We start from the raw sequence: 72,089 nt of genomic DNA on the forward strand, positions 1-72,089 counted from the left end.
GAGATGGACCTAACATAGGCCTAGTCCCACAAAAAGGGCCTTGTGTGGACCCAACTTTGAAACTAGCCCATACAAAAATCCTGATTAAAAATAAGTAAATAAAAAGGCAGCTTCTGGAAGCAGCAAATTTAATTTGTTTAGTACTTAAGATATGCATAAAGATGAATGAGGAGATTAAGCTGTAACTATAGATTACAGTTGGAACAGCAAGGGCCTTACCCAAGGCGTATGAATGGTTTTGTATAGTAAAAATCAAGGGCATGGCATCTCTGCTGTGACCTGTGTTGGTTCTTGCCATTTCTATTGGTTCCTATCAAGTACTAAATGGTTTGTCCAACAGCTGAATATCATATAATGAAAATTGGGTTTTCCTCAGTGTAGACAAAAAAGTTACCTCAGAATTGTCAAGTTGGTGCTATGACTAATGACTCAGTAGACATTTATGAATTAACAAGAATACGACAGGAAAATTCAGAGAGGCTAGAACTATAATCAGGGCAATGCACTAAAGGAGAGAAGACACTGCAGACTAAGCAATGGGAACAAGTCTGCTAAGGTAAGTAAAGCATAGTGCTGAGCAAATTCGAGGTTATATGATACTACCTTCCCTTCCCCCTCCACTTCCATGGTATCCATCACTAATCAATCATGATCCTCATTTTCCCCAATAAACCTGAAGAGGGTTCATTCAATTCCTTTCAAACCTGTGAAACAAGCAGCCAGTACTGACTGGTATGGGTTGATTTGGATAAAATCTAGTGGCTATCTTGAGTATACAATATTTAATTTAATAACTGTTTACTGAGCACTACCATTAGTAAAATCAGTCCATTTCTGTACTCAAACTCACCCAAGAAAGTATGGTCCTTTCAAAACAAAACAAAACAAATATTGTTAATAACTTACCAGAGGAAAGGACAATATAACAACTTGAGATTTTTTTCCAAAAGTAAATTTTATATTAGATTTATATAGAACATACAAACCACTTCTGCAGTTATAGATAATTTTTAAGAAATCTGAGAAAGATTTAAAAGTTGAAGAAATATTGATAAGGAAAAATCCAGACATTTAAACTTAATATTCAATCTCAAACAGTGAAGGGTATGTGAGGTTGTTTTGTTATAGCCGTTGTTTTGTTTTGTTTGTTTTTGTTTTTTGTTTTTTTTCACAAATTCACCTACTTACCCCATAGTTTATTCCACCGGCTACATGAACAAAGTATCTGTCAGGTAGCTGGAAATTCTGGAATGCCACAGAATGCTATGGCTGACAGTAAATAGTAATCTAGGTTAATTATTGAAAATGGGATTGTCCAGCAAGAGATAATCTGGTATCCTAGTGATAGAAGGGTTATGACCAAACACTATTAAGAGCTCTATACCAGCAGGAAGAGATCTATAGCACACCTTTCAGTAAAGGCATGTGGAAGAAAAATTCTGTGAACAAGGGCAGGCATTATAAAATCTGGGCATGTTATTCAAACAAATGTTCAAGCAAAATCTTTACCAGGAATAGAGTGAAATGTGGTAGCTTTGTCTCAGGAATGAGGCAGAAATTCAAATTATAGAAGTAGGCTACAAGGTCAGAGCTGGACTGGAGCTGTTTCCTGAATTCTAAGTCCTCTAAGTATTGTCTTTGGGAAGTAAAAGACCTGAAAAACCAAGTCTAAATTCCAACTCTGCTACTTATTATTTGTGTAATCTTGGAAAAATTGCTTTGCCCTTCTGAACTTCAGTTTTCTCATCTATAAACTACTGTTAGCCTACTTACTCTGTAGGGATATCTTAAAGATTAAATAAGAAAGCATAATTTAAACGCCTTATACAGTAGCTAGCACATAAGTGGACCTCAATAAATCTACTTGAATCCACTATGGAAATGTACCTCCTCATCCACAAATGTTGTCAGGATCTGGCCTGGACTTTGATACAGAACAGGGAGAGAAGGGGACTTCAAGTAGTTCCTCCACAATGGGGATACCATGTTAAAGGAAGGCAGTGAAGTATGGACAATTGGATTCAGAAGCCAATGAAGAGCTTACTCCTCAAATCAACACTGGTTTCATTTTTGGACCAGCTTGATTCAACAAAATAAAGGATAAAAGCAAATATAGGGGCGCCTGGGTGGCTCAGTTGTTAGGCGTCTGCCTTCGGCTCAGGTCATGATCTCAGGGTCCTGGGATCAAGCCCCGCATCCAGCTCCCTGCTCAGCGGGAAGCCTGCTTCTCCCTCTCCCACTCCCCCTGCTTGTGTTCCTGCTCTCGCTGTCTCTCTCTCTCTGTCAAATAAATAAATAATAAAAATCTTTAAAAAAAAAAACCAAATATAATTGTTAGTAACGTTTTTTAGCAAAAAAGGACAAAGACAACTTCAGGGGTTTTTCTTCCTGTTAAGAAAATGCCCCCAAATAGAAATCAAGAAGGTAACTGCCTTCATTACTGCAAGGGGGAATTCAGCTTTCAGTTCAACTTCTTGAACTAACTTCCCCCTCAACCATATGCACCAGACAAAGCCCACTGACGGTGTGTGGAATGAGCTGTAAGAGAAAAGACTCCTACATATGGCTCAGTCTCATTACAGTCAGACCTTCTTGCAGCCCTTTCCAGAAGATTAAGGCCAGGAAGGCTTTGTTTGGAATGATGTAAATGAGAGAGGCTGGGAGCTCAGCTGTGGAGAAGTAGACGCAATATATGAAATTGGCTTGCTGCATGTCATTTTATATGCATTTAATGTTTTGATATGCTTTTGAGAAGAACTGCCAATAAAGTACTTCCTCGCTGCCATAGAGAAGGATATATAAAAAAATTCCTCAATCTCTTGGACTAGGTAATGGTGTGTTTGCCTCCCTTTTTAGAAAGCTGTATAGGAAGATTTTAAACACATGCTTCTTCTCTCTCCCTCTCCCTCTCTCCATATACATTATATATGTATGTATGTGTGTGTCTGTGTGTGTGTGTATATATATATATATATATATATATATATACACACACACATATATAAATATAAGAAAAAATTATATGTGCATGTATGTATGTGCACACATACATACATGCACATATAATTTTTTCTTATATTTATATATATGCCCACACAAATATATATCATACATATGTATTATATATAATATGTTAATAATACATTATAATGATATATGTGATGTAGCTTTTATTATATGATAATTGGGAATCTTTTCTTGTATTGGGTTTCACTGAAAGTCACATAAGAAACAAGCAAATCGGGGCACCTGGGTGGCTCAGTTGGTTGAGCGACTGCCTTCGGCTCAGGTCATGATCCTGGAGTCCCGGGATCGAGTCCCACATCGGGCTCCCTGCTCAGCAGGGAGTCTGCTTCTCCTTCTGACCCTCCCCCCTCTCATGCTCTCTCTCTATCTCATTCTCTCTCAAATAAAAAAGTAAAATCTTTAAAAAAAAAAAAAAAAAAAAAAAGAAACAAGCAAATCTTCAGCCAAATAGTCCTTCATTATTGCAATAACCCTAAAAGCCCACAGTGTAGTTCAGGATATCAAACAGTACAAAGCACTACATTTGAACCTTTGGACAGCACTACCTCACGCTTAAATCTATACAATTATTACAATATATTTATTCCAGGTCATAACTCTTTCTGGTTTCCAAAATATATGATATAGAAGAAGGCAGAGATAAGTAAATGCTCTCTTTCAGATGATTAAGATGATTAAGAAACTCAGAAAAATGATTATTTCTTTCCACTGCACTAACCACTCACATAACTCATTGAGTGATGATGTGTCTCCAATTAGGGACTCAAAAACTGATGAATGGGAGTGAGCTCCTGGATTATCCATAAACGCTATAAAAACATATGTTGAATTTTCCATATGTATGTAATGTGTATTTTTCTAGGGAAAAGATCCATAGCTGATAACAATTCTCAGATATGTGATTCCCACTAAATATAAAAATAAACGGCAACTACCTTTGAGTATGTTTGCCCTGAGTTGTATCTCAAACCTAAAAATGTATTTCTATCAAAAATGAGAATTATTAGAGGCACAATGTAATATAGTATAGTGATGCAACTCCTTCGTTTTCTACTTCCAACTTCAGTAATGGTGGTGACAAAAAAAAAAAAAAATTGTACTCAAATGTGAAGGTATGTTTTCTGAGGTTTACTCTGAACAAATAGCCAGGAAATACTAATTTAGGCAAAGGTTTCTAAAGAGTTGTACAGACATATATTTTATACTACTTAAGAATGCCAATTATGCAGAAGTATTACCTTTTATGGCTCAAAAATCAATACAGCTATCCCAAATTTCAGTACCAAACATTATGGATTTTACTTTTAGATAAGGACAGCATATCTTTAAGTCATGTAATCTCAGATTTATCCTTATTTTTGTCTGCATTCAGTTGTTTTTTTTTTTTAAAAGATTTTATTTATTTTTTAGAGAGCGAGTGAGAGAGAAACAGCATGAGAGGGGAGAGGGTCAGAGGGAGAAGCAGGCTCCCCGCTGAGCCGGGAGCCCGATGTGGGACTCGATCCCAGGACCCTGGGATCATGACCTGAGCCGAAGGCAGACGCTTAACCATCTGAGCCACCCAGGCGCCCCTGTCTGCATTCAGTTTTATGCCAGGGCTTATCTATATGTAAATAGAAAGAGTCAACACAGCCATTTCCCTGAAAATTTCAGGATATTTCCTCTTATCACCTACAGTGTGATAACACTGGGTAAAAAATCTTGGTTCTTCTATTTATTCTCCCTTTTCTGGCATTTCCTCATGGGAAGAACGCTAATCTAAACGCTCCATATTCCTAGTGGCTGGGGTCCTGACAGATTCAGTCTTAATGTACAATCCAGCCTGTTGCCTCTGGCCCCCCCAAACCTGTCTCCACCTGGGCACGCTAGGCATCTTAGGCATGGTCTATGTTCTAGCTCTTCCAGTGTTCCTCCCTACCACTGACTAAGTCAACAGACAAAGTTATATATCCCAGGGTTTAGATTTGAAGTAAGAAAAACAAATGCGCCCCCTTCCACCCAATCCAGTATAGCCAGTAATCAAGCTCACATTTTGCCCCATTAGACTCACTATTTTATAATATATTCTTATCTAATAACACTACAAAACAGAAGGATGAGGAGAAGCCCAAGCCATACTTCCAACAAACTTGATATGTGTAGAACACTCTTTCAGAGAATCTAAAAAAAGAGAGAGAAAAATAAAAGCAAAAAACAGAACCTGCTACCAATGATCTTGATAGCCCAGGTACAGGCATACCTTGTTTCATTGCACTTCCCCTTAATGTGCTCTGCAAATGCTGTGTTTTTTACAGACTGAAGGTTTCTGGTAACCCTGCATCAAGCAAATCTATTGGTACCATTTTTTAACAGTATTTGCTCACTTTGTATCTGTGTGTCCCATTTTGGTAATTATCACAATACTTCAAACTTTTTCATTATTATTATATTTGTTCCAGTGACCTTGATCAGTGGTCTTTGATGTTACTATTGTAGTTGCTTTGGGGCACCACAAAATGCCCATACAAGACAGCAAACTTAGTCAATACATGTTGTACATGTTCTCACTGCTCTAACAACCAATCATTTCCATCTCCCACCCTCTCCTCAGGCCTCCTTATTCCCTGAGACACAATATTGAAAATTAGGCCAATTAATAACTCTACAGTGGCTTCTAGGTGTTCAGATGAAAGGAAGTGTTGCCAATCTCTCACTTTAAATCAAAAGCTAGAAATGATTAACCTTACAGAAGGCAGCATGTCAAAAGCCAAAAGAGGCCAAAATGAGGCCTCTTGTACCAAACAGCTAGCCAAGCTGTAATGCAAAGGAAAAATTCTTGAAGGAAATTAAAAGTGCTACTCCAGTAAACACATGAACAATAAGAAAGTGAAACAGCCTTATCACTGATATGGGGAAACTTTCAGTCGTCTGGATAGAAGATCAAACCAGCTATAACATCCCCTTAAGCCAAAGCCTCATCCAGAGCAAGGCCCTAACTCTTCAATTCTGTGAAGGCTGGGAGAGGTAAGGAAGCTGCAGAAGAAAAGTTTGACACTAGCAGAAAATGGTTCATGAGGTTTAAGCAGCTTTCTCCATAACATAAAAGTGTAAGGTAAAGCAGCAAGTTTTCCAGAAGATCTAGCAAAGATAATTAACAAAGGTGGCTACACTAAACAATTTTCAAAGTAGGCAAAACAGTCTTATATTGAGAGAAGGTGTCATTTGGATTTTCATAGCTAGAGAGGAGAAGTAAATGCTTGACTTCAAAGCTTCAAAAAATAGGTTGTCTTGTTCAGGGCTGGTGACAAGCATTGAAGCCAATGCTCACTGACCATTCTGAAAATCTTAGGGACCTTAAGAATTATGGTAAATCCACTCTGCCTATGCTCTATAAATGGAACAACAACAAAGTCTGGATAGCAGCACATCTGTTTATAACATGGTTTATTTAATATTTTAGGCCCACTGTTGAGACTTCTTGCACAGAAAAAAAAAGATTACTTTCAAAATACGACTCATTGACAATGCGCCTGGTCACCCAAGAGCTCTGATGGAGATGGACAAAGAGATTAATGTAGTTTTCATGATTGCTAACACAACTTCCATTCTGCAGCCCATGGATCAAGGAGTAATTTCAACCTTCAAGTCTTATTACTTAATACATTTTGATTTTTTTTAGCAGTGTGGGAATTTTATTTAGGAATATGGAAATACATATCTTTTTTTATGGTCAATTAGCCAACATATAATACATCAATAGTTTTTGCTGTGGTGTTCAACAATTCATTAGTTGCATATAACAAAAAAGAGAAAAAGAAAGAAACACATTTTGAGAGGCACCTGGGTGCCTCAGTCAGTTAAGTGTTGGACTCTTGATTTCAGCTCAGGTCATGATCTCGGGGTTGTGAGATCAAGCCCCGAGTCATGCTCCATGCTCAGCAGGGAGTCTGTTTCTCTCCCTCTGCCCCTCCCCCTGCTTCCTCTCTCTTAAATAAATAAATAAATCTTTAAACAAATACATTTTGTAAGGCTACAGCTGCTATAGATAGTGGTGACAGATCTGGGCAAAGTAAATTAAAAACCGTCTGAGAAACATGCTAGATGCCATTAAGAACATTTGTGGATTCGTGGAAAGAGATCCAAATACCAACATGAACAGGAGTTTGGAAGAAAGTGATTCCTGCCCTCATAGATGACTTTGAAGGGTTCAAGACTTCAGAGGAAGAAGTCACTGCAGATGTGCTGGAAATGGCAAGAGAATTGGAATTAGAAGTGGATCCTGAAGATGTGACTAAATTCCTTTAATCCCATGATAAAACTTAAATAGAGGAGGAGTTGTTTCTTATAGATGAGCAAAGCGGCTTCCTGAGATGGAAACTACTCCTGGTGAAGGTGCTGTGAAGACTGGTAAAATGACAACAAAATATAAAGTTATTTGATAAGGTAACAGCAGGGTTTGAGAGGACTGACTCCAATTTTGAAAGTTCTGTGGATAAAATGCTAGCAAAGAGTCTTGCATGCTCCAGAGAAATCATTTGTGAAAAAAAGAGCTAATCAACATGGCAAACCTCATTACTGTCTAATTTTAAAAAATGCCACAGCCACCCGAACCTTCAGCAACCACCAACCTGATCAGTCAGCAGCCATCAACATTGAGGGAAGACCCTCTACCAGCAAAAAGACTGTAACTCACTAAGAGCTCAGATGATTAGCATTTTTTAGCAATAAAGTATTTTTTAATTAAGGTATATATGTTTCTTAGACATAATGCCATTGCACACTAAAGAGGCTATAGTATAGTGTAAACATAACTTTTATATGCCCTGAGAAACAAAAAAATTCATTTGAGTCGCTTTATTGTAGTGGTCTGGAACAAAACCCACAGAATCTCCAAATCTGCCCAAATCCAACCACATCATTAATATAAGGTCAGGGCATATGAATACACTCAGTACACTGGTGAGACACAGATCTACCAACTTCACATGATTAATTGGTTCTAAAAACAGTTAACAAAATCATCTCCAGCCCACAGCCCTCATGCTAATCTGGCCAGGCAGAGCCTTCTCTCAAATGACCACAAAATCTAGATTTGTTATAACCCTCAGGGCAAGGATCTAAGCCAAAGGTAACTCAATCTTTACACTATATATACTCACTGCCAGAGAAAAATGTTTAACTCAAATTTCCTCTGCTTTAGGAAGAGGAAAAAGAGACAGAATGCTGCTTTGCTTTTTTTTTTTTCCTTGAAAAAAAAAATTAACTAATGAGAGATAAAACCTGCAAACCAGGAAAAAGTCCACCCTGTTAAGTAAAATATAAGAACCATCTATTTTGAAGAAATTAATGATTCATTCTATAGAGGTTTATTAACTAACTGATGCATATAAATGTTTTAGAGCCCAATCACCAGCATCTATTACATGGTGTTTAATATGAAACATAAAGGCATATGGCCAACAGGAGCCCCATAAACTGATATTTTGAAACAGATCAGTGGATTTCAATAGATGAAACATTAGATGTTTTCACTGTATTTGGTTTTTAATCCTGTAATCTTTATAGTATTAGGTTGCTTCAAAAACTGAAATTCATATTCCTCACCTGAAGCAACAATAACTAGTTTGCAATAGCTTTTAACAATGAACACAGTTGCTTTATTAGCTTTTGCTGCAGTACTAATTGTATAAAAACAACCATAGAATCTCACTGGCTTACAACATTTTATTTCATGCTCGTGATTTGGCAGATTTTTGATCTCATAATGGATCAGAGGAGCTTGAGAGAGATGAGTGGCAACCTGCCTCTTTAAGGACACGACTCAAAACTGGCATCCTATCCTTTCCTTCTAAATTCCATTGGTCAGTGTAGGTCAATATAAATGGAATGGAGATGAATATTCCACTTTAAGTGAAGCAAGGGCAGAGAGGAAAGGAAGAATTTTTATTAGATAATATAATCCACCATACTCACCAAGTGTAATTCTATAATCTGAAGCGCTATAATCCTAGGGAGTGATCTAAATATGGCTACATAGTGGAAATTCTAGAAAGTTGGCCCTATTCAGTTGATGTAGAAAGAACTGCCAAAAGAGAGACAGGACTTAAAAAACATAGGTCATAGGCCCACAAATGGAATATCTTCATATAGTTGCCTGAACATACTATATTACTGTATGCCTCCCCTACCTTCTACCTAAATACTCTGTCCTTCACAATTGATATTCTCCTTTGCAAAGCCCTGCTTGGCATTCTTTGCTTCCTATATTTGTCCCTTATAACAGAATGTGTATAGAACTGTAATACATTTATTACTGTAACTTATCAAAATGGGCTATATCAACAGTTTATCTGCATTATGAATTCTCTGAAAGTGAACACTATACATTCACCTCCATGCACCCATGCATAGCTCAGTTCCTAGCTATAGGGATATTCAAATATCAGACAATCCATTTAACCTAAATGATCTTTAAAATTTCTTGCTACTATAATATTATAAACAAAGCACTGTATTATCACAAGAATTTGGAATGTTTTTTTTTAATGAAGTATTAATGATTCTCCAATGCCCAAAATCCTTGACAACAATAATCAAAAAAGTTGTTTTGTTTGCTGCATTTAAACAGCATTTGCTCCAACCTTTAGCTCCCAACCTTGGATTTCTTATCCTCAGGGTCCTCTTTTCATCCTGTGTTCAGTTGTGCTCAGTCTTTGGATTGCTGTTCATTCTGCTGATCATTACAACAACGATTTTGGCAGACAAAGCAACTCCTATGTGCAGCCAGGTGTTCACTTTGGCACCCTCACCACTGGAAGGGGTTGACTCAGATGTTTCCCACACCTGTGAATTGGCTGCCCAATCTTAGCCAGCTCCCATGAACTTAATTATCATGCTCTATTTCAACAGTCACAAAAAAAAAAAAAAAGTGAAGAGAACATGCATAAAAATTCAGATGTGGCTGCTTCCTGCCATCCCCTGCCACATCTTCCCCAACAGAACACTACCGTAAAAAAATTAGTGTTTCTTCATCATCATTTTAGTTTGATTTGTGGGATGTGGAAATGGAATACAACTCATTATCACTGATTAATTCCAGTGGTGAAAGTATCTCTGTGTTTGCCCACTGGATTGTGACTAAGATGCTGAACCTATAACCCATGAGTAAGTTAAGGGTCCATGAATAACCTTGACATTTGACATGTCTGTTTTTGAAGCACATTACAGTTTAGACATCAAAAGGTGAAACTTTATAATAAAATAAAATTGTAAGTAGAATTAGACTTCAAACACATTCTCATAACTTTCTCTTTTCTGACTCTCAGCCAACAATTCATTTTAATTGCTCAAGAAAAAATACTTTTGAATATTCTGAATAGCCATTCATTTGCTTAATACTTTTCTTGCTGTTCCATTTGTTTGGGCTATTGTACCAACCAATTGGTCATAATTCAATGTTCATTTTTCATAATCAAAACTAGGGTACTGGCGTAAGAACTGACATATAAATCAATGGAATAGATTTGAGATTTCAGAAATAAAACCATATATGCATAGTTAAATGATTTTTGACAAGGGCTCCAAGACAATTTGATGAGGAGAGAATAGTCTTTTCAACAAATGATGTTGGGATAACTGGATATCCACAGGCAAATTAAGTTGGACATCTTCCCAAGATAACCAAAATCAACTCAAAGTCAATCAAAAACCTAAATGTAAAAGATAAAACTTTAAAACTCTTAGAACAAAATACATGTAAATGTTCATGGTAAATGTTCATGACCAAGAATTAGGCAATGGGTTCTTAGATATTGCACCTAAAGCACAAGCCAACCAAGCAAAAAAAACAGGCAAGTTGGACTTCATCAAATTTAAAAATCTTTTTGCCTCAAAGGTCACTATCAAGAAAATGAAAGGACAATCCACCAAATGGGAGTTAAAACTTGCAAATCATGTATCTGATAAGAGTCTTGTACCCAGAACATATAAAAAGCTCCAAAATGAAAAAAAAAAAAACTCAAAAAGCGGACAAAAAATTTGAATATACATTTCTCCCAAGAATACACAAATGGCCAATAAGCACATGGAAAGATGCTCAACACCATTAGTCACTAGGGAAATATAAGTAAAAACAACAAGATGCCACTTCACATCCACTAGGATAGCTATAATCAAAAAACAATAAAAAGTTGGCGAAGATATAAAAAAATTGAAACCCTTATGTATTGCTGATGGGACTGTGAAATGGTACAGCCAACTGAAAAATAGTTTGATTCTTCAAAGGTTAAACATAGGGTTACCATGTGACTGAGCAACTCCACTCCTAGATGTATACCCAAGACAAATAGAAGCATATTTTCACGCAAAAATTTGTTCATAGTAGTATTATTCACAATAGCCCCAAAGTGAAAACAACCCTAGTGACAATCAACTGATGAATGGATAAATATAATGTAACATATATTTGCCTGATACTTATGATGAGATAAATTGGACTTGATGAGTAGCAATCACTTTGAGAATTTATGTCTATAGTACCTGAGCTTCAAAATTAGATCTGTTCAATCATAAAAACTCCAGGTGCTGATGGTGCTAACCAGTCTCTTCTCCACAGACCTTCAACAGGATGGGATACACGGGGAAGTGACAATAAAAACTGAATTTCATCCCGGGTAAGTCCTCATCAAGACCTCTGCAGCCCACTCCATGTCTGCAAAGGAGTAGAGATAACATTCATCCTGAGGAAGCTCTCCAATTGCCACCAGTGAAAGCGGTGGGCCTCTGTCTTTTGCCTATGAACAAACAGGGCAGGGCTGTGGACTTTTCCAACTGGTTCTCAAAGCCAGGCTTCAGGTCTGCCCCCTACTGTGGAAATGGAGGAACTTCCTCCAGATCATCAACTCAGACTCCTTGGGGTTAAAAGCATCATTTTATCACTGTTCTCTGTGCTCTGGTGAAGCCTCAACTCTCATATGTCCTAGGATATGTGACTATAGGCAAATGAAGAAAAAAGAAAAGAATTTCATGAAAACCACTGGAGAGTCACTAGTTGGTGGCCTCCATGATAAACGTGTTTCTGCTCAGAGGGACAAAAAGCATACATTATCTTACTTCAACAATCTCAAGGAGGGGGTATGACTCAGTTCCCTTAATTTGAATACCAGAATTGTAGAGATGGGTACAACTTTCTTGGCAAGACAATAAAATAGCAAGATAACTGCTCAAAGTTAGAAGAACACTATATTTATCTCTCACATTAGCAGGCTCCTGGCAGTGGGCAATCACTAAAATGTTTGGCCTGAAAAGAAGTGAGAGCAGAAAATAAGGTCACAGGCATTTGTAAAGCCACCTAAAAATTATGCCGTAGACAAAGCTCCATGAGAAGTAGGTCTTTGTGTTTAACCTCAGTGCCTGAGAACAGTACCTAATAAAAAGTGGCATTCAATAAATGACTGAATAAAATATTCTAAGTTTCCAATGATTAAATGACCTGTTGTCATTGAAGTCCAGAATTACTTTAAAAAGAATGCACCTTGCATATATGTGTGCCACACATTCAGTTAGAGACACAAATGGGATCTATGACCTAAATACAGTGAAGAATCACTTGTTTAGACCTAGGGATTAGCATTTTAAAGCTTCCTATTTGAGAATCAGGAAAGAAGGATAACTTTCTTGGCTCCCAGCTGATCCATTTGAAGAAGTGATGTAAGAGTTGAGATTTTATACTACTGGATATTTGTTCCAAGATTCAAAATTCTTTCTCTGCTTAAATCCTTTTTACCTGGAATGCTCTTTCTCTGGCATAGTGGGGTCTATCTCATATATCAACAGAGAGGAATTTCCAATCATGCTATATTAGTGCCTCTCCCAGCCCAAATTACACAGTATTGTGTCTCCTTGTATTTTCCTCACAGCACTAACACATTCCACTAATATATATGTTTTTTAATTTGCTTTTAATCTGGCTTCTCCAACTAGAATCTAAGCTCCATGAAGGGACGAACCTTAACTATCCTGTTCTTTGGGGAACGTCCAATACTCAAAACAAAGACCAGAACATTGTAAACACTTAACATTTGTGAATGACTGAATGAATGAGTTTAAGTATAATGATTTGAGAAGGAAAGCTATTTGCATTCTTTGAATACTATGAAACCCTGGCTGATCTCACCTGCAAAAATAAGGAAAGACCATATCCAGCTCCCACTTCAGGAATTACGAGGATCCTTTCACTCTACAATACTAAACTGCAGCCATTTCATTCCAGTCTAACAGTTCAATATTTTTTAACATCCACTATGATCCAAATTTGTTATTAGGCCCTGAAGATAGAAAGATTAAATAAAGCTTTCTGTTATTTTCCCTGTTTGGAGAACAAGCGACATGAAAGAAGATGAAAGCCGAAATCAAAAGACATCATCTCTAGGTAGTGCTTCCAACAAGCTTAGTGCAAGAGGAGAACGATGTAAATGATTAAACTCAAGTTTGGGGACAGTCTGTGAATTTTAATTATCTCTACTATCTCTGTCTCCCATTGCCATGGATAATTGAAAGTTGGCCATATTGCTAGGTAACGCTTCATTCCCTGCATAACTTGGCACTTAGAAAACGTTTTGCAAGAGAAGCAATTACAGCAATGGTCCCATCTGGGGTGGGTGGAGGGTGGATATAAACTGACTCTTCATGATATTTTTGCTCTTTCAACATATTTATAAGATAGATTCTTCAAACTAGTTCTGAAAATTTTCACATATATATGGTCAGTTGCTATACCCATCAACCTGTGTGCACAGAGAGGGGAACTCCAAGAAATATGTGTCATCCCAGGTGCAGCTACTCTCTTCATTCCTTACCTAAGGATGCTCTGAGCAATAGCCACTATGGCCCCTCATTTCCCCCCAACATATGTGTGCTGGGGTAGTTACCTTCAAGCTGTCATTAAACAAAGATTTGAAGACAAAAGCAAACACAACAAAACATAGGATGGTCTGAGGTCTGAAAAGGTGCTGGACTAACTCTGTTTGCCCCACAGACTTAGTGGTGCTTTGGTGGAAAGGACTTACAGCGTTTTCAAACTGTTTAAGTACCTCCTTTGTTCAATCCCTTACTTTTCTCCAACCACCTCACTTCCTAAGTCAACGTTTTGTCACTTTGACAAAATTTAGACTTTCTAAAGTATGGGGCTTAGGACAATCCTTCTAAAGCGTGAATGCCTGGGAGGATCTGATGTGTTCTCCACTCACATTCTAAGAGCCATTTCCAGATAGTTGTCTAGGAAGGAATCTGCAGAGCCTCTCAAATATTGCTCTGACCCTCTGGGGCACAGGCAGAGCAGAAAGATTTTTCCAACAAGAGGAAGGAGCAGGCATTTCAGTCCTGGGCTAAGGAGGATGCATTTGGTGTTATTAACACAACTGTAAGTGCTTCCTAATATGTTAGTTGGTAGAAGGGTCTCTGTCGTACATAGGGTATAGTTCAGAAAGTATATTGAATGCAGGGTTCTGGGTCAGGAAAATAAAACTCACTGATACCTCAAAAGCCCTCAGGATTTACAATTAAAAATATCAGTATCTTCAGCTCAGTATGTGTGTTGTTTGTTTCTGGTGCCAATAAGTTTTGGTAATCTTTTTCCTTTGGGTAGTAGATTAAACTTTTCAGGGTATATTTCAGTTCTCTTTCAAATTCTTTCACTTCTTATTAAAAATTTTTAAAAAGGGGCAAAGCACTTTTATGCTTAAAGTTATCATAAAAGTTATGATACAGGTAAGATTCTTTGACATCTCATTACCTAATGAGCTACTCTCAGGCAAGTGATTCCTCCGAATTCACATGGTGTCTTCTGATTTTTTTTTTTTTGTAAGAACAGAAAACAGACTTCTAATGTAATAATTGAAACCATTTTTCCTTACCATCGTCAGAAATTCACAGAGATCTCCTACTACACTAGATAATTTGTGGAAATGCTGTTGTGGATGGATGATTCAGAGTACTGGAAATATTTGCTGAACTTCCCGATCAGTTTCAGACCTGCCATGTCCTCCCACAGGGTCCTGTATATCTCCTTTGCAGAACTTAGGACAATGGCAATTGATTATTTGTATGGCTTTTGCCGACTAAGTTCTACGTGTGTGTCATTATGCTAAGTGGTTTGCAAATGTTATATAATGTAATCTTTAAAATAACCCTGTGAGCTTGATACTTTCATTAAGTCAATATTATAGAAATGAAAAATGTGTCTGAGTGATGCTAGGTAGCTCAAGGTCACATACTTTGTAATTGGCAGTGCCCTGAGTGACCAAGAGTTACGTGACCTCAAAGGACATAATTTTAACCACTATGCAAAACTGACTTTCCAGTTGATAAACTAATGCTGGATTTTTTTAAAGGCATTTTTAGTTGCCCTTTAGGAGTAGTAACTTGAAGAATGTAAAGCAAGAGATTGTCCACATCTTGGTATGGACTCCTCAAGACTGAGTAAAGAAACTGAAAAATGCAGCCAAGACTCCCAGCATTCAAAAGAGTATAGCCACACAAGGCAGAAGCAGATTGCAAAAATGCATAGTGCAGCCTGTGCATGGTGAATAGGATTTAGTTAGAAATGTATACAAACTTTCATTTAAATTTATTGTCATTTGTAAATGTAGAAATAGATATGCTCTTAGGGTTCTTTTAATAAAAAAAGAATACAGAAGAAGACATCAAATCACCCTAAATCCTACCACTGAGAAATAACAACTGCCAGCATTCAGTGTACTTCATTCAGGATGGTGAGGTTCTATATATATAATATATTATATTATATATTATATTATATGTGTAATATGGTGATCTTGTAAATTCTTCTATCAGGCTAAGTAGATAGAATCACAAGATTATTATTTATAAAAACATTACTGAACATGAATTCATATTATCTGTACTTTAAAAAATTAAATATTGAGATTAATTTCAATTAAAATTAACATATGTAATAAAAATGCTGGCTTTTAGCTAAACTAAAACAGTTACTAAATTTAAAGAAGTGTTTCTTAACAGTAAAAGATATTACTAAAATATCTCAATACAAAATTAATTAAGAACCGTGAGAAATATTGAGGTTGAAATAGTTTTTAACTTCACTTTGCAAGTTTAATCAACTTTAAACTGTATCAACTGACTCTGCTATGAAAGATGAGCAAGAACTTCATTCTCCTTCCAATTTTCTTAACTATATTGAAATTTTAAACTGTCAGTGTTCTTAACATATATTATCTTGTATAATCATTATTTAAAATTGACTAAATGCTCAGTGCCAGTCCTTCCTAAGTTCCTTATTATGAATTAATTCTTCTGTGGGCTGGATTTCATTATGAAGATTTGTTATCCTCTAAGAAAAATGGATGGGTGCTATAATTGCTGAATTCTTGCCTTTTGAGAATGTCTGTCCCTTGGGTTTATTTAAATAATAAAGACAATTTGGCTGGGTTTAAATTATTCGTGATATTTTGTTTCATGCAAAAGATAATGTACATTGCTGCAGTTTTTTTATATACGCTGTTGCGAAAGGAAACTTAACTTAAAATTTTCCTCTTCCTTGGTAACTTGCTTTTCCTGCCTAGACATTAACTTCCTTCTCTGTCCTTGAAGATCAGCATCCCCAAAATATGTCTTAATTTTGATCTTTCAGTTTTATTTCCACACCACTCACCAATAGATTGTGTATCCTTTTCAAATGGAGAATCAAGTTTTATTTCAAGAATACAGTTCTGGCATTACTAAACAAATAGCATGTTTAATGTTTTTGTTTTTAAGTATTTGTTTCGGGCCATTTTTTAAAAGCTGAAGTAATTTTAGCAATTTTTTAAAAAAGATTTTATTTATTTGACAGAGAGAGACACAGCGAGAGAGGGAACACAAGCAGAGGGGAGTGGGAGAGGGAGAAGCAGGCTTCCCGCGGAGCAGGGAGCCCAATGTGGGGCTCGATCCCAGGATCCTGGGACCATGACCTGAGCCGAAGGCAGATGCTTTAACAACTGAGCCACCCAGATGCCCCAAAAGCTGAAGTAATTCTAATATTCCTAAGTATTTGTGATAATGTCTTAAAATGGCATCCTGTGTTTAACTTTTTTAATAGATTTTCTCTATAAGATTCGAGGTGGTTTGATCAGGTTAATGGCACCATCAACTAAAAGATGGATCATCATTTTAAGTACAACTAAGAATGAAAACATGCCATCACTGATGAGGTGGTATTTATTGTTAGATGTGCTCCAATTTAAAGGGGGTAGGAGGAGTAGGCATTAGAATTGATGAAATATGAAACTCTTCTCATTTTTCAGGTAAAAAAAAAATCCAACGAGGTTCAGTAAAAAGATTCGGTGACCTCACTGAAGTGACTGAGCTAGTTACTGGTCCATCCAGAAGCCTCCACTCCCACGTCTTTTAATGCCCATCCTCATTTCTCATCCACCAAAACAGCTTCCTCTATCCTACACAATGTGAAAGTAGAGGGTAGTACTAGAAACCTAAGCTCACAATGACAACAATAACAACACCAAATTTACTTTCAAATAAAAATGTCTGCTTTCATGATTCCTGATATTGGATCATTTCAAACAAGCCATATGTAACCTAAGTCTACCTTTTTTTTTTTTTTTCAGTGGTTGATCAGAAAACTATGATCTGTCAATTTTCTTCCTTTCATTTGTGGTTCAAAACCGAAATAATGGTCTATTGATTCTACTGGATACCCAGCATTCAGAATGACCCATTACATGCAGTTGCACCTTTGTTTTCTGTTATTTTATCTTTTGGTTGATGGAAATTCTATGACCTTTTGAATAGTGAGTCCTCTTTGGCCATTTGTAGATCATCACTATTATATCACCCAAATGTGATCAGGTTTAAAATGTATATGAATAAACTCTCTTTACCTAGAATGGTTTTCATTTTGTTCATAAACAGCTAAAAGGAAAAAATTCTATAGGATCAGCGACTACTAAGAATGAAATCCATATTAAAAGTTAACTGTGGCTAATCTAGAGATTAACCTATCCCTACAAGATGGCTTAGAAAGTTATTTTAGCAGCAAAAGTTTCTATTAGACATTAAAGATACGGTTTTGTGTCCCAGCTCCACAAGAAATTACTGTGTAAAATTTGGAACGTTGGTTTACCTCTCCAAAGCGGAGTTTCATGGCCACTCCTATATACAAAGTAGATAAAAAAATGTAGCAAAGCAGCGCCTGGGTGGCTCAGTAAGTTAAGCGGCCAACTCTTGATCTAAGGTCATGATCTCAGGGTTCTGGAATCAAGCCCTTTGTCAGGCTCCACGCTCAGCAAGGAGTCTGCTTCAGGATCTTGAGGATTCTCTCTCTCCCTCTGCTCCTCCCCCTGCTTGCTTGCTCTCTCTCTCTTTCTCTCTCAAATAAATATGTCTTTTTAAAAAAAGAAAGAAAGAACATTTAGCCAATAACTTTAGCAGGTATAAACCCAGGTCAAATCGAAGTGATACTAAAACGAAGGTAACAAAAATTCATACTGGAGTATAAGTAGTTAAAAAAGCTAAATCGTCTTTTATGGTTCAATAAAAACAAAACATAAATGCAAATACTTTAAAGATATTATTTATAAGCACTTTTTTTTTTAGATCTCTTATAAATTTTCAGGCAGAAAGTAATAGCTTGTTTTTTGTTACTGCTTCTCAATCATAATACTCTATTTTAGGAGGAGGCTCCACCAAGCCAAGTTTAGTGAAATACTTGAGTCAACCAGAACTGTAGAATAGTTTCATTTAAGCAACTTATGATGCCATTAGTGATACAGGCGAAGACATTTAAAATGCATGTTAGGGGGGTGCCTGGGTGGCTCAGATGGTTAAGCATCTGCCTTCAGTTCAGGTCATGATCTCCAGGTCCTGGGATCGAGCCCCACGTCGGGCTCCCTGCTCAGCAGGGAGTCTGCTTCTTCCTCTCCCTCTGCCTCTCCCCACTGCTCCTGCTCTCTCTCTCTGTATCTCTCTGTCTCAAATGAATAAATAAAAAAAAATTATTAAAAAAAAATAAAATAAAATGCATGTTAGTTTTTATCATGCCCCATTAAATAAAGAGGCATTTTGTTGAAGCACGATGATTATCTCTAAGATATTGTTCTTTTATCAAATTTCCCAATTTAACCCACTTCTGAGTTCTCGCAGGGTTTGAGTAAAGAGTATCATAATTGAATTGCTGTAGGTAATGATATCCCCTGATGGGGAGTCAGGAAAGTAGAGCAAAGTTTTGAGCAGCTGAAGGTTCAATTTGGCCTGGCATGGACCTCCTTCCTTACAAGAGATGGAAGGGGAAACAAAACAAAACAAAAACAATAAATAACTTCTTTAATATGTATTAAAGATAAATTTTCTCAGAATCTACACTTCCACAGTATATTACGCAAGCCTTGAGTTTTTGATATTTTAGACAACTTTTGCATTGTATTCGAACAACAAAAATGAGGCAGAAGACAACTTTTCATCTCCAATTTTCCTAACTGAAAGCCCCTTCACTTCAGAAAGTGGTGTGTCATGCAGTCTGAAGGCAAAATTTTTTGATACACAGACCCACCCTAACCCAGTTAATTAATTGGTCAAAATAAAGTGGGTTTTGTTTGGTTTGGGTTTTTTTTTCTTTCTTTTTTCTTTTTCTTTTTTTTTTTTAAGAGTGGCAGGAATTATGGATATGACTGATTGAAGAGACTGGCAAATTCTCTTCTCAAAAGAGAATTTTTTGGCAACTATATAGCCAAACAATAGACCAAAAACATAAAACAAAAACAAAGAAAACCACTTCAGTGCTCCAGAAATCAACCACAAGTAAAATACAATCTGCAAAGTATTTATGGCTTTAAAACAGCTGGACATTAAGCAAGAATAGTGGAGATCTATGGCATCCTGGCCTGGGCATGCTCCCATTCTCTCCTGCACTCCCAACTTGGCTTGGTGGTTCTGCCAGGATGGGTTAAGACACAAGGACTATCAGAGTCTCTACAGCATGAAAAAGGGGCTTACTTTATTTGGGGTGACAGGTGACACCCATGCCCAGCAACACTGTCAGTGGATGTGACTTCTCAGAGGTAGGTGAGTGAAGGCAGGGGTGGTCAACATACCACGTCTACTAGCTTGATATCGTGTAGTTAGGAGACAAGCATATTCCTAAGACTAGCATATTCCTAAGACTGATCACTGTTACAGGGAAGAAAAGATGGAGTAAACAAAATATTTGATAAAATAGGACTAAAAACTTGCAAATTTGATGAAAATAATATTTACATAACCAAGAACCTCAACAAACCTAAGCAGGATAAATACAAAGAGATCCATATTTAGAGACCTCATATTCAAACTATTTAAAGGCAAAGTCAAAATCTTGAAATCAGCAAGAAAAAACAATTCATTACATACAAAGGAGCATCAATATTATTGTTTCTTATCAGAAAAAATGGAGGTCAGGGGCACCTGGGTGGCTCAGTCAGTTAAGTGTCTGCCTTTGGTTCAGGTCATGAGCACAGGGTCCTAGGATGGAGCTCCACACCAGGCTCCTTGCTCAGCAGGAAGCCTGTTTCTCCCTCTCCCTCTGCCTGCTACTCTCCCTGCTTATTCTTAATCTCTCTCTCTGTCAAATAAATAAAATCGTACAAAAAAAAAAAAAAAAAGGGAGCTCAAAAGGTAGTGGTATGGCATATTCAAAGTGGTGGGAAAAAATGTAAATGGTCAACAAAGAATCCTATACATTGCAAAACAATTCTACAGAACTAAGGTGAAATGAAAAATAAGAAAATTTTCTTATTTTTCTAATTTTCTTATTGCTGGCAGAACTGCCTTACAAGAAATATCAAAGGTATTTCTTCAGGCTGACAAAAATGACACCAGATTGCAAATGAAATCCATAGGAGCAAATTTAGATCACAGGAAAAGGCAAACATATTAGTTAATATGAACAATATAAATGTACATCTGTTTTCTGTAGATTTATATAAACATATAAATATGCTTTTATCTTCATTCTTAACTTTTACAGAAGGCAAAAGATTATATAAAGTGATAACTCTATTGCTTGGACTCAGAATATATATAAATAGAACATATTTGACAATAACAGCAAAAGGAAGGGAGAGGGAATGAATGTATACTGGAATAAGGTTTGATAATTTAACCAAAATTGGCCTGGTATTAATCTGAAGTAATTTGTGATTAAGTTAATATGCATATTATAATCCTTAAAACAACCATCAGAAAATGACCAAATAAATTCACTGAAAAATCAACAGATGAATGGAAATTCCACATTAAAAAATACTTATTTAGCACAAAATAATGCAGTCTTGGAGTAAAAGAGAAAAAATAAATGACAAATTTGAAACTAGAAGGTAAATTACAAATGACATAGATAAATCCAACTATATCAATAATCACTTCGAATGGGAATAGTCTAAATACCCCAATCAAAAGGCACAGATTGTCAGACTGTATATGGGGGGAGAAAAATAAAAGCAAGACCAACTGTAAGCCGTTTACAAGATATTTACCTGAAATGATGAGACAAAAGTAGATTTAAATTAAAATGATACAAAAAGATTTATCATGCCAACAGTAAACATAAGAGATCTGGAATGTTATATAACACTAACAATATAACACAAAACAGACATTAGGAAAGAAATATTATGTAATTTCATAATCATAAAAGGATCAATACATCAAGAAAATATAACAATTATAAACATGTAATTTCATAATCATAAAAGGATCAATACATCAAGAAAATATAACAATTATAAACATGTATGCACCTAACAACACTGGCCCAAAATATATTAAATAAAAAATGGACAGAACTAAAGGGAGAAATAGGCAATTCAGCAAAAATAATGAGAAAGTTTGATACTTTATTCAGTAAGTGATAGAACTACTCAGAAAACTCAGAAACTATATAGAAGACCTGAACATTATCAATCTAACAGAGATCTATAGTAAATTCCACCCAACAAAGCAGAATCCACATTCTTTTTACACACCATTCTCCAAGATACACCATATGCTAGGCAATAAAACAAGTCATACTACTTTCAAAAGTACTGAAATCATACATAGTATATTATCTTATAGAATATTGTGATTTCTAAGGAATACGTATTCATTCAGATGACCAAAATATATTTCTCATATGTATTTGGTCTTCATCCAGTTACTAGCTTACAGCTCCCAAAACACTTGGAATTTCCTAAGTGTTGAGAGTGAAGCAGGTGTCTTTTTTTATATTAATGAAGGTGACTTTTGGACCCCACCCAAGGGCAGGGGCTGGTTGCCAGAAGGACCAACCATGTGATTAGAGGGTTGAAACCTTCAGTCCCCTGAAGGGGATGGAGGTTGAACCAGCCAATGGCCAAGGACTTAGTCAATCACAACTATGCAACGAAGCCTCCACAAAAACCCAAGGGGACTTGGTTAAGAGAGCTTCTGGGTTGGTGAACATGTGGAGATGGGGGGGGGGAGTGACATATCTGGAGAGCACATGGAAATTCTGTGCCCTTTCTCCATACATCACCCTATGTATCTCTTCATTTAACTGCTGAAGTGTTTCCCTGAGTTCTGTGAGCCACTCTAGCAAATTAAAAGAACCTAAGGAGGAGGAGGTCAGAACCTCTAATCTGTAGCCAGTTTGTCAACACACATAACAACCTAGGGCTTGCAACTAGCATCTGAAGGGGGTGGGGGTTCAGGGTAGAGGAAAGTCTTATAGAACTGAGCCCTTAAGCTGTGGAATATTATGCTATCTCAGGTAGGGTAACAACTGAGTTGAATTCTTGGATACTTCACTGGTGTCCAATGATTGCTTAGTGTTGTATCAGGGCGGGGGCAGGGGGGAACACTCATGCGCATATTGGAATTGGATCTGGAAACCCAAAAAGAGTTGGTGTCAGGGGATCTGCTTACAATAAATACATTAGAAATCAACAACAGGAAGAAATATGGAAAATCCCCTAATATTATTAGCCAACACTATTCTAACTTACTCATGGATCAAAGGAGAAATCACAGGTAAAAGAGAAAATATTCTGAAATTAATGAAAATGAAAACACTATATACCATAATTTATGTGATGCAGCTAAAACAGTGCTTAGAGAGAAATTTATAGCCATTTGGCTTATATCGGAAAAAAAGAAAGTCTCAATAATAACCCAAGTTTCCACCTTAAGAAACTAGATACTCATGAGCAACTAAACTCTAAACAACTAGAAGCAAAGAACTAAAAAAATATTAGAAGAGGCATCAATGAAATAGCAGATAAACAATTGAGAAAAATCAATGAAACCTGAAGTTTGTTTTTTGAAGAATTCAAAAAACTCAAATTACCAAAAGCCAGAAAGAAAAAAGGAGACATCATTAATGACCCTAGAGAAATAAAAATATGTAAGGGATTACTGCGAATAACTTTATACCAACAAATTATACAACTGAGATGAAGCAGGAAAGTGTACAAAGAAATGATCAAAAGTGACTTAGGAAGAAATAGCAAATCTTAATATACTTATAAAATATAAAGAAACTGGTAATTGAAAACATTCCCACAAAGAAAAGCTCAGGTCTGGGTGAATTCTATCAAACAAAGGAAGGAATTATTATAAATTTTTTACAAATTATTTTTCTTAATGTAAGAAGAGGAATCACTTACCAACCCATTTTCTAAGACTAGCATTACTTTGTTATTCAATCCAGACAAAGATAACCCAAGAAAAGAGAACAACAGAAAAATATCCCTCTTGATCATATACGTAAAATCCTTGATAAAATGTCAGTAAACTAAATATTATGCACTATAATTGTTTTAGTTAGGCTGCTTATAACAAAATACCATAGACTAAGTGGCTTAAAAAACAGAAATTTATCACTCACAGTTATGAAGGCTGGGAAGTCCAAAATCAAGGTGCTGGTCCATTTGGTTCTCAAATAAAAAGAGAATCCTTTTTATTTGGTTTGCAGATGGCATTCTTCTCATTGTACCCTGACATGGTGGAAAGAAAAAAGCTCTCTCATGTCTTTCTTTATGAGGACACTAATGTCATCATGAAGGCTCCATTCTTATGACCTAATTACCTCCCAAAGACCCCATCTCCAAATACCATCATGTTAGGGGTTTCAAGATAATGAATTTGGGGGTGACACAAACATGCAGGGTATAACAATAACCAAATGCTATTTACCTCAGGAATGTAAGGTTGGCTTAACATTAAAAAGAAATAATGTTTTACACCATATTAATAAAATAAAATACAAAAACACATGACCATCTCATTAAACACAGAAAAAGCAATTCAAAAAATGAACCTATGATTAAAAAATGATGAAGAACATCTGCAAACTATGAATAATAGGAAACAACTTATTCAACCTGATAATCTCTACAAAATACCAAACCTAACATAACCCTAAGTGGTGAAAAAGAATGCTTTCCTCCAAAAATGAGGAACAAGTATGTGCATTCTTGCCACATCTATTAACCTTGTACTAGAGGTTCCTACCATGGCTGACAAAAGAATAAGTAAAATTATCTTATTTGCAGTTGACATGACCTTCTATATAGAAAATCCTATGGAATCCAATAACATCAATAAAACTAATAATTAATGAAGACATCAAGATTGCAAGATTCACTATTATTGTTGATGATAAATATATTAAAGCCAATTGCATTAGTGAATATTACAAAAATGAAATTAAGAAAGTAATTCTATTATGATAGCATCAAAGAATAAAATACCCAGGAATATATTTACTGTACAAAGAAGTGCATAACTTCTATACTTAAAACTATAAAGCATTATTGAAAGGAATTTAAGAAGATCTAAATAAATCTAAAGACAACCATGTTAATGGATCTAGTATTCTCATAGACCTGAATGTAAGAATTAAACTATCAAACTTCTAGAAAATAAGAAGAGAAAGTCATTGTGATCTTGACTTTGGCAAAAAAAAAAAAAAAATCTTATACTTCAACATGATCCTTTAAATAATTAATTGATAAACTGAACTTCATCAAAATTAAAAATGTTTCTGCTTAAAAAAATACCATTATGAAAAGTCAAGCCATAGACTGAGAGAAAAATATTTGAAAATCATGTATCTAATAAAGGACTTATATGCAGAATATATAAATAATCCTTAAACTCAGTAAGAAGAAGACAAATAACCCAATTTAAAAATCAGCAAAGGATTTTGTATCTTTGAATGGACACTTGACAAAAGAAGATATATGAATAATAAAAGCACTTGAAAATATGCTTACATTATTAATCATTAGGAAAATGCTAAACTCATAAAGAGACACAACTATACACCCATTAAAATGGCTATCATGAAAGAGTCAGATAATATTATGTGTCAGAGAGAATACTGAAAAACTAAAACCATCATGCACTGCTTGTGGGAAGATTAAAATGAATACCGCCACTTTGGAAAATGTCTCTTAAAAAATATAAACATTTATTTACCATACAACCTAGTAATTTCACTTCTAGGAATCTATCCAAGCAAAATGAAAAGACAGATCCACATGTGTGTGAATGTTCATAGCATATTATTCCTAATAGCCCCAAATTGGAAACAACCCAAATGTCTATCAACTGACAAAGATAAACAAAATGTGGTAGACATATACAATGTAACAGTATTCAGCCATAAAAAGTAATGAACTACCAATATATGCTACCACTTGGATGACCTCAAAGCCAGCAGGATAAATGACAGAAACCAAATGTAAAAAACCACAATGTATGATTTTATTTATATGAATTTTCTAGAGAAGGCAGATTTATAGGGAATGAAAGAAAATCAGTGGTTTCCTAAAGTTAGGTGTGGGAGCAGGGATTAATTTGAGGGATGATAGGATGTTCTAAATCTGGATTAGGGTGAAGGTTGTACAACTCTAAATTTGCTTAAACTGTAAATTTATTATTTTTAAATTAGTTGGCAGAAACCACCATTAAGTTTGGTGCATTTATACTTACAAACTGATCATTAATTGAAATAATTCACTGAGGAAATATATTCTTCAATCTAAAAAGAATAAATAAATAAAACCAAATTTCTCCTTGTTCTCATGGTGGAGTGTTGGGGGTAGGAAGGATATATGACTTTCTTTTTCCTTCTCTATCAATAGGCTTATTGTCTGCAATTCCTAGAATCTTTCCATCTCCAGTTTAGGACTAAAGCTTTTATTCAGAGATGGCAGGGAAATCCATGAGCAACAAAGTAACCAGATCAATAGAAAATTTCCATTTTATTGCAAGGATGCCTGACATTTGAGGCCATTTTTCTACTACTGTCCCATTGCCATGGTCTACTTTGTAGATGAGGTTAAATAAAAGGCAGTGTAATGTTACAGGCAAAAACTCACATTAGAGAGACAGCCAAGTCCAGGTTTAATCATTTTTAATTCTACCATTTACTACTAGTGCAGCAACATTGAGAAAGTTACTTGACATCTTCCATCCACAGATTCATCCTCTGGAAATGGGGATGAAAATAATGTCTGTCTTCCTCATTCAGTTGTTTTGAGGTTAGGAGAGATATTATATATCTCTCCTATTTTGACACTTCAAAATATATATGAAAAAGGACCACTTCTCACCTCTTCCACTATAATTTCCCTAGTCCCTCATAGCATCATTCTCTCCTACATAACTAAAATAACTGTTGAATTGGTCTCTCTGCTTCTATCTTTTTCCTCCCATGAACTGTTGTTCACAGAGCAGATGCTTCTAAAATGTAAATAAGATTATGTTACACTCTTGCTCTAAAATCCTTCAGTGGTCTCCTACAAATACCTCTATGATCTGGTTCCCGCTATGTTCCTGGCTTCACTCTTACAAATGTCCTCCTCGATCACTGAGTCAACCTGACCTTACAATTCCCCGAACTAGAGAAAAAATTGTATCTTAAAGTATTTGCCCCTCCTGTTTACTTTTTTGAAATATTCTTCCCCCAGATAATCAAATAACTTATTCCTTCACTTCACTCAAGACAGAAGACACCTTCTCAAGGACACCTCTCCTGAGTTCTCTAACATAGCAAACTATCACTCTACGTCCCTTTAAACTTAATTTATTCTTACTTTTGAATAATATATAGATACCAATTTTTCTATCAGGAAGGCCCTTTGTATCTTACTACTGTTTTCTTAGGATCTACAACAGTGCCAGGTACATAGTAGGCTCTCAATAAATATTTGATAAGCAGCAATTCCTCAATATAATTAAATATCATTATAACTGAACAAAGACCTTAGGTAATTTGACTCAACATTAGCTAATACACATAGCATTGTAATCAATTTCCTAATCATAATCAATATTGAAATCCTCTCATCTCTTAATGTTCATTTAAAAATCAAAACAAAATAGTACAAAAACAAAAAACACTTGTCATTCCAATTGGATAACATGTTCACAGGTCGTACAAACACTTCCATAAAAATTAAATGGAAAATAAAATACTTTCTATATAAATTCATTATTGATTTACTACTTTCTATTTCTGTTTCAATATTAAGCTTAGTGTAATTTATCTCCCTTATGGAGTGCAAATATATTTTAAGACCTCTACACATACTACTACTATTCTGTTAAGAGAAGAGGAATTTATCCCTAAAACAATTAATCATAGCTTACTAGAAATGCTTTATAGACCCAATCTTCCTATAGCTATTTATCTCCTTATAAATTACCTCATTATACAGTTTAACACTTTTCTACCTGAATTTTCTATTATATTTCTTATTTACTTTGTAACTACAGTAAAATCCTTCTATAGAACACTAAGCATGACCCTGAAATTCAATTTTATAAAGTTCTATGGGAGCAAAAAACAAGCCCCTGGTTGGTAGAGATCCTAGTTTGGGCTACAGGATTTAAATCCTAAGATCCAGTTGACTTTTGGAGTCACTTAGTTAGTTGATAACTTAAATACCCATAATGATCATTCTAGGTCCCTGGTTAAATGCACCTGGAAAGTTATCTTTTTAATTGGTCCCATCCAGAAGAATTCACTGGGTGAATAGAGAGCCATTAGGACCCATGCCTGACCTCTGCGCTCCCCTAACTTTGCCTACGTATCTGTCATTTTACCTCCCACTAGCAAGTGCACTGTCACCTAATAGAAAGACACCGATTAAAGCAAAAAAAAACCCAAAAAACAAAAACCACACAAAACAAAAAGCCTCACAAAAGTGTAAAAATGCTCTTAGTAATGGTCTTTGGAGGCCTCCACTTTACCAGATGCTTCTAGGCGGGCTCTCTCCTCTTGGCCATCTTTAGGACCAATTTCTCATCAGGCTCCTCACCTGCCAACTGCCAGAAATATCTAGTTGCACACCCGACCCCTTCCTCTGGCTTTCCCTCCTCCTCCTCCCACTACTGCTGGCCAGTCCCCTCTGCTTCCTGGGCGGCCCCCCAGGATCCTGGGCATCACTGTCCCGTTGGCCTCTGCCCATGCCCTTCATGTCAACCAGGCTCTTCCTTTTGAGGGCCTCTCACCATTCGTGCTTGCACTGGACCGTTCTGGGCCTGCTGGTCCTGCCTCTGGGCCTTAAGCCGCAGCTTCTCTTCCTTGGCTGAGGGGGACCTGGTGTTCCTCCAACCTCTTGTGCAGAAACTGCCACTCTCCTGGATCTCAGTGAGCTGCAGCGCCCCCCGAGATGGGATCTCTGTGCGCCGCCTGGTGCTCAGCCACTATGGCAACAGCCCGGGGCAACTCAGTCACGTACTCACCTTCGAGCTCCGCCTCTCTCTCTGAAAGTCCTGTGCCAGTAGCCGGCAGATCACCGATGTCCTGCAGGTGGCTCGTGTTGGGGAATTTCTCCTGGAGACCGTTCATTATCCCACAACTTGCACCCACAGGAATGACTTTGATGCTATGATGGTGGGAATCCAACTCCCGGGAGTGGAGTTGTAGCTGATGAGAAGGCAATGTTTGTGCACGCTGGTGGAGGGGAACCGCGTCTGGCACGTGGTGGCCACGAGCTTCACGTGCATGCTGTGGGGGCCGAAGCTGTTGAGCACCAGGAGAGACGGTGGGTAAACAGCTGCCCACACATGTGATGTCACTGCCGCGAGGAGACATCACCAACCAACGCGTACTTGTTGATCTGGAGAGTCAAGGTGGGGCTTTCTGGAAGGTGCATGGGGTTAAAGTAAACATTGTTCCCTGTTTTGCTCAAGATTAGTAAGTGTATGGCCCTGAGGGGCCCAGCTACTGCCGCAAAATCCTTTGGAGAATTTTTCTTTTGAAGCCGAAGACTGTGGCAGTGAGCGCTCCGAGGCTCACCTCCAGTCCAGGCTGCGTGGCCGGCGGAACGCCCCGACCAGCGCAGCACCAAGCGCACAAGGAGTGCGGCTGCGCTGCCCCGGCCTCCCGGGGGCGGAGCTGTGCCTGGGAGCGCGCTTCTGGTGTGGACACGCCCACTCAGGGCCCAGGGCTGCCTCTCGTCAGCGGGGGTACAGGTGCCTCAACTCCCCGCGCTGGTCTTCACTCTTCTGGTGCAGGCAAAGAGTAAAGGGCAGCCCACTGGTTACATACACATATGACTTTAAAAATCTCAGGAAACAGAAATTTGTCTCTTTCCTGAGTGGGGTACACAATGGGGTATGTTGCGGAAGACGGATAAAAGCAGAGGACAGCTCTTGTTAAACAAGACATCGCTTTGGGGAGGCTTGATAACCCCTTCCCCTGGCAGGTGCTCAGAGCAGAGTGCTTTCCTCCCTGATCACCTTCACATGTTACTCAGAATCACATCCCCACCTTGCCCCAAACAGCTGATGAGACACTGCTGCATGTGAGTAAGGATTTTCTTTGGATTGCCACCCGTCCTTCAAACCCTGGCCTTTGGCAACTTATCTACTCAGGATTTCTCTCTTGGGGTCCCATCATCCCTCTTTGTGTTCTCTTGGTCAGTGTTTTAAATGACTTCGGAATGGCTCTTTTCTTCAAGTCACACACATCTGATACTGGTACTTCTGTCTTCTTGTCTCTGGCATTACTCATCACTCTAAGTATCTCTCGGTCTCTTTCTCCTGTCTCAAGCTGATAGCTACAGCCTCTTGCCATTATAGTCCTCAATAAGAGTCTATCGTGTTCCTCCCCTACAATTATAGGAAATAGGGGCGCCTGGGTGGCTCAGTTGGTTGGGCGACTGCCTTCGGCTCAGGTCATGATCCTGGAGTCCCGGGATCGAGTCCCGCATCGGGCTCCCTGCTCGGCAGGGAGTCTGCTTCTCCCTCTGACCCTCCTCCCTCTCATGCTCTCTGTCTCTCAAATAAATAAATAAAATCTTTAAAAAAAAAAAAATTATAGGAAATACATACCAAGCACTCCAACGGGTCCCACAGAAGCCTGTTTCAATAGAATTGAGGTTGGGGACAGGTATACTTGTACCTCTGCTTTGGGGTGACAGAGACTCACAGAACACACACAACTCTCTCCAAAGAAAGAGCCCTCGTGTATCCTCTCTCTGTCCTCTCTCTCAATGTGTTTATGTCCTTGGGGACTTTCGAGAACCCTGAACTTGTTTGTAAATATTTCCCTTGAAAACTTCATATTGCTCTGGTATATCACTTTAGAATTTTATGTTTGGTTTGATTTGGCTTTGGTTGAAAACTGACCTGCTCTGACATTCACATCACTGACAAGTGGCGGGTCGAGGATTTAAACCTAGGTCAATGTGACTCCAAAGGTCCTGCTCTATTAATGTCCCCAAACACAAGTACACTTGTCTCACACTCCTTCCCATCATCATTTCCATCATCTTGCCTCTGACCTTCTTAAATGCTCTGGGAAAGTAGTGGTCTTGCCTCACTCTCTTGGAATGGTTTAGTTTGAACTCTGAAGGAGAATTTACTCCAGCTCTTACCCATTAACTTTAAAGAATCCACTAACCTTGTGTCTCTTCTCTTTCCTTTCATGCTTTATCCAGTTAATTTCTTTGTGGGAACATCTATGTGGCAACTTATCTTCCCACATCCTGTCTTGGAAAATGACAACAGTTGTTTTCCTTCTCAGACAGACCTTGCATAATCAGAAACTGGGTTAATATTAAAAACATTCACCTGATCACTGTATATACTATTTTTTCAAAAATATATCTGGCAGCTGAGTAGCATAATTTTTTCTGTTTTCCCTTTGAAGTATTTTTAATCACAAACTACGGAAGCAAATAGGCCTATATTTACAGACCATTTGATAATTCCAATGATTCTACCACAGCAAAAGATTGGTAATCTAGTGTGTGCAAGAAATTTTAACTGGGAGTCAGAGAACTAATAATACTTGTCCAGACGCCCACATAAGATGGTTGATAAATGTATGTAATAACATTTTGTAAAACATAAAGGGATTTTAATACCATTACCCACCCCTACTCCTGGCTTCATAATGCAGAGAAAAGCACTGGTTACACTCACCAAGAAACTGTACATAATCTAAAGCTATATAGTTGAAACAATACTTTATTATTGAGTTCTATAAGAGTTGAAATTTCCTTTTATGAAGTTGGTGAGAGTATCTTGGTGGAGAACATTGCCTTTATTCTGATTCACTAAATCATTTGTAAACTACTGAATACTTTGAACAAATTCTTCAATACATTTGTATTGAAGAAACATGATAGGTTCTGAGAAATCAAAAGATGCAAACATCATCTTTGTATTTTAATTGTGTATGCAATTTTATTTCTTTTGCATTTCCCCACATTTCATTTGATATATTCTATTCAAACGGTATACAATGAGATCAAGCCACAAGAACTCCAAATTCACAGTCTATAATTACCAGCTGGTGAATAGGTTGCCTTTCAACTTCATTTAAATAACAGATCCTGAATTTTAGTATAATAAAAGGAGCCTGAAATACAAAGATTGCTGCCCTTTACATAAAACACTCATCCTTACATAGTTCAGTAAAACCTGCATCTTTAAATCATCCCTTTGATAATGACTGAATAAAACACAAAAAAGAAATCACGTAGGTGCAGGTTAAGTCAATAACAGATTCAATTAAAAATGGGTACAGGTGAAAATAGCCTTTTTTGTGTGGGGAGAGGGAGTGGGCAGAGTAGTCATTTCTTATAGTGAAGAAGTTAAATGGAAAAAGGAAAGGACATTAATTTAAAAGAAAAAGCCTAAGCAAGTATAAATAGATAAACATCTAACTTAAGACAATTTAAAAGCTAAATATTTTTCCTATAGACTCATTATATTATTCAAATTTTCCAAAGATTAATTCTCCATCCTCTGAATGAATTCCATAGACTTTGTCAAAAGTTATACTGGTGAGATGGTAAGGGACTTAACATCAACCTAAAACTATACAATTTATGTAGCTGCCATGAACTATGTTAGTTCCATATTTATTTTAAATTCAAATATATCATGTCATAACCATTAATTATATAATCTATATGCTTTTTCAGAATGCTGTTAAAACTGCCTTTTGGTTGTGATCCATAGTACCTTACATAGATGTAAGTCCACTGCTATCCTTACATATCCTATATGCGATAAATATACATACAGATATTATTATTGGTTTGGTTTTTCCCCCACATCTTCCCTATTGGACTGTAAACTCTTTGAGGGCCAAGAGAGTGAGTTATCAATCCATGTATATACCAAGTGATATATAGTAAACATTGTGAACCTTCTATACATGTAGAATATAAAATAGTTTAATTTAAAAAATAGTTTAATAAACTATACTAATCTGAAAAACCTAATTGTGTAAATATTAGATCGATTTTGAGTTAATTTTTACATATGATGTAAGGATTCAACTTCCATCTTTTGTGTATGGATATCCAATGTTCCCAGGACCGTTTGTTAAAAAGACTGTCCTTTCCACATTGAATGGTCATGGCCTTATATATGAGGGTTTATTTCTAGGCTTCCTCTTCTATTCAATTTATCTATATGTTTTTGTGCCAGTACCACAATTTTTGATTATTATAGCTTTGTAGTAAATTTGAAATCATGAAGTGTGAGACCTCCAACTTTGTTCCTATTTTCAAGATTGTTTTGACTCTTTGTAATCCCTTGAGATGCCATATGAATTTTAGGATGGATCACAAAAATACATACATGCATACATACTCTTACAAAAATTGCTAAGTTGAAAAGTCAAATGTGTAGTCACTGTAACACTGTAATGAAAAAGATTTGGTGGCAACCTTAATGTCTGTCATACAGATATGGGTAAGTAAATATTTTAGACATATACTATGGAATACCTTACAGCAAGAAGTAATCAATTAGATAATTGGAAACATGAAGAGATTACAAAACAATATATTTTTTTTAGTTAGAGAGAGAGGTATCTTAACTCAAATATTGTTTTAAGATCTATGTTGCCAATTATCTAATTTATTATTGGTTATTTCTTGCTGCTGTAAGTTTTTTCATAATATGTCTAATATATGCATCGAATGTATATTTTATATACATTATAGAGAGAGAGATGGGTGTGTGTGTGTGTGTATTCATACAGAAAGATTCAGGAGGATGAAAAACAGAAAAACTAACAAGAAATATTTTGAGGCTAATAAAGTACAAATTTAAAAATGGAGGGTTAATTAAAATATTGTCTTCATCTTAGATAAATGGGTACTTATGGTTTGGAATAAAATGCAAAAATATCTAAAACAACTTCGAGGGTAGCATAATTACTGTGCTCTAAAAATTGTTGTTCGTACAGAAAGTGGTTCCTGTGTTGATAAAGACCTGATGTAGGTGCAAGGGGAGAGTTAGAATAAAATTGTTTCATGAATTATAAGAATGGAAATTGCCAAGGTTCTCCTACATTTTTCTATTATCATATAGTTGTAACTTTCACATTTAGGCCTTTAAATAAACTGAAGTCTATTTTTGTAAGTAGCATAGATGGTAAGGCAATTTTTCTAACGTCACTTTAAAGGAGTCAATTTTATAACACCATATGCGTAATACACTTTATATAGATAATACGTTATACACCATATATGCTTATTTATATACTGCATGTGTGTGTATATATAAAATTTAAAAAGGAAGCTCTAAAATTATATGCAATTATATAATATAATGTTTGTCTGTCTAAATCAATTCAAGCTGAGATTCTTTCACTTAAATCTGAAACAGCCTTGAACAACAGAGATGTTATGAAATATTCCTGAGATGTTACCATAATATAGGTTTATCTGTCATTGTTTCACCAGGCTGATTTGAAAAAAAAAAAAGGAAAAATAATTTAAAGCCTACAGTAATAGTCTTAGATTGAGATGAAATAAATCTCATAGAAGAACTTGGCTGTTGGCGTATCTATTTCACAGAGAAAAAAACAGGCTCATTAGTACTGAGTAACTTTCTCTGAAATTCCACCTAACAAAGAGCATACCTAAGATTTCTATTTAGCTCCATTAGTCTACTCTTTTTTTTTTTTTTAAGATTTTATTCATTTATTTGACAGAGAGATAGCAAGAGCAGGAACACAAGCAGGGGGAGAGGGAGAAGCAGGAGAGGGAGAAGCAGGCTTCATCCACTAAATCAGGGGTCAGCAGACTCTTTTTAGAAGGGGCCAAATATTAAATATTTTAAGCTTTGCAGCCCATGTTCTCTCTGATGCACTGCTCAACTCTGACATTATAGGACACAGGGGGCCACAAACATGTAAACAAACACGGCCGTATTCCAATAAAACATTACTTGTAGATGCAATTTTAATTTCATAAAAAACTTCACATGTCATGATATATTATTCTCCCCTCAATGTTTTTCAACTACTTGAGATATAACAAATATTCTTTGCTCATATGCTATACAAAAACAGGTGGCAGACGGGGTTTGGCCCATGGACTGTAATTTTTCCACCTTTGTACTACACGTGTGAAACTTCAGCAGTTGGAAAGGGATTGAAGTTTGTATTTCAGTGGTGAGATGCTGCAATGCGATCCTTTTACCTTATGAGTGTACGCTGAAGTTATTCGATGGCATCAAAAATAGATGCCCAGCAGACAGAAATGCAAAATCAGAGCTCAACATTTAATCATGGTAAATATTTGAGAGTCATTTCCATGAGATTGTAAGTCAAGGTGAGGTAGTAGTTGAAAATGTGAGTTTGGAAACAGTCTGAACTACGCAGTGGAAGGGTCTGGAGCAAGAGAAAGTGACATGTGTATGGGGATAGCAGTGAAAAGGATAGAATCAAGATGAGAAAATTGATAGGAAATAGGGGAGACAGTTTCACGAAAGTGAAAGCAAGGCTAATAACAAATCCAAGAAGACAGGGAAAATCTACGGCTCCCTTTAGCAACTAAGTAGATCCACAGTGACTTTTGAAAATAGAGTCACCACAGAAAGGTTAGTCTGGGAAGCAAGTTACTCTTGCTACTTGCTACACTTACAGGTGCTTAAGTAGGAGGCGGAATAGAAGATCCAACTTCCTTTAGAAATGAACTTTTTGAAAGGAGACCCCATATTTAAGTTATCTAAAGTTTAATGGTTAATAAATACTAAATTTAGTGAAAGCTTTATATTTCATAGGTAAGGATGGACAGCAATAAGTAAGTGAGAGACAGTGGTGTTTATGCTTAGACCTGCAATCTTTGCAAAGATTAAGAAACTGATAAGGTTTAGTTGTCATAATCTGGGGTTTCCATGAGCTTTTGCCTCTTCATTAAAACTTTTCTCACGTAACTACAACTTTTATTTCAGTGTGTTTCAATATATGTGACATGTTGCTAATTTGGAGTTTGTGGTCGTCCAACTTTAAGTGATACACTGATTCAAATTCTGGCCCTGAGGTCTCTTTCGATAAGAGCTGAAACTGGATAAAAAGTAGCTTCCATGGTGATATTTTCAGGGAAAGAGAAGTTAGAGGAAATGAGAACATGGAATGTGGAAATATATCCCCTTCAGGGTGGAGAAAGTTTTCAACAGGATATATAATCTATGAATGTACAGTAAAATTGGTTTCTGATTTAGGGTCTCAGAAGGATACACAAGGCAAGTTTGAAAAGACATTAACTTACAGAATAATTACAGAGGTGTAGGGAAGATTAAGAGAACACATGGGCATGGTTAGAAAAAGCAAGAAGCTGTTTTTATGCTGATGAACGAAGGGGCAAGTGGACAAAATAGTTTTTACAATTCAGTGAGGCCAAGACTATGGAGGAAGGTCAGGGTCCAGAAGTTCTACTCATGGAGAAACACAGCCACTGCTAGAGATTCAGCCTTCTAGAGAAAGTGTGGCAAATCTTGAAAGAGTCAACTGTTCTCTAGGCATTTAATGAAATAGCTATAGACAAGATCTTTGCCTGTAAAAAAAAAAAAAGGCTGATGTTCCATTTTCAGATATCTGAAAATATTTAACCTAATGGCTTACATCATTTGATTAGAGTACATTTGAACATATTGTGATAAATACATAGTTTGCTATATTCTGCATTAAAATACATCCTGCATTTGTTATTTCATAAAATATTGTTTTCTTTCTACAACCTTCCATCAGGACTCTCTACCACCTCTATCACATATTTCTAAACCAATTTTACTATCATAATAGACTCAACTTAAAAATATCAACCCCAGCATTTTTGACATATTGTTTGGGGGAAAAAACTATACTCTATCAAAGCAGTTTATATTTTTCTTCTTCTATATTGTCTCCTTTTAGCTCCTTTGGATAAGATTAATTCATTAGCACATTGTGGTATTTTTCCTAGGCATCAGAGAGAATAATAATTAGAAAACAACATTCCTGGTATACAATGCCTACAACCAGTTTGTAGGGAATAAAGCAATTTATCAACAAATATATTGGAATTCACAAGACAGAAGTACTGGAGGAAAAGAGATAAAGTGACAACTTGACGAAGGATGAGTTCAGCATTTAAGAATGAGTGACAGGGTATTTTCCAATTACAGGAGCAAAGAGAATGCCCCCTCCAATTGTGATAAGTGAAAATAAGCAGGCCTTGGGTACAACCACCACCACCACCATAAATGGAAATAAATTGTCAATGATGCAATCCTTGGGATGGATTGCTCTCTGGGGAAATACATTCTATCTACCAGATTCTATAATAATGCGTAAAGTGACAACATCAAACTTTTACTAATGCTGAGTAGGCACTCTGCCCTAATATGCTGTGACCACAGAATTTATAGCAAAAGGTAAAACACACTATGTGATTATCTCCCTGGTAAATCCCTTCTAAACCATTTGAACTCAATACATTTTTATCCTGTTTGGAAAAGAAACGGTATATTTTATTCTCCAGGAATCCTGATAAAACAGAGTAAGAAAATTTACACTGAAAATGAAGATGCAAACTCATAAACAGCTGCAAACTTATGTGTCAGTAGTCAGTTCTTAAATAGCTAAAAAGAGGACTGATATCTGAAAAAAGAAATAGAAGAAATAAAAGTTTGAAAAAGATACACATTGCAAAGCTGGTTAAATGATGGTTAGTCCTTAATAGTTAATTCACTTATTTTTTACCAATGTGGAAGTAAAAGTTTTTTTTAAAAATGTAGTTACAAAGATCTACTCAGTATTTATTAGCTCTAATTCGTATTATTTTATTTTGTATTTATTATTCTGACAACTTCCTCAGTGTTTGGCAACAATGTGGACCTAGTACGATGTGGTACCTATCACAGGCAATTCTGAATATCTGTTCCTGTTTCAGAGCTCCCCATGCAATTGACTGAGGCCTCTGATAATATGTGTCATGGGTGAATTTATTTCATTGTCCAGAACTGTTATTCTCAAGAGAACTCACCAATACCCTCGTGGGTGCAAATATCAGTGTCAGAGCCCATATCACAGAGAATCCAACCTGAGACAGATGTCCATCTTCTCCAAGTTGATCTGTAGATTCAGTTCAGTATTAATAAAATCCAAACTGATAGCTGATGAAATTGACAAGTTGATTCTAAAAATTTATATGAAAATGCATAGGATCTAGAATGGCCAATTTGTGGAAGAAAAAGATGAAGAACTTACACTATTCGGTTTCAAGTTTTACTCCATAAGCCAGTACTCAAAATCCTTGGTATAAGGATAGACACACAGATAATCAATGGAATGGATCTGAGAGACTAGAAAGAGCACCACACATGGAGTGAACTGATTTTTGACCAAAACAAGTCCAAGGAAAGGAAAGTCTTTACAAAAGAGACAGCCTAGACTCAGAAAAGCTAGATTTGTGGAAACATGAAGTACAAATTCACCAAACACTGAGACTGATGACAAATGCGGCTACTACCACTTGTATACTTTGATAACCAAACCCATGTATTCTACTTATTTGGGAAATACCACATAAGGCCGTTGAACTAAGGTGTACACTGCATCGTGGCTGGATGGAGCACTGTTCTTGTCACGTAAGATCTCAAAGTGGGAACTTCAGCTGTGCCTTCAAAAGACCATTCCATCCACCACTCTACCACTGTGGACCTATACTTCTGTGGAATATTATAAGTGACAGACCAATGGCTCCCATAGTATGTGGCCACTTCCTCACCATATTGGCTCTTATGAAGGCCAACTTCCAAAAGGGTATATATTGATTCTTATTTCCATGTACACTTCCTTTTGTGTAGTCTTCTGTCACACCAAATGGGGCTAATTTCTATAAACAATAGGACATTGTGGAAATGATAGTGTGTGACTTCCAGAGATATTTCATATAACATTCTTCATCTACCTTGCTCCCTACTAGACCATTTGCTCCAGGGGAAGCATTTGTCGAGTTCTTAAACAGCCCAAACACTCTGGATCCAGATGAAATATTAAATTGTCATCCTTAAATAAATAAAATAAAATAAAATATAAAAAACTCTTTTTAAATTAAAAAGCTCAAGGGTGCCTGGGTGGCTCAGTTGGTTGAGCGACTGCCTTCGGCTCAGGTCATGATCTTGGAGCCCCGGGATCGAGTCCCGCATCAGGCTCCCTGCTCAGCGGGGAGTCTGCTTCTCCCTCTGCCCTCCCCTCTCTTGTGCTCTCTCTCTCATTCTCTCTAATAAATAAAAAATCTTTAAAAAAAAAAAAAAGCTCAAGCAGCCTTATGCAGGGTCCAAGCGACAAAGAATTGGGATCCCCTCTACAAAGAACAAGCACTTATTTGCCAGGTCTGTAAGATAAATTGGCAATGGATCTCCAAACACAATCAATCCTTTAGGTGAATGCAGCCCCAGCTGACATGTTGAGTGTAACTGTAGCCAGCAAAACTATCCAACTAAGCAACTTCCGGACTCTTGACCCAAAGAAATTATGTAATAAATGTGTATGTTTTAAGCTTTGTATGTTCTTTTTGTAGTTCTTTTAGGTGTGAAGTTAAACTGAGATTTTTGTTTGTTTGTTTCTTGAGGTAGGCCTGTATTGCTATGAAATTTCCTCTTGGAACCACTTTTGTTGCATTCTATGGGTTTTAGTATGTTGTATTTCTGCTTTCATTTATCACTCAGTACTTAAACTTGGGGGGCATTTTTATGCCGCAGTTGATAACCAATGCAGCTATAAAGCAGGTCCATTAGTTTAATGCAATTTTATGTGTAATCTCATAGGTGAAGCAAACATAAATCCTCAGGGAATGGTGCTAGGGAAAACTCCAGGAGAAGAAAAGAAAAACCCGATCCCAGAATATGTGCTGATTCTAATCAAGATGAATCGCTGTCTTTTCCAAAACAATCAAGTGACCATTCCTTAAGGGAATGTACCATTTGGGGAACTAAGTGCAGGTTTCTGCAGCAGGCTTAGCTACCTCGGCTTTGAAGCATATGCTACTAGGTCCTTGTACACCATCCATTCCTGCCATCATGACTACGCCTTTCATGTACCCGTTGTGGCCGCACTGAGGTGACCAATGGAAAAAAAAAAAAAAACAGCTGATGTCAGATGGCTAACTTATTTTGCTTCCTTGTGAATTTAGCCCCTACTCTGTAAACCAGTGAAAGGTGTCCTTTTACCTTGGAGGAGACATCCAGGCATGCCCCATACCACTGGGGCCCTAGAAAAATTGACCGATGTGGTAAGCTGTTGAATCTTCAGAGCTTAATTTCTACAGAGTGTACATTTCTTATGAAGACCTAGCACACTTGGCAATTTTTCCTCAGTTTGATTGACCTGATATATTTATATAGCGGCCTAATGTTCTATTCACAGAACTGTCCCAGGCAGACCAGATAACTTTGGACTGTATTTTAACTCATGTTATGGTCCAATATATGGTCCATCCTGCTGTTTTGCATGTCCACTTGAAAAGAACACGTGTTTTACAATTATTAAGCTTGACTTTGTATAAATTGAATCAAGTTATGTGATTTCATGTTCAATTTGTCACTAAGTATCACTATATATAACCATTGATATTTTTATCTAAGTTCCCTATTCATTACTAATAAAAGGGTATTAAAATCTGCATTGGTCTTATTATCCATCTAGTTCTGTCCAGATGTATCTTATAGTATATAATGTATTTTATAGTTCTGTTATTAGATTTATGGACATTTAGGCTCTACGTATTTCTTTTTTAAGGTTTTTATTTATTTGAGAGACAGAGAGAGCAAGAGCAGGGGGGAGAGGGAGAAGCAGGCTCCCCGCCAAGCAGGGAGCCCGATGTGGGGCTCAATCCCAGGACCCTGGAATCATGACTTGAGCTGAAGGCAGATGCTTAACCAACTGAGCCACCCAGGCGCCCATAGGCTCTACATATTTCTTGATGAATTAACTGATTTGTAACTGATAGGTTCCTATTTATCTTTTTGTTATACTCTTTAAGTCAGTTTTGTCTGTTATTAATACAACCATACCATATTTCTTATGTTTAGTGTTCACTTAGTATGTAGTTCCATCCTTTTACATTTTACCTAATTGTTTTTTTGTATATAAAGTATATACTAACTCTTGTGACCACAAGATAGTTGGGTCTTCCTTTTTTTTAATCTAGTCTGACCATTTCTGCCTTTTACTTAGAATGTTTAGTCTGTTTACATTTAATGTCATTATTTATATGGTTTGATTTAATTCAACTACTTGCAATGGGTTCTGCAGTGATACTACCTGGTTTTATTTCTCTCATTCTCCTTTCCTGACTTTTTGGAGTTAATAAGTTTTTTTTTTTTTTAAAGATTTTATTTTATTTATTTGACAGAGAGAGAGACAGCTAGAGAGGGAACACAAGCAGGAGGAGTGGGAGAGGGAGAAGCAGGCTCCTGGCCGAGCAGGGAGCCTGATGCGGGGCTCGATCCCAGGACCCTGGGATCATGACCTGAGCCGAAGGCAGACGCTTAACGACTGAGCCACCCAGGCGCCCCTGGAGTTAATAAGTTTTATTATTTAATCTTCTTTAGAGACTTTTTAGCTGTATCTCTTTATACATTTTTAGTTGTTTTTCTAGAGGTGATGATATGTATCTTAACTTACCAAGGTTTCCTAGATTCAGTATTGTGCAATTACATATAAAATGATAGGACAATAGTGAAATCTCATTATCCTCCTATTCTTGGCGCTATGGTTTTAATACATTTTACATCTGCTTATGAAATAAATTCTGCAATATAATTTAGATAGCCAGTTTTCTTTATAAAAATTAGAAGAAAAAAATGAATTTTATTTACCCACATATTTACCATCTTGTGTTCTTTCCATCTGGAAGATCTAAATTTCCATTTGCTATTTCTCTTCAGTCTCAAAAACTTCCTCATTTCATGAAAACAGATGTGCTAGTGACAATTTTTATCAGCTGTCTTTTGTCTGAAATGTCTTTTTCTATTCTTAAGGAGTATTTTCATTGCTTGTAGAATTTTAGGCTGACTATTGTTTTACATTCAGCACTTTAAGATGTTGGTCCATTGACTTCTACCTCCTTTGTTTCCAAAGGGAAGCCAGTAATCCTTTATAATATTGTTCTTTTCTATATCTAATGTTTCTTTTTCTCTGTCTGCTTTTAAGATTTTCTACTTTCAGTTTTCAGCAATTTAAGTATGGTACACTATGACATGATTTTCTTTGCATTTATCCTTCTTGGGATTAAAAATCAACAAGTTTTCATATATAACTAGATGTTTCTTATTAATTTAGGGAAATGTCAGCAATTAGATTTTCAAGTATTTTCATTGACTATTCCCTTTTTCATCTCCTTCTGGGACTTAAATTACACCAGGTTACACTGTTCAAGATTAACTTACAGGTCACTGAGTCAATGTTTGGTTGGTTCATATTTTTTCCAACATTTTCTTCTGTATTCTGGAGGTTGAATAATTTGTATTGAATCTGTCTCAAGTTTAATATCCCTTTCTTTTCCTGACTCTGGTTCTAATAATCTCATCATTTAATTTTTTTCAGATATAATTTTCAATTCTAGAATTTCTATTTAGTTCTTTATTATCTTCTATTACTATTCAAACTCTTGCCATCTGTTCACTCTTTGTGACCAATTACTTTTTATTTCAGGTCTTTAAATATATTAATAACTGCTTTAAAGTCTTTGTAGGCTAATTCCATAATTCATGTTTATTACTTTTAAAACTGGCACCGAGTTACATTTTCCTGCTTCTTTGGTTATCCACTAATTTTTTAAAATTCTATGCTTCACGTCACATCATATATTGAAGGGAGCCTAACTTATGCCACCTTTTAAAAAGTATTTTCACTCTTTGCACAGGTAGTTAAATTACTGACTGGTCCTTTGATCCTTCCAGGCTTGGTTATATTCTGTTAATACAGGCCTATTGCTATTTGGAACTTGGCCTTAGAGAATTTCCTTACTGTAGTAAGGGATCCTCACTACTAAGGACCTTTCTAAGACCTGCATTGTATGTCCAAGGTGCTCAGTGAGGTCTTTCCATTCTGGTTGGGCTGGAATGCCAACGTCTTTCAGAATGGTACAACCTCCAGTCCCAGCCCTGCAGGACCTTTAGCGTCATCATTCAGCTTTCCGTCTCATAGCAGGGGATATCTACCAGGCTGAGGCTAGAAAGGAATCTCACCTTGTGCATGTATAGCCTAGCTCATGGCCAAGATCCACAATGAATGACCTTAGAAACCTCTGAAGTACTCACTCTGTACGGCTCTTTTTCAATGTATGCCCTGCAAATTCCAGCTAATTTAAACAGTCCAAATTCTAATGTTTTATCCCCAGATTGGGAAAACAAAGTTTCTTAGCCTTTTCCTCACTGTTCTGTAGCAGGAAAATGTTACTAGTTGATTCTTCACTTTTAAGAAATCAACATGTTCGTCAACACTTAGTTTAAATGCTACCAAACTTTCTCTCACCCTACTACCAAAGATCACCAACACTTACCCAGATTTTTTCTTTTTGTATAAATCTCAATAACCTTTATTTAATAGCTGGCTTTGAGTCTGTGTTCTTGCTTAATATTCCTCATTTAAAGCAAGTTCCTCAAGGGCAGGTATATTTGTGATTGTGAAATAGAGAGGGCATGGGATTCGGTTTTGGGAGCCCATGGGATTTAGCATTAGAAACAGCTCTATTATTTTCTAGTTACATATAACTTACATATTTTCTAGTTATGTATAGCTTACACATTTTCTAGTTACATATAGTTTACACATTTCTTTAGAAATTTATCTAACCTTCCATCAAATATCAAATGTACAAAAGGTGTCTAAAACCAGCTACTATCAAGTTGCCATGGGGATAAAGTAAGATAATATACATGAATGAAATTTTAATGAAAGTATCAGTTAAAGTATTGTGGGCGGATCAACATCATCTTTGTAAAAATCATCCTAATGCCTCATAAGGTAACATTTTATATGGTTTTTTTTAATGGTAATAAAATCTTTCTCCTTGGAATATTTAAATGCACACAAAATTCATGACACTAAAGGATAACGGTTACTACTAAAATAAATTCCACTTTTTGTGTTTTAAAAAATTGAAACTTTAAGTAGAAAACCAAAATGTTGAATAATTGGTTTTCCTTGAATGAATGAAGAATCAAAAATGTCAACTGATAAAAAGCAATATTTTTTTTTAAAGATTTTATTTATTTATTTGACAGACAGAGATAGCGAGAGCAGGAACACAAGCAGGGGGAGTGGGAGAGGGAGAAGCAGACTTCCGTGGAGCAGGGAGCCCGATGTGGGGCTCGATCCCAGAACCCTGGGATCATGACCTGAGCCAAAGGCAGATGCCTAACGACTGAGCCACTCAGGTGCCCAAAAAAGCTACATTTCTATAATGCTGTTCACATACAAGAACCATAAACAGTAGTAAATATTTTTGGAACCTCTGTCATAAAATAGATTCTTCTGTTGTTGCTAAATATAACCCCTTCCTACACCGCCTTCTATGTATAAGCCTACCCTACAGTATATCTGAAATCTCTGGGGACTCACAGCAATATAATTCTGGTGAAAATGGCAAAACTTGCACCAGCTAAGGTAAGGAAAAGAAATGAAACTTGGTGTAATCAGCAAATTTAATCATTTCTTAATGTACTAGAGAAAAAGTATACTTCTTCAATTCCTTAATGGAAGGACTTTTAGAAGATGTGCTTCACACAGCGAATAAAACACTCTAAAATTTCACATATTTTAGTTCGAATAGTAGCTCTTATAAGGATATATTTATATAATGAGTTTTTATCATAACAGCATGACAACAGAGCATAGCTCCACTGGAGAAGAAAACTGGATGCAATTGAACGCTATGTGGCTATATAAAACATTTTCTAAAAGTAAATAAGGATGTCTAACAGGTTTAGTAAATATACTGAACTTGGAAGGATATAATCAGAGAACAATTTCTTTTCTTTTGTCTTTTTTCTTTTTTAACCACCAGGGCCTTCCAATATACTCTGAGATCTCTATTCCCTCTCCTGGATATCTTTGACAGATAGACTGTTTTTCTGATAACTTCTGGGTGTTAGAAGAGCATTATTTTTCAGCATTTAACAAGTCTAAGATAATCTGAATCAAAACTAACCTCTCCCATAATTCAAACATTTTCCCCTACCCCAGCTCAAGATTGACCAAATGTTGGGGAACCAGCAACAAGAAAGGATTTTGGCATGGTATCTTTCCACTTGACAGACTTTGTGAGGTAAGCGAGAGGAGAGAAAGGGATGAGAAGGAAATGAACAAAGTCTTTCTACTTCATTAATACCGGTCGTAGTCCTTTGGTGATTGCAAAGTCAGAGATCTCAGTGTTGGTTTTTCTATGAATGTGCATTAGAAGATCCTTGGAGACTTTTCACTGGAGCCTTCACTCTGCACCATTCTGACATTTGTGATGTACTATATGGCTGACCTCACTCAAACTCTCCAGTCTCTTCTCCCATGTTACCTGCACTCAATACCCAGAGTCCTTTCAATATGATAATCCCATCTACTGAGCCTATGTGAGAAACACACATGCATCTTCCATCTTACCAAAATCTCAAAGGGAAGACCATTTCCAATAGAACTTTCTCTTCTTCCCCTACCATCAGGAGATATGCCAGCTAGCTTTAATTCTTTTGGGTTTTTTCAGGCAGGGAAGAAGCATTCTTACTCTCAAGATTTTCCTTGCACTTAACTCTAGTAGAAGCAGTCTTCATAATTTTTTCAGTGTGGAAGTCTCCCCCATTGTAGACGACCCAATCTCTGAATGTTTTTCATTTGGCCCTAAATCGCTTGGCCTGAAACAAGAGGAAACACAGCCCTTCACTAATAGGAATGAAAGGAAAGTACACAAAACCTGTCTCATGTATTCTCTTCAAGGAAATTCTTTGGAATACTCCTCTATTTTGCTCATATATAGAAGGTAGGTGTTTTCTATATGGTAAATTTAGAATCCTTTTCAATTATCCCAACAGAGATATTTGTAGCTCCTCTTGTTAAAATGTAGAAACACGTTCAATTTACTCAACTTAGGGGGCAGAACCTAAACCCCAGGATAACAATGAAGGTCTCAACTCTTATTCCATTACAAATGTATGTGCAAATAACTATTCTTGCTTCTAGTTTGCCAGAATCAGGGACAGATTTATCATAAAGCTACTGATGCTTAAGATTCAGGTCTCTTTAGTTGCACAGGTCTCTTCCAATGTCCTATACCTACATGTGAATTTTTAATTTTCTGTTCTTCTTAAAGATGGCTCCCGAGTTGTATAAGATTGAGGGACATATTTGTAGAGTGTTTAGAGCAAATGACTTACTCAAGGTTGATACCAATCTTTGTCTCTCTCTTACCAACTCTTCCCTCCAAATTCCTACCCATTTGTGCACATTGAACTCTTCCTAGGCTCTGGAACATGATATAATGTAATAATTCTGAGAGTTGATTTAAACACACAATAATTTACTCTGGTACAAATTTACATAAATGTACCAGCACATTAAGATCTTGGTGACTTGAGAGGTTTTGGTATGGCGTTCATGGTATGCCATGAATAATTTAACGTAGAAATAAATTTAATTTGGAGGTTTTGAAAAAGGTGTTGTCATGGCAGGTGTTTGACATATCCAATACTGTAGCAACTCAATAAAGTTATTAACTAAATTAGGTGACACATAGGAGGACCACTGGGAAATAATTCACAATGTGACAAAATGAGGAGAAATGGATTGAAGTTTGCTGGATTTTAAATGTCCATTTACTGTTTTGACACTAAGGGAATTATGACTATGGACCTGTTGCTGTCTGACCTTAGTTAGACTTGCAGGCTCCTGCATTCCTCCACATCCACCAACTTTTGTGGGGCAGGTATAGCAAAGAAGTTTGACTTTGCCAGTAACATTTGGTAGGGGCTGCCTGGGCACTGTGTTAATATGGCCTTTTTCTGCCGCAGCTACCTCTGGATTTAGTCTAAAAGCACGTTATGGTCACTCAGTGATGCTGCCACAGATACTGCAATGAAAAGTGAGGATATTTATTCTGTGTATCTGCCATTCATGTATGAGAATAAGCAGATGCACTGCCCAGTAATATCCTTATCATCATATGGTCCTACATCAATGTATCAAGATATACCCTACAGTCTGTATTGGCATTTTTATGAATACATTTTGTATAATAATCTGAAAGAAATACAAAATCCCCACATTTTGTGTATTCATTTTAAAACATGTGCAACACTCAGCAGCACATTATAGCTAACCATGATTGGAATGGAAATAACTGAATAGGGCTTTTTGTCCCCCATTTCTAATTCTTCTGCCTCAGTGTATATAACGTAATACCATGTATTATTTATCAACAGCAGTGCAGTCCTGCCGTGCAAATGTCACTCAATGACATTACCATATATATATCTGGCTGTACATCAAAATGTTCTTATGCGGTTTGCTGTTACCCAACATTATGAAAATGTGAGTAACAAGAGTTAAGGCAAAGAAGAAATCGCCAGTCTGATGGTGAAAAGGGAAGAGGAATTTCCCCTATAGCAAAACTGTTGAAAAGAGCCCAGGTGAGATGAAAAGGCCTCTTTTAGCTGGCATGCCAAAGCTGACAGAGACCGTGGCGATCCACGTTGGCAGACATATATTACAACCAAGTTCCCAGACACCACCACCTCTCATTCTGACATCAGCCAGGAGGACCTGCAGAGCAGCTTCATGATATCAAGTTAGGGACTTGACAGACTCATAAAATAGACTCCTGGGACCAGGGAGAGATTAGTGTTTTCCCTCTTTCAGTTAACAGCACTTTCTTTGCCTTCATTTAATATTTCAGTGTTTAAAGCACTTGAGTGGGATGGAAGAAACTAATGTATTTAAGACCAACTATGTTTCAGGTACTGTGCTGATACATATTAATACATTTAACCATGTATTTGAATACATTTAATTTTATCATATTAAATTGTAATTTAATACATTTAATCATACTTGAATATATATCCATATTTTATAATAAACTACAGATCAGAAAGCTGAGGTAATTTACCTCAGGTAATTTACTCAGAATTTGAACCTAGAACTAATTAGCTTCAATTTGTTTTTTCTACTACATTACTCTATCTCATGATGAAAAAACTGCGTTTTCCCAATTATTTGTTGTATTTTGTTTATCTCCCTGAATCTCCTCAACTATCTCCTTCCCACCACCTCTTAGAAGGTGAGACCATTTTCTCACCATGTTTTGGAAACTTCACTTACTTATAAAAAATATAAATTAAGTAATTTTCTATAATTTGGCCATATTTCACTATCTGACATTCAAAATTTTCCAAATACTTTCCTCTTGTTGCTTTTAAGTTAATTAGAAACAATGATTTTAGAGATTGGTTGATCTACCTGCTCACCTAAGGCTTTATTCTTTATGTTCTAGATGAGCAACAGAGCATCAGGGCCATTCTCTGTATGTATCTCAGGAGTACTAATTCTAGAAATCCCACTTCCCCTTGTAGAAGTTTAACATCAATAGCAGCTTTTATTACGCTAGGCAATTCCTTCTACTCAAAGATCTTCTTTCTCTACTTGTAGCTTTCCATTTCCAAGGGCTGACCTACCCACATTATCTTAGTTGTGATCACAGTCTTAACCTTTCAAATCCTTCCAAAGTCTTCACTTTTTTACTACTGCTTAGCGAATCACTATGTCACATAGAGGTAATCATACGTATAGGCTCCAGCATGGTATCAGATATGGATCTAACTCCATTTACAATAAAGGTTGCAAATACATTGTTTTAATAAAAATAGCCTGATATTTTTTGAGTACTTACTCTGTGCTAGTCATTATTTTAAGTGTCTTCCATGGATAGAAACACTTAATCTTCAAAACAACACTGTAATATAGGTATTAAGATTAACTGCATTTCACAAAGCAAAGTTATCCATGCAAGGTTACATAGCTTGCTCAAGGTCTCACCTTCTAGTAAACAGCAAGGCTAGGATTTGAATCCAGTCATTCTGACTATAAGCCCTGTATGCTTAACCATTACATCTGAGAGCCTGCATTGCCTAGCAAATCCTTATCTGAATTACCTAATAAACTATCATACTTCCTGTGAGTTAAGTACAACTACTGGCTGTATCTTCTCTATTATTCAGATAAAGAATCTGAGGGTCAGCTTTTATCTAAGTCCACAGTTATTTATTAGAATGAAGATTTAAACTAGGCTGTTTCACGTCTGATCATGCTAGCAAGCATGTGCTATGTATTATAATTTAAAGCTCTCTTCAGAGGATGAGCAATATGTTCTCACAGAAAAATGTTCATAACTATTACATTGTGGTAAATATTTTGAATCAACCCACAATTCCAGAGTGCTAAATAGCTTGTTTTAAAGATAGGTCTTCTAAACTCAAAACAAAAAAACAAACAAAAACAAAACTAGATAGTGCTTTATAATTATCATTTGAAAAGAGAAAAAGAGAAGAACTTAAGTTGCCTAAGTATTGGGTTAAATCTTCAGGTATTCATATTCCTCACAGGAAAAAGAAGTAAAACAAAAACTTTGGTGGGAACAACATAGGACCAGGAACTTTTCATTCTAGATCTCTAAATTGTCTTTATCTACTTGTTAAGTGGTTTCATTTAGATATTTTTTTAATTAGAAACATATTATAAAATATTTATTGTCTAATAAGATCCTTATTGTACCATTCCTATATACATGAAGTTTGCCCACTCTCAGCTCCCCCCAAATGACCTTGAATTATTCATTTTAGTGCATTATCATCTATGTGGCATAAGGATTTTTCCTGCATAGTAAGGTGGTGACAAAAATGGGATATGGTGGGGGCGCCTGGGTGGCTCAGTCGTTAAGCGTCTGCCTTCGGCTCAGGTCATGATTCCAGGTCCTGGGATGGAGCCCCGCATCGGGCTCCCTGCTCCCCGGGAAGTCTGCTTCTCCCTCTCCCACTCCCCCTGCTTGTGTTCCCTCTCTCGCTGTGTCTCTCTCTCTGTCAAATAAATAAATAAAATCTTAAAAAAAAAATGGGATATGGTGTCACGGAGCCTTATGTTTCTATCATTTACAGAAGTCTGGTTTTAAGCAAGTTACATATTCCCAACCCCAATTTCCTCACACTAAAATGTGAATAATAATGCCTATAATTCATGGCTATTTTAGGGTTAAATGAAGTGCTTACCAGGTATTAGTTTCCTGCTCTACTTCCTACCTCAGTATCTTAGTCAAGGTGATTTTGTGACAAAGCACAGAAACTCACTTCAAACTAGTTTAAGCATGAAATGAAAGTTATCAGAAAGACATTCTGCAAACTCAAACAATCCAAGTAAAGGATAATCAACCAGGTCTCAAGACAAGCGGGAAGAGCAAACAGCAAGCTATCAGGAACCTAAGCAGATATTTTTAAATTGCCTCTCTCTGATGCCAAATGGGTTCTCAACCTGCTTCTGTCTACCTCATTTTCCTTTCACCTGTAGGTCTGACTTACCTGCCTTTATATACAGCTGGCCCTGAGCAACACGGATTTGGACTGCATGGATCCACTTACAGGTGGATTTTTTTTTTCAATACAGTACTGAAAATGTATTTTCTCTCCCTTAAGATTTTTTTAATAACATTTTTCTCTAGCTTATTGTATTATAAGAATACAGTATATGATACATATGACATACAAAATATGTATTAATTGACTGTGTTATCAGTAAGGCTTGTTAGTGTAACAGTTAAGTTTTTGTGGAGTCAAAAGGTCTATGCAAATTTTCAACTGCACAAGGGTTGGCTTGTTGTTCAAGGTCCACTGTATGTGGCTAGTCCAAATTTTGTGATTAATATTCCCTCCAAATCCCCATACACTGAATCTGATTCCAAATTCTAGGGGAGACAATCTGGCTCTAGTTGTGCCAGTTGCCTGGCACTGATCCAATGGTCCAACCACGAAGTATTGGGGGCACCGGGAATCTACCACTGTGCTTAACACAAAGGGGTGAGTGCAAAGCAGGAACTATATTTGATATTATGTTTTACAAATAAGTGTTCATCATCCTATTTTTATATTCTCTATTTCACCTCACATAGAACTATGTACATAATGTTGTTTTGTTTTGTTTTTTTTCTAAACCTGCTGGCAGAAATAGAAGTCAGTCAATATGTATGGAAGACCTACTAGGAAATTCGCACATTGTTATATAATCCATAGAAAATACTCATGGGGAAGATATTATCGTCTTAATATTTCTGCATATTTATATACTGAGTCACAGAAATACTAAGGGACTTACCCACAGTCACACTAATAGGTAGTAGAGCCTCCTCTGTCTTCCTCTAAAACCAGATAGTCACCTCCAACTGTCAATCATTGCCTGCACGTCCACGAACCCACTGAAGAACCTTGAGAAAGATGTCTGACAGATTTAAGAAGCCCTTTGATTCTCTTCAGCTCTGCATTTACAGCAGTGGCTATGGGTACAGAATCCACAGTATTACCGACTATGTGATTTTTGGATTGGTGACCTAATCTCTCTGTGTTTCAATTTCGTCATCTGTAAGAGGAAGATAATAGTTTTCACATTATAAAATTGTGAGAATTCGATGACATATTCAAGTGTTTGGCACATAGTAATACCAACAACTAACAATTACTGAACACCTACTCTCTAACAGGTGTGTTCCAACTGCCTTCCTTGGTTAGCACTTTCAATACAAGTGACCCTATGATACCCATTTTATACATGAGGAAAATAAAGCAGAGAAAAGTTCCTGGTCAATTTCACACAGTTAAAAGTAATAGTGCCAGCATTCAAACCCAGGCAGTCAGGTTCCCAACACCAGGGCTCTTAATTATGGCACTATGCTGTCAACCAATAAATAAATAGTAAGGCCTCAATAATATTAGCTGGTCTGCTACTTTGTTCTGTGAGGGTTCATATCATGCAACCCAGCCCTTTAATGATCTTTCAAAAAGTAATTATATAACTTTGTACTGAGATATAGATTGCTAATCTATAACTATGTCTTGTATAGTATTTGTCAGAATCTTTGCATTTTTTCCTTTTAAACGCAGATGCCTAAACCCATTGAGTATAGTGAGCTTCCAAGGGTGGGGTCAAAACAGGTATAATTTTAGTTAAGTTTCAGAGTTGATTTCCCATTTAAAAATGAATAAATCCATTGCGGAGGCAATGTTCATTGCAGAGAGGCCCACTTACTAACTACATAAGACTCAAATTTAGTGCCTGTGAATTGGAAGGCCAAAGGTAGGACCTAGAAAATTTAACAAATTCCCCAGAATAATTTTTGACACAAAAAATGTAGACTCATTGTCCTGGGGTTAAGACTTACAGGGTCAGAAAAGTTTCCTTCCCAATGAGGAAGCTGGGAAGTCACAGTCAGAAGGGAGGTGGTGTGTCCCCATTTACTAACCCACCATGAGGTGCAGCTACCTGGCCTTCGTCTTACCCACAGGGCGGATCGGTTGCTCTGGAATCTGTCAGGTTAGATGAAAGGCTGCCCAAGCACAATAAATCAGTATGCATTTGGACTGTTTGGGGGCATGACAGCCCCTTCAGTATTTTCTCCATCAACTGACAGTGAGAAAGCTTAGACTAGGGGGTGTTGAAGAATGCTTCCAAGGCAGCCACAGGGTTTGCAGTTTTAATTTGATGTGATTTATAAATTGCTGTTATTGTGTTGTTGCTAGTGAACCCCGCTGCTATATAAGGCAACTGCCTTCTGTAGTTGAGGTAGCCTGCGTCCATTAATGGATGTCTTGGTCACAGCTACAATGTTACAACAGATGTCATTTACCTAGACTGACATCCCATATGAAATCCCTGCTGTTTCCCTTTTGCACACCAGTGAGAGGAAGCTGTTTTCTTGCTGCAATCCAAGTTGTATTGCTGTCAGCTAATGATTCAGAACGCAATAGCTACCTTAAAAAAAAAAAAAATCCCACCAAGAGACATTGCTCAGTATGGCAAAAAAAAAAAAACCATCTTTGCATTATGTTTCTTGCGAAGCCAAGAAGCTTGGTATAACCAGAAGGTGAAGAGTGATCAAACACAAAGAGTTACACATCTGAAGTCCAAATCCTATACAGGCTTACCATTTCCTCTCCATTAAGGAAATGGAGGTAAGGGGGGAGCCTGGGTAGCTTAGTTGGTTAGAAAGCATTGTGGTGAGGGCGCCTGGGTGGCTCAGATGGTTAAGCCTCTGCCTTCGGCTCGGGTCATGATCCCAGGGTCCTGGGATCGAGTCCCACATCGGGCTCCCGGCTCAGCGGGGAGCCTGCTTCTCCCTCTGACCCTCTCCCCTCTCATGCTGTTTCTCTCTCACTCGCTCTCTAAAAAATAAATAAAATCTTTAAAAAAAAAAAAGCGTTGTGGTGAAAGCTCTTTCATTTTTGATATTATACTCAGTTTTTTCAACTCACATTTTTTTTTCTTAATTTAAGAACATCAAAAGTTTTATGACATATAAATTATTTATGAACAGCTTTTCAGGAACAAAAATTTTTAAATGAAAAAAGGCAGGGAGCCTGGGTGGCTCAGTTGGTTAAGCATCTGCCTTTGGCTCAGGTCATGATCTCAGGGTCCTGGGATCGAGCCCCACATTGGTCTCCCTGCTCAGCAGGGAAACTTCTTCTCCCTCTGCGTTCTCTCTCTCGGTCTGACTCTCTCAAGTAAATAAATAAAATCTTTTTTTAAAAAAAGGCATATCATATTTACATTCAATTGACTATAAAATACAACACAGACTAAAAAACATTAAAATGTTAAAATCAGGGCGCCTGGGTGGCTCAGTTGGTTGGGCGGCTGCCTTCGGCTCAGGTCATGATCCCGGAGTCCCGGGATCGAGTCCTGCATCAGGCTCCTTGCTCAGCAGGGAGCCTGCTTCTCCCTCTGACCCTTCCCCCTCTCATGTGCTCTCTGTCTCTCTCATTCTCTCTGTCTCAAAGAAATAAATAAAATCTTAAAAAAAAATCTTTAAAATGTTAAAATCAAAAAGAGCCTTAAATCAAACAAATATAGTATATTTATTATGATGTTCTTTAGGTCTTTTAAAAAATGTCCTCAGGTACCAAGAATCAATTTATAATTGTGTTTATAGGCCTGGGGATAATACTTCCAATCAGAAATTAAAGTTGATCTGCCTGATTTCCAATGTGACATGCTGTGTGTAATGCATTCTATTTTTTCTCTTTAAGGAACAACAACAACAACAAAAAAACTTGTAAGAAAATAGGGCTGCTTATTACTATCATTAATAGCCAACACTTACTATGTGGCTAGTACTTTCTAAGCATGATCTCATTAAATACACAAATAATCTATGGAGTAGATACTATCATTATTCCCTGGAGTAGTAATTAGTGCTACTCACCAAATGTTTCTTGCTATCCACCTCCTGGGCAATTGGTATGATTCCACTCCCCAAATTCCCTGCACCCTTTGAAATAGTCATGTCTATCAGCCTGAATCCTGAGTGACCGTAATGAGCAGAGCACCCTGTCAATCTACTGTGGACATGTGAAAATATTTTATTTTGTTAAGACACTGAGATATAGGGGTTGTTACCAGCACATAACCTATCAGGTCCTGACCTGATGTTATCACAATTCTCTATTAAAGAAATGGAGGTAAGGGGGGAGCCTGGGTAGCTTAGTTGGTTAAGCATCTGACTCTTGGTTTTGGCTCAGGTCATGATCTCATGGATTGTGGGATCAAGCCCCACATCAGGCTCCCCACTCAGCAGGGAGTCTGCTTGAAGATTTTCTCCCTCTGCCTCTCACCCCACTTTCTCTCTCTTTCTCTCTCTCTCTTAAATAAATAAATCTTTAAAAAAAAAAAAAAAGAATGAAAATGGAGGTAAGAACCAGTGAACCTAGAGTGCATTCCCCACTCTCGTTACAGGCTTGTTTCTTTATTTTCCCCTTGAAAATACAGTTCCTTACAGCTCTCTTTCTACAATTTAAATTCCTGTTCCCTCTTTAATTTCATGGCATAATTTTCTCAGCTCTAAATACCACCCCTTTTCAGCTCTCTCAATTCTTTGATGTTCAATGGAAGTCATCATCCTAAAATGGGGATGGGGTGGGAAAAAATTAAAAGTTTCAGAGAAAATCTATTCTATCACCCATGTACTAAAAGTTACATAGCGGTGACCAATATCTGTGCCAACCTTCTAAGAGACCTCTTCATTTTCCTCCCTGGTTTGGGAGGTAGTCTCATGGTGCCTTAAATATCATGGTCAATTTTTAAGGTGTATTAAGCTTTTAACAGAATGTAACCTCTCTAAATGTTATTAAAAGATTCTTTAGATAACAATTCTGTCATCATAGCCATTAAGGGTCAAAACAGAATAAAGCAAGTTGACCCTAGTTTTGGCTTAGACATAAAAATCTAAACTGTGCCATTTTCTTGCTTCTCAACCTTGGGCAACTTATATAATCACAGCAACTCAGTTTCTTAATGTATAAAGTGGGGATTATAATGGAACATATCTTTGGAGGCCAGTGGAAATGTTAAATGAGTTAGTACATCTAAAAGGCTTAGGACAGCTTCTGAACGAACACATTCTAAATGCACAATAAAAGTTGTTATTATCACTAGTTTCCCAAAATATGGCAGACTACACAGAAATTCCTAAGATGACTAAAGCATAATCTTTGTTTTCGGGATGCTCACAAGGCAAGAAGGGAAAGGCACAGATCATTGCAATACAGTGTGCTAACTTTTATAATAGAAAAGTATGTGAGCCTGGAAGGAGAATTTAATCATGGCTGAGGAACCAGAGAAGCCAAGATATGAACAGAAATCTGAAAATTAAGTAAAGTATAATAGGTGGACAGAGAAATTCCTAGCAAGAGAAACAGCAAAACCATGGAATTATGAGCATGGGCTTAAAGTCTAAAGGGAGGGGATCATGAAAAGAAGATGGTCAATTAACCAACAGTAATTTGACTCTGTGTGTATTTGTGCGTGTGTGTGCGTGTGCACTTGGGCTGTAGTTGTTTCTGTCTTGTATTTTGGGTTTTTATCATAAGCCACTCTAAATCTTTTCTATATGGACATGAGGTATAAAAACAGACACTTTTAGGCAATATTGTGCTTACTTAGCTCTTAACACCTGTGGGATGTGACAGCAAATAGAGACTCAGCAAGAGATGCCTAAAGGTAAGGTAATAGGGGAGGGACTCAAGAAAAGAGGAAGAACACAATTAGAATAAGGATGGGGCCAAAGGTCAGGTTAGGTTCTTTCCACTTTTTAGTCATTTCTTATAACCTCTACATATATTTCGCAATGTCTCGGCATCATTTGTACAAATATTACTTAAGCATTTTTCTGTTTGCTTTTCTTTATTAAGTTTTTAATTTTATTCCAGTATAGTTAACATACAGTGTTACATTAGTTTCAGGTGTACAATATAGTGATTCAACAATTCTATACATTACTCAATGTTCATCATGATAAGTACACTCTTTAATCCCCATCACCTATTTCACCCATCCCCCCCACCCACCTCCCCTCTGGTAACCATCTGTTCTCTACAGTTAAGGGTCTGTTTCTTGGTTTGTCTCTTTTTTCCTCTTTGCTTGTTTGTTTCTTAAATTCCACATATGAGTGAAATCATATGGTATTTGCCTTTCTCTGACTTATTTTGTTAACATTATACTCTCTAGCTCCACCCATGTTGTTGCAAATGGAAAGATTTCATTCTTTTTATGACTGAATAAGATTCCATTGTGTATATACACTTTATCCATTCATCAATCAGTGGACACTTGGGCTGCTTCCATAATTTGGCTATTGTAAACAATACTGCAATAAACATAAGGGTGCATATATCCTTTTGAATTAGTGTTTTTATATCTTTTGGATAAATACCCATTAGTGTGATTGCTGGATCATAGGGTACTTCTATTTTTATTTAAGATTTTATTTATTTATTTGACAGAGAGAGAGAGAGAAAGAGTACAAGCAGAGGGAGCAGCAGGGAGAGGGAGAAGCAGGCTCCCCGCTGAGCAGGGAGCTGGACGCAGGACTCCATCCCAGGACCCTGGGATCATGACCTGAGCTGAAGGCAGATGCTTAACCGACTTAGCTACCCAGGCACCCCAGGTGCTTCTATTTTTAACTTTTTGAGGAACCTCCATACTGTTTTCCACAGTGGCTGCACCAGTTTGCATTCCCACCAATACTGCAAGAGGGTTCTTTTTTCTCCACATTCTCACCAACCCCTGTTGTTTCTTATCTTTTTGATTTTAGCCACTCTGACAGATGTGAGGTGACATCTCATTGTAGATTTGATTTGCATTTCCCTGATGATCCCTTTTTTAAAATTATTTTTGTCTCATCTTAAGTAATAATATTAGTGAGCTTAAAAGGAATGTGGTTATAATTTTCTAATACATATTAAGTATGAAAATTAATTTAAAAATTACTCCATTGCCACTAAAATCATGTCATTTATCCCACATGGTCATTTAACACATTTTAGAGAAAAATGTTTTTAACCAATCATGAGAGAAGATCCTGCCTTGATAATAATGAAATCTGTACCAGCCCAGCTATTTCTAATCATAACACTTTCAGAACTAGCAGATTTCTGAAGAGTACTTAAGCATACTGAGGATACACAAAAGGGAGAAAGAAGGAAATAAGAGGAATAAAAATAAATAAAAGAGAAAATCTAATTGGTGCATATTTTCACATACTGTATTATAACCTGTGCTCGGTGCTGTGAGAATTTAGGAAGTCTGCTCACAGTCTGGTTAGAATCTAGGAATAGGCATCTAGCTGTACTAGAAAGAGGCAGAATGTGTGCTTTAAGAGAAGTTCAAAGAGAGTGTTTCATGGCATGAAATCATATTTAGTTGGGGGTGTCAGAGAACCAGTACCATAAAGAAGCCAGCATCTCACCTGGTCATTAAAGGGAGGTTTGGATTTTAAATGAGTAGAACAAGAAAAGAAATAGGAAGAAGTTTCTATGTTCCACTTCATTGAACCAAATGTCTGGTGGTATACACGAGAAATGTCTTTGGTACAATCAAACCAAGCAGGAAGTATAAGGTAATCTCCATTTATACCTCTAGATCCATATCCTACACCTCTAAACCCACTCTGCTTTCCATCTTGGTAGGCTGACTCATATGGCTTTATCAACAGGCTCTCTTGTTCTTTGATATCCAGTTGGGTTTGCCAATGGTGGCCATTGTCAAGTGATTACAAGATAGAAGGAGGTTAATTTCTGATCCTTTCCCTGTCTGGGTGTGTCTCTCTACGGAGGGTCTCAGATCATAGTAGTCATTCTTCTCCATATAGCTTGTCTTTTTTTTCTCTTATTCCTTCAGATAGGTACAGGAGCTGTTGATATCCTTGAGATTTCCTTAAGTTCCTCCAACTTCCTTTTTTAAACTCTCCACATTGACCCAGTTGAAGAGTGGCATCTCTTTTCTTCTGGGATTATGATTAATAACTATCCCCAAATTGAATATTCTGTATTTATATAAAGTGTCATACACCCAGAGAGTAGTAAGTCTTTTTGAACAGCCTTCCACAGGGAGTGAGGGAAAGGAGAAAATGCTTATTTGATCTTATCCACCCTGAGACTCTGAATCCATGTGATGGAGCCCATCTATCTCAGATCTCTACACACCTGAGAGGCTCTGTAGCAAAGAGGTTAAGATGGTAAAATCCAGCAGCCACAACCTTGGTTCAAATTCTCTCTCTGCTACTAGTTAACTATGTCATCTGAACAAAATTCCTTATATTCTTTGTACCTTAGTATTCTCATCTTCAAAATACGGCTTATCAAATACAAAAGGGTTTTTGTGATGGAGAGTTATGATTATAGAGCCCCTGAAATGTCAAGTAAATATTATAAAAATGTTAGGTTATGTTATTTTTATTAGACAGAACAGTGCCTTAATGAATTATTTAATTTAGTGCTGTTTTCTGAAGCCTACAAGGGATTTTTAAAAACTGTCCAACTGACTCAATAAAATGAAACCAAATGTTCAGTTTGGTCTGTATATGAACATACCACAAACTATATTATACAATGCAATAGGGCTCAGTTACAGTCAGGATGGTCAAAGGAAAAATTCTGGTTTCCTTTGAGATTTTCTTCCAAGTGCTGATCTGCTACGTCCCACACTAGAATGGTCCTACACCTATACAAGGTCCTAGTGCATTCTTTTTCATGGTATCCATGCTGGGTTGTTTCTTCCTTATTTCAGAGCAATATTCTATTTGCATAAAATGTTATCTTTATACTTGCCCTGACTCAAAGTTAACTTTAAATGCTAGTTTAATCAATTTCTTTCAGACCTTTGAGATATTCTCTCAGTCTCCTTCACTTTGTAACTTAAGAATGACTATGTTTAATTTGTTTGGACTTAAAGTTCTTGGCAATATTTATACTTTAAGGCCCCTCTTCTCCGCTTCAACATTATTTTATACTCGGAAGACTATAATCCATACCATTTCTTGTGTCAAATTTCTCTGTGGGGGCTCACCCCCCGACACACACACTTTAAAAAAAAAAAAAGATAAGGACATTAGAAAAAAACATGGAGGCCATTATGTAATGCCTGAGTATATAACTAAACCTCTTTAGTTGCTGCCAGTGGAATTTCTATTTATCTCTATCATTTCCTATAGGGTTGCACTATGAGAACTTTTTAGCTCTAAACTTTATTTCCTTCTGTCATATGAAATGTGGCTGAACATGGTTAAAGATTCCAATCCATGGTTTAAAGTGACAGCTCATCACTTATGATGACCCTGAAATTATTCAGAAGACAAATAATGTTTTAGAGAAGAGTGTTTTGGGTGGTAATTCTTCCATTGGGTATCACCCAGACCAGTATACACACTGAAGATGGAGTGTGACCTTTGTAAATGCAAGGACAAAATTTTCCTAAGTGATGGGGAATGTGGAGAATGTCAAAAAAAATTAGACCTATTCAAAGATAAGGGGAGCAACTCTTGGTCAATACAGAGAATTTCTAGAATTATAAGAGCAACCCTGTCGAATTTGGAGAAATTATATAGTAAAAAATAATCAAAAGTCCTCAATCTAGGGATGGTAAAACTACTATTATCCACTTTAAGCTTCTTGTTACATTTTGCTCTGGGTCACCTGCCAGGTTGATTTTTGGCATTAACTTCTATAACTTTTAGCTTTTGACAGATAAATACAACTTCTTCCCACCAAGTAGGAGAAATGTTTTTTCCTCCAAAATCAGTAAGAATAAATTAGTTCATTAAAGGGAGAATAAATTACAAATTACTTCCTAAGGAAATACCTGGAAAAATGCTACCCTACCTTTTCTAAATAAATGTGTTTCTCTATCATCTTTCTTTTGTTGTTGTTAACTCAAGGAGAAATTCTATATTATCATTTTAACAGTCAACATCCTTCTTAATTTTTTCAATCATGCTTCCGTCATTTTCTAGAACCCACATCAAAATAACTTTGTTTTCCACTCCTGTTATTTTTCTATTCTCTCCTTCACTCTGCTACAGACTCAGTGACTAACAATTTTGATGAAGTTTTTACTGTACAGAAATGTCTTTGCACCATTGTTTTCAATGGCTTTTAGAACTCAAACCATCTGCTCTTCCCCCACCCTATTCTTGTTGTGTAAAACATTTTTGAAATACAGTGCAGAAAAGAAATGTGATCTTGAACTGCTGTCCTGGTTGTGCGTGCATTAATTTTCAAGCTGCTTTGCTCTGTAGCATTCATTTCTCCAGTAAAATGGTAAAGTGTTGATGCCTCGAGGGCCTGACTTTGCTTTTTTCTTAATCATAAGTAATTAGAGAAACTGCCACATGTTGTTTTGGATAGTGTTTAAGTTCAGAAATGCTTTGAAAAGGGGATATATACAGCCAGATTAAAGATATGCAAAGGCAAATTAGTATCCTCAAAAGCTCAAATGGGTTGATTTGTTACTTCAACACACTCTACAACACCTGGCTCTGCAAAAAATTGAAGACTCAGCCTAAGAGAAAAATATGTAATGAGGCACCAAAAGGAAATCAGGGTTCAGCCTCATTCTCTCCTGTACAATTAACCTTCTAGACAGGAAGATGACTATGTGTGGGATGAGGCATGCCATTAAGGCTCCTCTGTAAAATCTCTTTTTCCCACTTCCACAGTCTCAAAGTGCCCCTTTAGGAATTATTCCCTGAGGTCTTGAAAGCATCTTAATTACTAAAACCCCACTTTTAAATTGTAAATATCTTCCTTAGATGATACTTCTGCAGGGTTAAATTTCATTTAATTGTCTCAACATGTCAGTTAGCCAGGAGGGAAACTGTGTTGAAAAATAGGTTTAAATAGGCTTCTAGGGAGGCGCCTGGGTGGCTCAGTCTTAAGCGTCTGCCTTCGGCTCAGGTCATGATCCCAGGGTCCTGGGATGGAGCCCCGCATCGGGCTCCCTGCCCCGCAGGAAGCTTGCTTCTCCCTCTCCCACTCCCCCTGCTTGTGTTCCCTCTCTCACTGTGTCTCTCTCTGTCAAATAAATAAAATCTTAAAAAAAAAAAAATAGGCTTCTAGGTTGGAGGAATAGGAGCCCAAGATAAACAACAGAGCTGAAAGGCTAACAATGAGTCACCAAAAACCCAAGGTAGATTCTTCGGATCTCACTGAGGGATGGGAATTAAAGATGATCTAATAACCACTTATATTCCTTATCCATGCCTACCTAGCTTACAGTTTTTCCTAATGCAATTAATTACAATGAACCTGTTGAAAGTAGCCTTTTTTTTTCTTGCCTAGCAGTAACCACTATTAAATTCAACATGTCTAACAAGAGAAGCTCTTTAAGATTTCCATGAACATAAGAATACTTACACTACCTCCCAATTAAGCACCAGAACACTCCCAGGAAGTTCTAGTCATAGTCCCATTTGGCTAACATGGTTAGAAGGAGAAGAATAAAAAAATATAGAGGAGGCTGATAGCATGCGACATACTACCCTCAAATATGGCACCTTGGTATACTGAATACTTCAAGCTGAAGGAGTTTGAGAAAATGGCAGAAGCAGGAAGGTATTTCTGACCTCCTTCCCACCAAGCTATTCTTCCCCAGAAAAAGGTCATAAAACCCTCATGTGAGAGGCACCCTCCCTAAACCAAGAGAAAAAGAGTGGGAACACCAAGACAAATTTTAACAAACAGGCCTTTCTAAGTTTCTTGCAGTTGACTATAGATCACCTCATACTCCTTAACCTATCATATTCCTCCACAACTATCCACTTTTCATCAAACCTCACATAAACATACACAGGTCTGTTCCTTTGGGTCTTCATTTCCTTATGAAGTTTCTCATGTTAATATAAAACATATTAAATAAATGTGCATGCTTTTTTCCTGTTATTCCATCTTTGTCAGTTTAACTGTCAGACACAGCCACGATACAACAGGTCACCAAGATGGTGACATAGATTGTTCCTCACTGAGAGAATCCTATAACATGTGGGTGAGGCTGAAGCATCCCCCTGCACCACAGAGACCAAGACAGACTGTACTGGAAGGGGAAGAGAAGCAGCTACACATTGACCTCATCATCTCTCCTCAAGGCCAGTGCAGCACTATGTTCAGAGGTCTCTTCTGAGCCTCCAGGTCCTCCAGGGAGAAAAAAGAACCCAGCAGGGACCCCTAACCCCCCCCACCACTCTTTTGTAGGAGCCCCTACTCTGATCTTGCACCCAGAGATTACAGGGGAGTCTGTGGATCTCAACCAATGGGAATCTGACTGATGGAGAAGTGGGGGAGGGGCTTGCAATAACCAGCACGCAGATCTTAGCAGTCCTAGTTAATACCTGCAGTGCCCAAGTAGTAATCTCAACCAGTGGTTTTGCTCATTTGCAGAACCAAGTTGAGAGTACACCCTGAGGGCACCTGGATGGCTCTGTCACTTAAGTGTCCAACTCTTTGTTTCAGCTCAGGTCATGATCTCAAGGTCCTGGGATGGAGCCTCACGCTAGCTCAGTGCTCAACACAGTCTACTTGTCCCTCTCCCTCTGCTCCTCCTCCTCTCTCTCATAACTAAATAAATAAAATATTTAAAAAATAAGAAATATAAAATAAGGGGCGCCTGGGTGGCTCAGTCATTAAGCGTCTGCCTTCGGCTCAGGTCATGATTCCAGGGTCCTGGGATCGAGCCCCGCATCGGGCTTTCTGCTCAGCGGGAAGCCTGCTTCTCCCTCTCCCACTCCCCCTGCTTGTGTTCCCTCTCTCGCTGTGTCTCTCTCTGTCATATAAATAAATAAAATCTTAAAAAAAAAAAAAAGAAATATAAAATAAAAAAAAGAGTACACACTGACAAGGTATCTTGGTGAGATACAGATCTGCCTGATTCAGACCCTCAAAAGAGGAGTTTTGTTTTGCCAACCTTAGAGTCTGGTTTTCCCACGTTTAGGCAAGGAGCTGAATCATAGCCCCATCTGCTGTGGAAAGTTTTCTACTACAAAAGAAAACTACAGGCCAATATACCTGATAAATGCAGATGTAAAAACTCTCAACAAAATAGTAGCAAACTGAATTCAGCAGCACATTAAAAAGAACATTCATGTGATCAAGTGAAATATACCCCTAGGATGCAGGATGGTTCATTATATACAAATCAATCAATGTGACATGTCACATTACAGAATAATCATATGATCATCTCAATAGATGCAGAAAAAGCATTGGACAAAATTCAACATGCATTCATGATAAAAACTTAACTAATTAGGCATAGAAGGAACACATCTCAACATAATAAAGGCCTTATATGACAAGCCTACAGTTAACATCATACATAATGGTGAAAGACTGAAAGCTTTCATCTAAGATCAGGAAGAAGATGAGTGTCCACTCTCACCACTCCTACTCAACATAGTACTAGAATTGCTAGAGCATTCAGGCAAGAAAAAGCAATAAAAGGTATCAGAATCAGAAACAAAGAAGTAAAATCGTCTCTATTTGCAGATAACATGACTTTATATATAGGAAATCCTAAAGACTCAATCATTAGATCTAATCAATAAATTAGTAAAGTTGTAGGACAAAAAATTAACATACAAAAATCAGTAGCATTTCTATACACTAATAAGGAATTTTCTGAAAAAAGAAATAAAGATTTACAATAGCATCAACAAGTATAAAATACTTAGGAATAAATTTAAGGGGATAAAATATCTCTACTCTGAAAACTAAGACAGATGAAAAAAATCAAAGACACAAAGAAACAGAAAGGTATCCCATGTTCATAGAGCAGAAAAACATTGTTAAAATGACAAAACTACCAAAACTATCTATAAATGCAATGCAATCCCTATCAAGAGTCAAATGGCATTTATTTATTTATTTGTTTGTTTATTTTTTAAAGATTAATTTATTTGAGAAATAGAGAGAGTGCATGAGTGGGGAGAGAGGCAGAGGAAGAGACTCCTCAAGCAGACTCCTGGCTGAGGGCAGGGCCCCATGCAGGGCTCAATCTCATGACCCATGAGATCATAACTTGAGCTGAAATCAGGAGTTGGATGCTTACCAACTGAGCTACCCAGGCGCCCCTCAAATGGCATTTTTAAAAATATAAGTAGAAAAAAACACTCAGATACTTACATGGAAACACAAAAGACCCTGAAGAGCCAAAGAAATCATGAGAAACAAGAACAAAGCAGGAGGCATACTGCTGATTTCATATATATACACACAATGGATTATTTAGCCATAAAGAGGAGGAAATACCACCATTTGCCCAACAAAGGGTAGACCTTGAAGGCATTATGCTAAGTGAAGTAAGTCAGAGAAAGATAAATACTATATGATCTCACTTATATGCAAAATCTAAAACAAACAAAAACAATAAAACACAAAACTCACAGAAAAAGAGACCACACTTGTGGCTTACCAGAGGCAGGGGGTGGAGGGAGGAGGATTCAGAGGAAGGTGGTAAAAAGGTATAAACTTCCAGCTATAAAATAAGTACTAGGGATGTAATGTACAACATGACTACAGGTAACACTGATGTATGATACAGAGGAAAGTGGTTAAGAGAATGCATCCGAAGAGTTTTCATCATAGGGAAAAACTCCCCGCTTTATACTCTTTTTATTTATTTTTTTATTGTATCTACATGAGAAGATGGATGTTAACTGAACCTATTGTGGTAATCATTTCACAATATATATAAAGCAAACCATCACACTGATTGCCTTAAATTTATACATTGATGTATGTCAATTATTTCTCAAGAAAACTGGGAAAAACATATATACATATATATATGAAAGAGATATGAGATACGTATCAGATATATATGAGATATATATCAGAGATAGATGTGTATGTTATATATATATGTATATATATAATGTATATATGTATGTATATGTTATGTGTGTGTGTATAAATAAAACAGACCAGTCAGGGACACTAACAGGGTCAAGAAAAAACCTTTTCCTCCAAGACTGAAACAATAGCCAGCAAGATCAGGGTTTTATCAGTCTCCCAGTTTTACCAGTCTCTCATATAGTCCAAGTCTCTCATTCAAATCAAGACAGGATCTGTAGCTGCACTGCCAAAGAACATAGATGATGCCAATTCATTGATTACCTGTGGGTTAGGTGAGCATGAAGGAAACTACATGCCTGTCTCATCTTTAGACAATTTAACATGCTTATAAAGATATATAATAGTGTAATTTGGCATTCACTTTTGATATAAATAGGTATTACTACATACTTCATTCTGAAAGGAATTGTTAAAAATCTAAATGTCTCCTCAATTATACAATTCCAACCTCTGGATCTTAAAAAGAATTAAATGCCAAGACCCTTCATGACTTTGAAAACACTCTCACAACCACTATTACCCCAAATAATAACAACAATGACAATACATATAATAATGGTGAAGAATACATAGAGATTGCAACCACCAGGGGTCTGCCAATGTTCTTGCCTATGAATACTAATTTCCCTAAAGGACTGGTAATTTCATGGAAAATCAAGAGTATTTCCAGGAAGAGCAGATTGTGAAGGTGTGAAGTGAACCAGGAGAAAATACATTGGAGCCTTTTCCAGCCACCAATCTAAAATTGAGGACTGGTGAGCGAAAAGCCCAGAAATAGATTACTGTATCATTAGACCCAAATCATTCATGAACTCCAACACTCAATGTCTTCAGCTGTGAAAAGTGGAAGATGGACTCAACAAAAGGCTTTCAAATCCTGTCCATGGAGCCCTCTAGTTTCTGTGAAGTCATCCCAAGGGTCACTTCAGGGTTGTAGGGAGGGAGCAATTGGGTGAGGCTCCAGTCACCATTCTGTCCGTTCTCCCACCCACCCTACTCCCTCCCTCCCGCCATCATCTTTACCTGGGAAAGTGCCTCTTCAGATGCTGAAACAATTTCCCCAAAGCACAGCTTTCATTATCAATATCCTTCCCAAAATGGATCCATACCCTCCTTAAAATTAGTTGGGACTTTAGGTCAATATATCATGGCCCAAATTCACCCAAACATCTCATGTTTTTAAGCCCCTGCCTTTGCTCATATTATTCTAGTATCAAGAATAACTTATTTGATAATTTCCGCCTTTGAAGATTTTCTCCATCCCTCAAATGAGCCCCAGGTCAAGAACTATGTGTTCCAATGAAATATACCCTTTTCCCATTTCCCACTTACCTCCATTCTTTCCCACTCTCGCCCCCCGCCCATTCTATCACTTCTCCCTATTCATAAATTCATGGAACACTGTGGTGTGTGTGAGTGATCCCTCTAGTGAACAGAAACATTTCTGAAACAAGCACTGTATCTTACTGATGTTTGTATTTATACATGCAAGTATGCTCAGTAAATGTATGTTGAACAGAAAAGCATTTTTCACAAGAAGTTCTACGGCCTAAATATATGTGACCATCATTTGGATTGTTTGAAAGGCTCTTTCCAGTTCTCAAGCTGTGGAGTTCAGGCAAAATGTTATTTCCATATAAACCTATACATTTATGCACATGTGTCTGTGATGATACATCAGAATGCAACATTCTTATACGGACTAACATGATACTTGTTGGTGAGGATTTTTGTGAAGACCTTTGAGCAAAATTAGTTCTTGTCACTACAGGTAACTTCTATGGGGTTATATAGCTAGAAAGGCATCACAAATTGCCCTGGTTTTGCTCTGGACCTCATTTTCTCACCCAAAATGCCAGACTCCACAGTCTCTGCTCTCAAATATTTCCCACAGTTCCCAGGAGACATTGTGCTTGTGATCGTGATGGATCTATGCCATCTGGGAGCTATCTTGTCCTGCCGCGTCTCCACCTGGTGATCTGCTGTACCCATCAGGCATTACAGTGTTCCCTGAGGAGCTGCACTTGGCTGCCAGGATTCTGCTGAGTTGGCCACCCCAACTCACTGCCTAGGAAAGCAATGCTCTGCTCTGCTTGGGATGATGAATGCCAATGCTTTCCAGGCACCAAAACCAACACTGCTTTTCTTTCAGTTCTCACAAAGTCCTTTATGAGACCCATTTCTTCCGTTTCTGACTCTACCCTTCTTCTTAGAAGGACTGAACAATAATTCCTGGGTCCAGGTAAGGGTATGTCCTTCCACCTTCCTCGTCTCTTCTATCTCATGCATAATTCCGTACCTGAAAGAATAAAAAACTCTTCCTTTAGTTGACAAATAAATACATAAACTACACGGTAATAGCGGCCACAAACACAACCAAGCCAGAATAAGAAACAAAACAAAAAACTTCATGGTTATCTACCCATGTTAGTAGATACACAGATACCTCAAAAGGTTAACATTCAGCAGGAAACCCAAGTTCTGAATTCTAGCTTGGACTTAGCAGGAACTCCTAGAATCTACCTTATCACTAAGGAACTCCTCATTTTACAAGCATGTTCAAGCTTCCTCAAAGTTGAGTTTGTATTACTGTTATTCAATGAATAATCATTTCACCCCATACACATTACATTTAACACTCAAAATAACCACGTGTCCTTGATGTTAGTATCCTTATACACTTCTCTTTCAAAGTTACCTCTGAGTAACTTTAGTTTGATTTTGCCTATTTTAGTTGCAAACAAGTAGATTCCCAAAATTCATATGCAGAAGTCAGATACTCCCACATAAATAAATTTTCATGTGTTTTTACACTGTCTGCACTATAACCTCCAAATCCAAAATAAGAGGCATGAAGACATACACGTTGATTTTTTTCCACATTTGCTGATATCACTCAACCTGACCTGATTTTGACTTTAGCTGGAGGAAGGCATTATTTGTGCATGTGATGAATAATGTAAGTAACACAAACAGAAAAGGAGTGACTGATTAAACTATTGATTACCTTCACTGCTTAAACTAACACGTCAGATAGTTTAAACCACAGAAACCACATTCAGATAATTAGGTAGAGAATGTGATCTATACCCAGAGGAACACAAAAACATAAAGAAAGGGGGCGCCTGGGTGGCTCAGTCATTGAGCGTCTGCCTTCGGCTCAGGTCATGATCCCAAGGTCCTGGGACGGAGCCCCACATCGGGCTCCCTGCTCCGTGTGGAAGCCTGCTTCTCCCTCTCCCGCTCCCTCTGCTTGTGTTCCCTCTCTCGCTGTGTCTCTCTCTGTCAAATAAATAAATAAAATCTTTAAAATATATATATAAAGAAAGTCCTAGAATTCCCTGCAGCAGCCTGCACAGAGAAGGTTTCCCAATCTGATAAAATTCTCCCAGGAGTTAGCTGAAGAATGAGGGCACAAACAAGGCCAGGTATATTCGTATTATAAAAGTGTCCTTTTCTGAGTTAATTCCTGAGTTTGTATGAGTACGTTTTATCAGAATAAGTTATGGGGATAGAAGAGTTCTATTAAAACCCCCAGACACTGGTTCCCAAATCCAGGTCAGAGAAGATAAAGTTGATTCTATCCCGGGAGTGGTAATAAATTAGGTATCTGCTGAGGTCAGAGGTAGTAGCTGGAATGAAAAGTGAACTGGTCTTAACTGTGGAATAGGGTAGAGCCTGAAAAGGAAAAGAGGATTGCAGGAGAAGAGAAGATATGAATAGATCCAATTGACTAGGGTATGTGACTGCCAACATCGGAATTTTTCTCTAGACACTCGGAGGGAGGAAATCCCAGTTCTTTACACTCATTGTCCTCTGTAGTATTTGCTGCTCAATTCTCGCTCCAGTTTCCCCTGAATTTATCACACTATTAATCAGTTTATTTTTAAAAATACCTTTTCTCCCCTTCTTCCCCATTCCTCTGACACTCACCAAGTAACCTTAAATAACCCTAGCCTTCTGTCTTTGTCCCACCTGTGATTTCTCTGCTCGTAAATTCCCTTTTCAATGTTAAATGTCAAATCAAACAGGTTTTGAGATCTCTTTGTCTTTCTTCGTTCTAATACATTTGAAAAACCCCATCTGACAGCCCACAGCCACCATTTGGGGATCTTCCCTCTCATGCATGCATCATGTACGAAAATATATCCATACCTTACTCCCTATTGACCAACAAAGCAGAGCATTTCCCCTCATTTGGATGCCTTAAATTTCTCTCCAGTTTAAAAGTACGTACAAGCATCAGGCACTACTCTGCCGTTGGTGATACTGCAGTGCCCAAAACAAAGGAACTAAAATGCTTCCAGTATCCACAATTGTGATGAATAAAAAATGAGGTCCAGATAAATGGGCGAACTCCCAAAGTTTGAATACTCCAGAGGCCGTAGTGCAATGTCTGTGATAACAAACATGGGGAGGAGGAGTTCGTGGCAATAAGTTTTCTTCTGATTATTCTTGGCCACAAGTTCTCTTTAAGGAAAGAACTGGGTAATCTATGAAAGCATGTAATTCCAAAGTGCTGCGTTTGTCTGCATGCTCCAACAACCACGTTCTCCAGGGCACACTACTGTCCCCTTCGTGCTGGTTGTCACGAGAGCAGGGAACTTATCCTGTCTTTATTATTCCAGCTCTGCAGAGAAACCTAGTTACTGGACAATGAGGTAAAATTGAAACAAGCACCTAGTAAAAGCACTGGTCATCCTGGGTTGTGTTTTTAGGCACAGCCTACTGTGACTTGTGGTTTTTCAGGGAATTACTATCAGTATAAACAAGGAATTGTAGACCTCTGAAGATGGCACATTTACACACTGCCCCTCAGCCAGCCCATTCCCCCTTCTGCTGTCAGTTTTACCTAAAGAAAAAACCAAATCCACATTTCACTCTACCTGCCCCATCCTCATGTTTCCTCATTATTAGTGTGGTAGGGAGGATATTCCCTCACATTTGTAAAGAGCCTTTAGAACCTTTCAACAGATCTCATCTTCCTCCTTCTGCTCCTCTATTTCTACTTGTTCTTCTTGGTTCCAGCAGCTCATTAAGTCTTCCTGCTTCTCCCACCTAAATGCCACCAGAATTTATACTTTTGTCTCCATCACTGTCACCCTCATGATTCAAGTTTTCCCAACTCCTCTATTGAATTAATGCCAGTGTTTCCCAAACAGACTCTCACAATAGCCCAGTGCACCACTTATGTTGGACCAAGCATGGTCTCTTTTAAAAGACAAATCCAGTTTTGCTGCCATCGCTGTTTAAATCCTTAACATCTTTATGATGAAGTCTGAAGACCTTAATATATAAAATTGACCATGATATAGCACTGGACTACCTCTCAAAGCTTTTTTATTTTTATTTTTTTAATTAAAATTTTCTTTTTTTAATTTTTATTTATTTATTTATTTGAGAGAGAGAGAGAGAGAGACAGTGTGTGAGAGAGCGAGCACAAGTGGGGGTGGGGGGGGGGAGAGGGCAGAAGGAGAGGGAGAATCAGCAGCCTCCCTGCTGAGCAGAGAGCCTGATGAGGCTCATCCCAATACTCCAGGATCATGACCTGAGCCTAAGGCAGATGCTTAACTGACTGATCCACCCAGGCGCCCCTCAAAGCTTTTTAAAAAATGAATATATAGTCAACAGTAGACGTGATAAAGTAGTTGCAGTTCCTCAAAACCACCACTCTTTTGCTTGCTTCCAGATATTTGCACATTTGCACCCTTTACCTAGAATTCCAGCTCTTCTTTTGCAGACCCTAGGCCTAGATAATGAACATCTTACAAATCAAATCACATCTAAAATGTAAATCTATCTCTAAAGTTTCTTAGATTAGTGAGCTTCACTATATATTGCTGTGGTAACCAGTGACCCTAATTCATAGAGGTTTATAGCAAAACTTTATTTTGTGCTCACATTTGTGTCTACAAAGGTCAGTTGTGGGTGAACTATGGCTCAGCTTCACTGTCTAAGACCAACACCAAAGGAATACCTCTTATCTGTTTCATGCCAATCTCATGGAAGAGTTAAAATAGAGATGGTAGAACTATTTAATGGCTCCTAAGACTTTTGCTGAGAAGTGGACCACATGGCTTCCACTCATATTTCCCTGTGCAAAGGGAAGTCATGAAGCCAAGCATGACCTCAATGGGGGAGGAAGTAGAATTCTCCTTTGGGGAAGGTATCAGCAATTTGAAAGGTTATTAAAAAGCTTATTATACGATAGTAAAAGTATATATAATTTAAAATAATAAAAGTGCTAGTATATGATAAATAGCAAAATACACTCTCATATATTTGAGAAATAGCTTAAATGAGCTAGGCTTTTGTATTCATGGGTGTATTGTTGTACCTTCTTGGTTTTATTAGTGGGGAAGTAAAATGTAATCTCCCTTAGAATAGGGACTCAGTTCCTCCTATAATCTCAGTGCCTAGAATAATACCCATAATAGGTGTTAAATACTGTTCAATATGTTTAAGGAAACTCCATAAATAGCTTCATGAAAAAAATCGTTATATACTCAAACAAGTTTTGAAAACAGTATGCAAATTATTCCTCTTCAGGATAGGCAATACAAATTTGAGTTTTAAAAAATTTAAGAGATCTTGTAATGGGAAAACCTATTTAAATGTGATATGGCTTTTCTCAAGCCTGTGTGCTATAGAATCCTTCTCATAGATTACGCCTGGGAATAGCTCCTGTAAACAACTTCAAATGGAATGCTCCTTGGGAAACACTGTTGATGGTCCAAAACTAGTTTTTAAAAGGAAGACTTTTTTTTTTCTCTTGATCATTTCTGTGCTATTAAAGTTATTAAAACACAGCTCCACAAAGCTGT

At 37.2% G+C, this 72,089-nt stretch overlaps 1 pseudogene; it reads right to left on the reverse strand.

The window, feature by feature from the left end:
• Window positions 1-28,302: 28,302 nt before the first annotated feature.
• On the reverse strand, window positions 28,303-54,371 carry LOC110575913 (annotated as a pseudogene).
• Between the last annotated feature and the right edge of the window lie 17,718 nt (window positions 54,372-72,089).

Source organism: Neomonachus schauinslandi, chromosome 11 (assembly GCF_002201575.2).
Source record: "Neomonachus schauinslandi chromosome 11, ASM220157v2, whole genome shotgun sequence".
NCBI lineage: Eukaryota > Metazoa > Chordata > Mammalia > Carnivora > Phocidae > Neomonachus > Neomonachus schauinslandi.